Consider the following 72,089-nt stretch of genomic DNA (forward strand, 5'->3'; position numbering starts at 1 on the left):
GGGATGTTTTTTTTGTCCTCGATGAGTTTACTGTATACTGGGGCCTCATGTATGGTGAAAGTGGAGGGTGGTTTGAGCTGCCCCATCCCCTTAGTTGTATTAGGCAAGGATGCCCAATTTCAGGACAGTTATATTGTCTGGCAATTGAACCAATGCTTTGTTTTTTAAGAGTGAGGCTTACTGGTTTCTCTGAGCCAGTGGTTATGAAGGATCCTACGACAGCACTGTCTGAGTATGCAGATGACCTGACAGTTTTATTATTTTATTAGATTGAATGAAGACTTTGTTTTTTTTTCTAAGCTCCAATGTCTTTCAAAAAAAGATCTGGGAGGGTGTAGTGGAGAAGGTGTGTGCCAGATTGTCTAGGTGGAAATGGGTGCTACCCCAGCTGTCTTATAGGGGAAGGGTGCTGGTGCCAATAACCTAGCCACCTCTATCCTGTGGCACAGACTAATGATTTTACAGCCGGGGGGCTTGATACAACAGCTTCAGAGGACCCTTTTCAATTTATTTTGGTCTGGACAACATTGGATTAAACCTGCCGCTGCATGAGGGTGGGCAAGGCTTGTTGGACATTTCTTCTAGGATCATGGCTTTCCGGCTTCAAGCAGCCCAGAGACTGTTGTACAGTGAAGGTTCAAGCAGCCCAGAGACTGCTGTACAGTGAAGGTTCAAGCAGCCAAGAGACTGTTGTACAGTGAAGGTTCAAGCAGCCCAGCGACTGTTGTACAGTGAAGGTTCAAGCAGCACAGAGACTGTTGTACAGTGAAGGTTCAAGCAGCACAGAGACTGTTGTACAGTGAAGGTTAAAGCAGCCCAGAGACTGTTGTACAGTGAAGGTTCTAGCAGCCCAGAGACTGTTGTACAGTGAAGGTAGTAGCTAGGTCGATGCAGCCTACATATTGATGAGAAGAGCAAGCTGTTTGGGCTAAGACAAGCACCTTTCCTCTTAAAGCTAGAGGGGGTTGGCTTGTCTGGCCTGACATTTTTCTGTCTGTTATGCAGGATTGGAGAGTTTTCAACATGTCCCGTAAGGCCGGCACGCCACCAGGGATGTTGTTATTTGAAGAGCCTCTGTTTTATATCACTGTCTTCCAGACCCGTGCTGTGTGTTCAGCCAGCCAGCGTTCATGCCTGGGAGAAAGAGCACGGATCTGATCATCTTGTCACGCCCTGACCTATTTTGGTTTGGTCAGGGTGTGATTTGGATGGGCATTCTATGTTCTTTTTTCTATGTTTTTGTATTTCTTTGTTTTGGCCGGGTATGGTTCTCAATCAGGGACAGCTGTCTATCGTTGTCTCTGATTGGGAACCATACTTAGGTAGCTTTTGCCCACATGGTTTTTGTGGGTAGTTGTTTTCTGTATAGTTTAGTTTCCTTACAGAGCTGTTCGTTTTCCTCTTTGTTATTTTTGTTCAAGTGTTCTGATTTAATAAAATATCATGAACACGTACCATCTGCGCTTTGGTCCAGTCATTTGCAGGAAGAGAATTGTTACAGAACTACCCACCACCAGCGGACCAAGCAGCGTGGTATGGAGGAGCAGAGACTTCAGGACTCCTGGACATGGGAGGAGATATTGGACGGACAGGGACCCTGCAAACAGGCTGGGGAATATTGCCGCCCGCAAGAAGAACTGGAGGCAGCTAAAGCTGAGAGGCGGCAACATGAGGCAAGGCAGCGCAGCAGGCATGAGAGGCAGCCCCCAAAAACATTTTTGCCGATAGACCTGAGCCAACTCCCCGTGCTTACCGGAAGCAGCATGGTACTGGTCAGGCACCGTGTTATGCTGAGAAGCGCACGGTGTATCCAGTGCGTGCTCATAGCCCGGAGCACTACATGGCAGCCCCCCGCAAGTGCCACGCGAGAGTGGGCATCCAGCCAGGGCGGCTTGTGCCAGCTCAGAGCATTTGGTCTCCGGTGCGCTGTTTCGGCCCAGGCTGCGTACTGTGTCTCCCGGGCGCTGGGACGGTTCAGTTCGTGCTATGCCTGCGCTCTGCCCGTGCCGGGCTAAAGTGGGCATTGAGCCTAATGGAGAGGTGCGAGTGTTAAGCACCAGATCTACAGTGCTCCCCCACAGCCCGGTTCATCCGGTGCCTCCTCTACACACCAGGCCTCCTGTAGGTCTCCCCAGCCTGGTGTGCCCTGTGGCAGCCCCACGCACCAGGCTGTCTCTGCGTCTCCTCCCTCCAGAGTCGCCCTCCAGTCCGGACCCTCCAGCGACGCCCTTCAGTCTGGAGCTTCCAGAGGCGCCCTTCAGTCCGGAGCTTCCAGAGGTGCCCTTCAGTCTGGGGCCCGCTACGAGAGTCCCCAGTCCAGGGTCGGCAGCGAGGGTCCCCGCTCTAGAGGCGCCACCTAAGTGGTCCAAGCCAGAGGTGGAGCGGGGTCTACGTCCCTTACCAGAGCCGCTACCGCGGAGAAATGCCCACCCAGACCCTCCCCTATAGGCTCAGGTTTTGCGGCCAGAGTCCACACCTTTGGGGGGGGGGGGGGGGGGTACTGTCACGCCCTGACCTTAGAGCTTTTAATGTCTCTATTTTGGTTTGGTCAGGGTGTGATTTGGGTGGGCATTCTATGTTCTTTTTTCTATGTTTTTGAATTTCTTTGTTTTGGCCAGGTATGGTTCTCAATCAGGGACAGCTGTCTATCATTGTCTCTATCGTTGATTGGGAACCATACTTAGGTAGCTTTTGCCCACATGGTTTTTGTGGGTAGTTGTTTTCTGTATAGTTTAGTTTCCTTGCAGAACTGTTTGTTTTCCTCTATGTTATTTTTGTTCACGTGTCATGAACACGTACCACGCTGCGCTTTGGTCCAGTCATTTACAGGAAGAGGATCGTTACACATCTCACCGACTGAGGAAGATCATAGCTGAGGTCTGCGTTTCCTTGCCAGTACTTCATCGGCAGTATGTGACTGATACTTCCAACTCTGATCGGTGGACGGAGGGTCTGGATGATGTGTTCCCTGCACTGAAGGTTGGTGCTGCGGCGGGGACATTAGAGGAGGACGTGGGGAGGACGTGGTGTGGTCACAACAACATACAGGAACTCAAGTCCTTCTGTTCACCTGATTTAGAATTCCTCACAATAAAATGTCGACCGCATTATCTACCAAGGGAATTCTCTTCGATTATAATCACAGCAGACACATCGATGTGTCTGAACGAACTTTATTTGACTCTTTGCAAACTGGAAACCACATATCCTGAGGCTGCATTCATTGTAGCTGGGGATTTTAACAAGGCTAATCTGAAAACAAGACTCCCTAAATTGTATCAGCATATCAATTGCATCACCCCGCTGATCCTCAACACTGGGGCCTCACAAGGGTGCGTTCAGAGCCCTCTCCTGTACTCCCTGTTCACCCACGACTGCGTGGCCATGCACGCCTCCAACTCAATCATCAAGTTTGCGGACGACACTACAGTGGTAGGCTTGATTACCAACAACGACGAGACAGCCTACAGGGAGGAGGTGAGGGCCCTCAGAGTGTGGTGTCAGGAAAATAACCTCACACTCAACGTCAACAAAACTAAGGAGATGATTGTGGACTTCAGGAAACAGCAGAGGGAGCACCCCCCTGTCCACATCGATGGGACATTAGTGGAGAGGGTAGTAAGTTTTAAGTTCCTCGGCATACACATCACAGACAAACTTAATTGGTCCACCCACACAGACAGTGTTGTGAAGAAGGCGCAGCAGCGCCTCTTCAACCTCAGGAGGCTGAAGAAATTCGGCTTGTCACCAAAAGCACTCACAAACTTCTACAGATGCACAATCGAGAGCATCCTGTCGGGCTGTATCACCGCCTGGTCCGGCAACTGCTCCGCCCACAACCGTAAGGCTCTCCAGAGGGTAGTGAGGTCTGCACAACGCATCACCGGGGGCAAACTACCTGCCCTCCAGAACACCTACACCACCCGATGTCACAGGAAGGTCATGAAGATCATCAAGGACAACAACCACCCGAGCCACTGCCTGTTCACCCCGCTATCATCCAGAAGGCGAGGTCAGTACAGGTGCATCAAAGCAGGGAACGAGAGACTGAAAAACAGCTTCTATCTCAAGGCCATCAGACTGTTAAACAGCCACCACTAACATTGAGTGGCTGCTGCCAACACACTGACTCAACTCCAGCCACATTAATAATGGGAATTGATGGAAATTGATGTCAAATATATCACTAGCCACTTTAAACAATGCTACTTAATATAATGTTTACATACACTGCATTACTCATATCATATGTATATGTATATACTGTACTCTATATCATCTACTGCATCTTGCCATCTTTAAGTAATACATGTATCACTAGCCACTTTAAACTATGCCACTTTGTTTACATACCCTACATTACTCATCTCATATGTATATACTGTACTCGATACCATCTACTGTATCTTGCCTATGCCGTTCTGTACCATTACTCATTCACATATCTTTATGTACATATTGTTTATCCCTTTACACTTGTGTGTATAAGGTAGTAGTTTTGGAATTGTTAGGTTAGATTACTCGTAGGTTATTACTGCAATGTCGGAACTAGAAGCACAAGCATTTGCTAACCATGTGTATGTGACAAATACATTTGATTTGATTTGATTTGAGGACAGCTGACCTCCAGTGCAGGATAATACACGGAGCTATAGCCACCAACATGCATCTGGAACACCTGGACCCTACTGTTGGGAAGGGGTGTCCATTCTGTGCTGAGTATAAAACTCTGGCACATCTGTTCTGACAGTGTCCCAGGTTGGTGGGGATGATTGACCTGATCACTAGTTGGTTCTCAACTCTGGGAGAAGTTTTCTCTTCCCAACGGTTTATTGTTGGACCAAAGTCCAGGTTTAGTCGAGGGGCTGTAGTTGTCTTACTTAACTTTGTATCAGGGGCAGCTAAATTAGCAATCTGGAAGACATGAAAGAACAGTATTCGGGGACAGGGGTCTGTGGGTGTGGTGGGCATGCTGGAGGGGATGTTGGCAGCGAGACTGAGGGTTGAGTTTTCCTATTACAAACTGGTTAATAACATTGGGCTGTTTATGAGCATATTGGGTCTACAGAAGTTGTTGTGTTTAGTTACCGTGGAGGAAGATTTGATGTTGTGTTTTTAATTGATGTGTAACTATGGTTTTGTTTGAGTGTTTATTGTGTTGTGTGTTCCCAGACCCAATAAAGATTTATTTTTTTTACTCAAACTCTCTCTCTCTCTCTCTCTCTCTCTCTCTCTCTCTCTCTCTCTCTCTCTCTCTATCTCACTCTCTGTCTATTTCCTTCTCCTTCTCTCTCTGCCTATTTCACTCTCTCTCTCTCTCTCTCTCTCTCTATCTCACTCTCTCTGTCTGTTTCTCTCTCTCAATTCAATTAGATTTATTGACATGACGTAACAATGTACATATTGCCTAAGTTATTTTGGATATTTACAATATGAAAATAATAAGAATCAAAACTGTCAACGGGACAACAGTAACAACAATAACAAAGGGTCAAAATAACCATACATTGAACAATAACAATAAGCATACAGTAGAAGACATGTGCAGGTTGATTGGTCTGTCAGACACTGTCCCTCATCTTATGCCAGGCAGCGATGTAGTGCGCTGCCAACCCACAGCTCTCTGCGTCCTCCCCAAACAGGACGGGTAGCCTACTCTCATCAGAGAGGTCTTTGAAACCTTGAGTAAGGGTTTCAAATTGTTTTCTATTTTTTCATTTTGTCAGGAAATGCAGCTCTGTCTCAGGTTCTGCTGTTGTGCAGTGGTTGCACAGCCTTTCCTCTACAGGGAGCCAGGTTTTCCTGTGTCTACCCTTCTCAATGGCAAGGCTGTGCTCACTGAGCCTGTACTTTTTCCAGGTTTTTCTAAGGTTTTGATCAGTAACCATGGTCAAATAGTTAGCCACGGTGTACTGTCGATGTAGGGCCAGATAGCACTGCATTTTGCTTTGTGCTTGTGTTTCCCAATAAGCAATGTAGTTTTGTTTTGACTGTGTTGTCATTTTGTTTATTCTGATTGATTGGATGTTCTGGTCCTGAGGCTTCAGTGTGTTAGTAGAACAAGTTTGTGAACTCAGCCCCAGGACCAGCTGGATGAGGGGACTCTTTTCTTTGCTCAGCTCTTGGCATTGCAGGGCTTGGTAATGTAATAGTAATAGGTAATAGGTAATATGAGAGTGGGTCACTGTATTTTAGATGTTTACAAAACTTAATTTCTGTTTTTTGAGTTTTTATTATTAGTGGATATTGGCCTAATTGTGCCCTGGATGCATTGTTTTCTCTCTGTCTGTCCTTTTCTCATCCCCTCTGTCTATTTCTCTCTCTCGGTCTCTCTCTCTGTCTCTCTGTTGCTGTATATTTTTTCTCTCTCAATTCAATTAAATTCAAGGGATTTATTGGCATGGGAAACATGTGTTAACATTGCCAAAGCAAGTGAGGTAGATAATATATAAAGTGAATATATAAAGTGGAATAAACAATAAAAATTAACAGTAAACATTACACATACAGAAGTTTCAAAACAATAAAGACATTATAAATGTCATATTATATATATACAGTGTTTTAACAATGTACAAATGGTTAAAGGACACAAGATAAAATAAATAAGCATAAATATGGGTTGTATTTACAATGGTGTTTGTTCTTCACTGGTTGCCCTTTTCTCGTGGCAACAGGTCACAAATATTGCTGCTGTGATGGCACACTGTGGAATTTCACCCAATAGATATGGGAGTTTATCGAAATTGGATTTGTTTTCGAATTCTTTGTGGATCTGTGTAATCTGAGGGAAATATGTGTCTCTAATATGGTCATACATTGGGCAGGAGGTTAGGAAGTGCAGCTCAGTTTCCACCTCATTTTGTGGGCAGTGAGCACATAGCCTGTCTTCTCTTGACAGCCATGTCTGCCTACGGCGGCCTTTCTCAATAGCAAGGCTATGGTCACTGAGTCTGTACATGAGTCTGTACAGTCTGTACAGTCTGTACAGTCAAAGCTTTCCTTAAGTTTGGGTCAGTCACAGTGGTCAGGTATTCTGCCACTGTGTACTCTCTGTGTAGGGCCAAATAGCATTCTAGTTTGCTCTGTTTTTTTGTTAATTCTTTCCAATGTGTCAAGTAATTATTTTTTTGTTTTCTCATGATTTGTTTGGGTCTAATTGTGCTGCTGTCCTGGGGCTCTGTGGGGTTTGTTTGTGTTTGTGAACAGAGCCCTAGGACCAACTTGCTTAGGGGACTCTTCTCCAGGTTCATCTCTCTGTAGGTGAGGGCTTTGTTATGGAAGGTTTGGGAATCGCTTCCTTTTAGGTCCCCTTAACGTCTCTTTTCTGGATTTTGATCATTAGTGGGTATTGGCCTAATTCTGCTCTGCATGCAGTATTTGGTGTTCTATGTTGTACACAGAGGATACTTTTGCAGAATCCTGCATGCAGTCTCAATTTGGTGTTTGTCCCATTTTGTGAAGTCTTGGTTCCTCTCTGTCTGTTTCTCTCTGTCTCTCTTTTTCTCTCTGTCTCTCTGTCTCTGTCTGTTTGTTTCTCTCTGTCTCTGTCTTGGCCTCTGTCACTGTCTATTTCTCTCTCACCATTTCCCTATCTCTCAATCTCCCTATATCTCTCTCCTTTTCTCCCTATCCATGTCTCTCTCTCTCTCTCTCTCTCTCTCCCCCTCGATGTCTGTATATTTCCCTCTATATATATTTCCTTCTCTCTCTCTCTCTCTCTCTCTGCTCTCTGTCTCTCTCAGAGGACCCTCACTCTCTCCCTCTGCTCTCTCTCTCTCTCTGCTCTCTGTCTCGCTCTCTCAGAGGACCCTCGCTCTCTCCCTCTGCTCTCTCACACACTTCCTCTCTTGTTTAACCCCAATCACCTCCTAAAAGGGGGTTGAGATATGACGGTAAAAAGCACATATAAACACAGAAATATAACAAGAATTGGAAGCAAGAGAGACATAAAAGCCTTTTTGCCGTCGAAAAACCTGAACTGTTCTGTTGGGTAAGAAAGATTACACTTTTTCTCAATTGCTAAAACACAATTTCTGAAACCTCGCTCCCTTTCCTGAAAACATTAAACACAAAACCTAATCTTCAAGCACTATTTACATAACCTCTGACTATTTACATAACCTCAGCTTTACCTGTGTTCAAAATCAAACACTGCTCTCAAATCATAAAAAAAGTGATCAAAATGATATACACTCTCAAGCAGTCAGTAAACAATACACCTAAAAATAGAAAACACATTGTTCAAAACATACAATTCTCAGGGAGAAGTAAATTTTGTATCAAAAAAAATATTCATCTTTTTCCGTCATTGTCTTTTGATGAATGAAAACATGTTCTATCATAGTAGCTCAAAATTGATCAGAAATTACTACTCTGCTTTGCTCCTTGCAATTTTGTTTTTTGTTCTTCCTCCTCCTTGTACCCCTATTTTTACAGTACTGTACACTGCATCTCACAAACGTATCTTTTGTCTCTGTGATACTGTCATTCTTGTTCTTTGTTGATATGAACTTGCAACCAGTCAATCTATTGAGCAGTCAGTACTGTTAATTAATGGAAAGCACAATGTTCAGGGCCATACAATTTGTCCATTGTACAGTATACAGCCTACAATGCACTTCACTACAGTATACAATACTAAAAGGGACAAAAATCTAAGGAGTAAACATGTGATCAATGTGCTTCTTCTTATCTTTGGGCTGGGTCAGGCCAGAGCACTTCGTCGACATCACAAGCAATAATGTCCCTCCTGAGGCAACGGGGGAAGAAGCCTCTTGTGTGCCGTATCCAGCCCTGACATGATTCCTCACCTATATCACCACAGGCTAAATCCATGGCTTGCAGCAGATTTACTCTGGTGTAGGGTTGTCTATCATACACTTTCCATCTCCAAGAGGAGAAAAACTCCTCAATCGGATTCAGGAAAGGTGAGTATGGAGGGAGGTACAAGTTCATAAACTGCCCATTAATGTTAAACCATTCCCTTACCTGAGCAGCTCGGTGGAAACTGACATTGTCCCACACTATCACATAGGTGGGAATGGGATTCTCATTTAGCTCTTGACCCTGCTGCTCTTGAACCTGCTGCTCAAATAAAATATATCTTAGATTGGCAATACATCTTAGAAGGTGCTAGGTGTTATATGGCCCGAGTGTAACATGGTGATGTAGAACACCATGGTTGCTGACCAGGGACTTCAACAATAGCCCGCCGTCCAATCATGTTTCAGCCTCTCCTTCTCCTCTTTGTTGGATTATAGCCTGCTTCATCGATAAAGGTGAACTCCTGGGGTCTGTCCAAGGATTCCAAGTCAAATATTGTCTCTGTAGAAATACAATATACTGTATGTAGGGTTTTGTAAGTCGTACAGAGACAGTGCTATACTGTAGAGTACAACTAGGCTTCTGATTCACATACATTGTATGTACTGAAGAGTAATGTCATTCACATAGTATGTGTTAGTACTGTAGACAATCTGGATTACAGTAAATGTTTCTGAATGTACACTTACTTGCACATACTGAGCTAGCAGTTCTTTCACCCTTGGTGAGTTGCGCTCAAAAGGTACTCTGTATACTTGTTTCATTCACATCCTGTTACGATGGAGGACACGGTCAATTGTGGAAATGCTCACACTGTCGATTCCCTGGAAGTGTGTGTTGTCTTGTATCACTCGTTCCTGGATTTCTCTGAGTCGTATTGCATTATCTTGAAGGACCATGCCAACTATAACGGCCTCTTGCTCCCGAGTGAATATAGCTGTCCTTCCACCTGCATGTGGCAGCATTGCAATTCTACAAAAAGTAGTTGTGCAGTTGCAAAACATATTCATGCAGTACAATACTTACAGTGATTAACTTTACAAATGTCTATTGAAACGGCTGCATATAGTGTAGTACAGTAAATTTGCAATTACAAAAATACAGTAGTATACTGTACCTGTTCTCTTCTCTGAATGTCCTTACTATGGTGGACACAGAAAATCAGCTCAAATTGGGTTGCACTCTAAGTCCTGCTTCCCTCATTGTCAGTCCATGGACAAGAACATGGTCTATAATTGTTGCTCGAATTTCATCAGATATTTCCACTCTTTGTCTTCCTCTTCCTCTTCGTCATCCTCTTCCTCTTTCTTGCCCTCCTCCTCCTCTTCCTCCTCGTCACCCACCTCGCATATGCACTCGTCCTTGTCCTCTCACATTGTTTCTTCTATCCATTCTCAGACTTTCTCCTTTTTGAGACCTGTTTGCTCTCTGAACTGGCTTATATTAGTCGTGTCGCATCATTTGAAACAGGTTAAATCAATTTTGAGTGGTTGTGTTCAATCAATGACATGTGTTCTCTATTTGTATTTGATTTTTGTCACTTGTGTTTACCGGTATAGATGACATGTGCATTAGAGTGCAGAATGTGTTTTGAGAATGAGAATGTGTTTAGAGTTTTGCTGAAAAGTCTAAGTGAGATCTGCAAATTGTGTTTTACCATGTGAAATGGTTTAAGGTATTGACAACAGATTGCATAACTAGCTAAATGAGTCCAGGCAATTGAGAATTTTGTTCAGCCAATGGGTTTTAGTGTTTTAGCAATTGAGAAAAACTGTAAAGGAGTTTGAGACGTAATGTATTCAGAGAGAGAGAGAGAAATGAGAAAAAGTGAGAGAGAGAAAGAAAGAGAGCAAGAGAGAGAGAAAGAGAGTGAAAAGGAGAGAGAAAGAAAGAGCGAGAGAGAGAGAGAAAGAGAGTGAATAAGAGAGCGAGAGAGTGAAAAATAGAGTGAAAAGGATAGAGTGAAAAAGAGAGAGTGAAAAAGAGAGCAAGAGAGAAAGAAAGAAAGAGAGACAGAGAGAAAGAAAGAAAGAGAGCGAGAGAGAAAGAAAGAGAGAGAGTGAAAAAGAGAGCGAGAGAGAAAGAAAGAAAGAGAGAGAGAGAAAGAAAGAAAGAGAGCGAGAGAGAAAGAAAGAGAGAGAGTGAAAAAGAGAAAGTGAAAAAGACAGAAAGTGAAAGAGAGAAAGTGAAAAGAGAGAAAGTGAAAAAAGAGAGAGAGAGAGAGAAAGAGAGAGAGAAAGAAAGAAAGAAAGAAAGAGGGTGCCATTATGAGCATTACTTGTTCATCCACATTCCTCTTCCCGCTCACGTCTTCTGTCCGTTCCCCTCATTTTCCCCCTCTTCTGTCCACCCTCTCCGGTGGAGCTGTCCAGTGCTGAAGAACACTGGTTTGCAAGAGGAGGATGTGAGAGGAAGGTATAGAATCAGCTTGGCTTACACTCTCCAACTGGCCTTAGATCAGTGTTTTGGGCAACTTCATTAACATCAACTCATGAATAATACTATATGTCACTTTGCAGATGCTTTTATTCAAAGCGACTGACAGTCATGTGTGCATACATTTCTCTTATGGATGGTCCCAGCAGGAATCAAACCCACAATCCTTGGCGTTGTGAGCACCATGCTCTACCAACTGAGCCACACAGGAAAAAAGTGTGGTTTTGCCACAAATCCACAAATACGTTTTGAACAGGTTCAACACAGACAACTGTAGGTTTTAATACAGTATGTCCTCATCCTCCTGAGAGTCTACCACCACAACACACGACAACACAACCCCCCAGAGGTTCACACCTCTGAAAACCTCTCAGATCAATTAAGCACCAATTAGTTGCTGTGCTAATGATCTGGCTAATGACTGGAGAGCAAAACTCCCCTATGAGTATTACCATGGATGAAACAACCTCCTGTGGGGCCAAGGAAAGCACAGTAGTCATATGGTGGACACACACACACACACACACACACACACATACACACACACACACACACACACACACACAAGACTTTGATCTATTGGGAGACTATAACACTTCTCTCATGTGTACAGAATTATATGTAAGTTCAAAGGATTGGCCCTTTGGGATTTAGTCATACCAGGCCTCCCACCCCATTTGGTCGTACTTAACCCTTTACAGTCGTACCCGTGTTCAGGTTGAAAATGACAGATTTGGACACTGATAAGTGCCTAAATTGGAACACAGTGGCTGTTCAGTAACATGCTATACATTACGTCAGAGCTCTAGCGCTGCGCTTCACAGCTGTGTCGTTGAGGAACTAGAGCAAGCACACTTGTAGTTGTTTTGTTTGGAACAAAACCTGTCTCAGACTCCAGTATTTATGCTGCAGTAGTTTATGTGTCGGGGGGCTAGGGTCAGTTTGTTATATCTGGAGTACTTCTCCTGTCCTATTCGGTGCCCTGTGTGAATTTAAGTGTGCTCTCTCTAATTCTCTCTTTCTCTCTTTCTTTCTCTCTCTCGGAGGACCTGAGCCCTAGGACCATGCCTCAGGACTACCTGACATGATGACTCCTTGCTGTCCCCAGTCCACCTGGCCGTGCTGCTGCTCCAGTTTCAACTGTTCTGCCTTTTTATTATTGGACCATGCTGGTTATCTATGAACATTTGAACATCTTGGCCATGTTCTGTTATAATCTCCACCCGGCACAGCCAGAAGAGGACTGGCCACCCCACATAGCCTGGTTCCTCTCTAGGTTTCTTCCTAGGTTTTGGCCTTTCTAGGGAGTTTTTCCTAGCCACCGTGCTTCTACACCTGCATTGCTTGCTGTTTGGGGTTTTAGGCTGGGTTTCTGTACAGCACTTTGAGATATCAGCTGATGTACGAATGTAATGACGTTCGTCTGTACGAGAGGCGGACCAAAGCGCAGCGTGGTTGTTTTGATTCATGTTTTTAATAAATAACTTCACATGAACAAACTAACAAAAACAAGAAATGTGAAAACGCAAAACAGTCCTATCCTGTGACAACAAACACAGTGACAGGAACAATCACCCACAAACACACAGTAAAACCCAGGCTACCTAAGTATGATTCTCAATCAGAGACAACTAATGACACCTGCCTCTGATTGAGAACCATACTAGGCCGAAAACATAGAAATGCCCCAAAACATAGAAAAACAAACATAGACTGCCCACCCAACTCACGCCCTGACCATACTAAATAAATACAAAACAACGGAAATAGAGGTCAGAACGTGACAACGAAGGCCTATATAAATAAATGTGATTTGATTTGATGCGTCCCTGTCTTCACATAATTACAGTTGTTGTTTACTTTGAGTCATAAAAGTGCATTGAAATGACTGTGCACACTTTGGCCTCTCCTCTCACTCAAACCCTTGGCATTTCTTTGTCTTATGTTGCCTCTACCAGGAATATTCGTATAACATTACTGAATGTATCCAGAGTATTTTCAGATTTCGTTATCAAGAAATGTTCTGAGAATTACAGTATAATGTCTGGATTGAGTCTGTTGTGTCCTCACCTTTGGTCTAATAATCTAATAATTGTCCCATTATCTCCAAGCTGTTCCCTTTCAATTGCTAATGTCATGACGTTGGCCTGTGGGGTAGGTTTATGACAGTCATAAATACCTCTTCCCCCCTTTGTCCTCTCTCAAACCTACTGAGGTTACATTTAAAAACCCCTTGGTTAACATAGAGATTCTGGGAACATCAGAATGTGGGGGGAAATTAACTATATTATGGTAATCTGAACAATTGAACATATGCAGTGGTACTTAATGAATATGATGTCAGTTCGGTTGTCATCTGAGACATTCTCATCAATGATAAGATGACATCAACACTACAGTGGAAAGTCTACACATCAGAGTTATCGGATTCACATGGAATTGTTGTTCAATTTAAATGTTGGAATATGAAATTATTTGTGATGGGATGAAATGTGATTTTAGCTTCTAAAATGTGAGATGTGGGTTTTCATAAGTTAGGGCTGCTCAATCAGTGGTCCTCCCCTGTGAAGGGACAAGGGCTATAAAACTTTTCAAACACACCCTCCTCTTCCTTCCTATATAAGCTCTTGACGACAACATAACTTTCTGTTCCGATGAGGTAGGATGACGATCCTATGTCAGAATGGTTCAGATAAAACTACAGAACGAAGCCAACATCAGCATGATGGTTTCAAATGGTTGCAAATGGTATGAACTTTGAACTCTTATTCACGACAGAAGTGATACCTCCTAGCCGTTGAGTTAGCGACCGCAGCTGCAAACGCAGGTTAGGAAGGAACAGACAGAGTATCCCATCTACCACACAACGATGTTACTACAACTTATCCAAGTGACCACCATAGACATTCTTCAAAGGACAGAGGACTCGGTTTGGCAACACGTTCTTCCATCTACCACCAACCTACTGAAGCGCAGCTCAGAGTAAATATTCATTGCATTTTCCTTTTCCAAATGGGCGGTAATTTAGAATGCATAAGATACAGTATTTACGATAGCACAGCTTCGCCTTTGTTCCAGTCTCCCGCTCTTTCACTCAACCCAGCCCATTTTCTTTGGTGTAACAAGCTGTCATATCTGTTCCGCCCGCTAGGGATGTTTTCCTATGACGTAAAGAATTATCCAGGTATAATTCATTCTTTGTGTATGGGAATTCTGTGTGATTAGTTAGGTATTTAGTAAATAAATAATTAAACCCAATTTTGTATTGCTGTTTCAAATTGTTAGCCAGGGTTCTTGAAGATAACCAAGAATTTACAACTTTCAGATGAGACTGAAGTAAGATGAAGATTAATGTTGACTGCTATGGATGTAAAATAATTACTAGTTCTTTAAGAGTTTATTCGGAAGATAAGAGCTCTATAAATATTATTTTGTGGTGCCTGACTCTCTAGTTAATTACATTTACATGATTAGCTCAATCAGGTGATATTAATTACGGAGAAATTATTTTATGGAATAGCATGTCTTATCAATTAATCCGGCAAAGCCAAAGACACGACACTGCCATGGTTATGTATCGGGTTCTTCTGTAAGAAACATTTAAATTTAGGCCAGTTCCCACGAGTGTAAAAGGTTAAAGGTTGCTGTTTGGAGTATTTGGGTACATTTTGTGGCACTTCAAATCCAGTCAACCTTTATTTGTCACATGTGCCGAACATAACAGACCTTACCGTGAAACACTTACTTCCAAGCCCTTAACCAACAGTGCAGTTCAAGAAAGACAAGCTAAAGTAAAAAAATATGTAAAAAGTAACACAATAAAATAACAATAACGAGGCTATATACAAGGGGTACTGGTACATGAGTCAATGTGCGGGGGTACAGGTAAGTCGAGGTCATTTGTACATGTAGGTAGGGGTGAAGTGAGTATGCATAGATTATAAACAGTGTAGCAGAAGTGTCAAAAACAAATAGGGGGGGTGTGTCAATGTAAATAGTCCGGTGGCCATTTGATTAATTGTTCAGCCGTCTTATGGCTTGGAGGTAGAAGCTGTTAAGGAGCCTTTTGGTCCTAGACTTGGCGCTCCGGTACAGCTTGCCGTGCGGTAGCAGAGAAAAATGTCTATAACTTGGGTTGATGGAGTCTTTGACAATTGTTGGGCTTTCTTCTGACACCGCCTAGTATATAGGTCCTGGATGGCAGGAAGCTTGGCCCCAGTGATGTACTGGGCAGTTTGCACTACCCTCTGTAGCACCTTACGGTCAGATGCCGAGCTGTTGCCATACTTTTCCATAGTTTGGGATAATTACCCCCTCTGTGTCAGTAAGACTTGCATTTAGCCATGGTTCATATAACTACAATAGTCATAACATAGACTGGAGTCTGACTGCCTTCTCTGAATCACCACACAAACAGAGATATAAAAATAAAGGTGAATGTAAAGAGGACCTGCAGACCTCTGAGTGCACTCATCACCCTCTCTATTCTGCATCTCTCTCTCTCTCATCACCCTCTCTGTTCTGCATCTCTCTTTCTCTCTCTCAGTCTCGCTCTCTCTCATCACCCTCTCTGTTCTGCATCTCTCTCTCTCTCACCACCCTCTGTTCTGCATCTCTCTCTCTCTCATCACCTTCTCTTTTCTGCATCTCTCTCTCTCTCATCACCCTCTCTGTTCTGCATCTCTCTCTCTATCTCTCTCTCTCTCATCACCCTCTCTGTTCGGCATCTATCTCTCTCTCTCTCTCTCTCTCTCTCTCATCACCCTCTCTGTTCTGCATCTCTCTCTCTCTCTCTCTCTCTCTCTCTCTCTCTCTCTCATCATCCTCTCTATTCTGCATCTCTCTCTCTCTCTCATCACCCTCTCTGTTCTGCATCTCTCTCTCTCTCATCACCCTCTCTGTTCTGCATCTCTCTCTCTCTCTCTCATCACCCTCTCTGTTCTGCATCTCTCTCTCTCTCATCACCCTCTCTGTTCTGCATCTCTCTCTCTTTCTCATCACCCTCTCTGTTCTGCATCTCTCTCTCTCATCATCCTCTCTGTTCTGCATCTTTCTCTCATCACCCTCTCTGTTCTGCATCTCTCTCTCTCTCATCACCCTCTCTGTTCTGCATCTCTCTCTCTCATCATCCTCTCTGTTCTGCATCTCTCTCGCTCTCTCATCATCCTCTCTGTTCTGCATCTCTCTCTCATCACCCTCTCTGTTCTGCATCTCTCTCTCTCTCATCATCCTTTCTGTTCTGCATCTCTCTCTCTCATCATCCTTTCTGTTCTGCATCTCTCTCTCATCACCCTCTCTGTCCTGCGTCTCTCGCTCTCATCACCCTCTCTGTTCTGCATCTCTCTCTCTCATCATCCTCTCTGTTCTGCATCTCTCTCTCTCATCACCCTCTCTGTCCTGCGTCTCTCGCTCTCATCACCCTCTCTGTTCTCCATCTCTCTCTCTTTCATCACCCTCTCTGTTCTGCATCTCTCATCACCCTCGCTGTTCTGCATCTCTCTCTCTCATCTCCCTCTCTGTTCTGCATCTCTCTCTCTCATCACCCTCTCTGTTCTGCATCTCTCATCACCCTCTCTGTTCTGCTTCTCTCTCTCTCATCTCCCTCTCTGTTCTGCTTCTCTCTCTCTCATCTCCCCCTCTGTTCTGCATCTCTCTCTCTCATCACCCTCTCTGTTCTGCATCTCTCATCACCCTCTCTGTTCTGCATCTCTCATCACCCTCTCTGTTCTGCTTCTCTCTCTCTCATCTCCCTCTCTGTTCTGCATCTCTCTCTCATCACCCTCTCTGTCCTGCGTCTCTCGCTCTCATCTCCCTCTCTGTTCTCCATCTCTCTCTCTTTCACCACCCTCTCTGTTCTGCATCTCTCATCACCCTCTCTGTTCTGCTTCTCTCTCTCTCATCTCCCTCTCTGTTCTGCATCTCTCTCTCATCACCCTCTCTGTTATGCATCTCTCTCACTCATCACCCTCTCTGTTCTGCATCTCTCTCTCTCTCCTCTCTCTCTCACTCCATCTCTCGCACTTCTTTGCTCTCTCCCTCTCTCTTTCTCTGTCTCTCGCTCTAAGATAGTGCTGTGGCCGCTCCTCAATGAATCACTCTGTTCCATTACATTCTTCAAACTTTGTTTAAGAAGTTGAAAAAGATGCTAATGTTATGGAGAGATGGGGAGGGTGAGTGAATAACAGAACTCCGTGGGATGACCCACTTAGCCTAATCATTGCTAACGAACAGTGGAGACTTCTGAGACGGGGGAAACACACAAGCCTAAATGCCTTAAATTAATCCCGATAATTCAATATACAATGATAAAACGCCACAATCAAGTCTCCTCTGGCTCTTGTGTTTGACTGATAATGCACTGAGCTGTTCGTAATGAGAAGTGTGTGTTTTTCTCATAACCTCTTCTTCTCTGTGTCACTGGAGATGGTTGTGGTTGAGCGCGCTGGGATAGAGATTGTTTATGTTTGTCCATAGAAAGCAACACATACACTCACACAAGCACACACACTCACACACACATATTGTCATCCTTGGACATATACACAGCTTGATATAAGATTCATACAAAGCGCTCAACCGTAACTTCTCCCCAAGGGGATGCTAGAGTGTACCATCTACAGTTCGAAACAAGATCATTAAAATAATCTAATTATGGTAAGAGAGAGTTAGCCATGCTGAAAGTTGTTTGGAGACCATTAGAAGAGATGCTGTGAGGGTGCGACAGAGAGTAAAGCAGTCAAGGCGGGGAATCATCGACCATCAACAGCAGACAGCATGGGAAAGAGCCTGAGGTGGACTCTATTTCTAATACAATAACCACCATTTATCACAACACAAACAATCGCATCGTTGGGAAAAAAAAAGTTATCTTTCGCAAGTTTATCTGTCCTCTTTCCTCTGAGGGGGAAACGTAGAATGTAGCATCTCGTTGTCTGATTATTTATCTTAATATCGTGTCGGGGAAGATGCCTCTGGATGATACACACACAAACACACACACACCTCATTAGCATTCTACCCAATGTTATTGTTCCTTCAGCTATACAATACAAGTCTCTCACTAACTCTCCTCTTGTGAGTGTATCACATGTACTGGACTGTCCATAGGTGTGAAAACTGAGAAGCACCAAGCGTCATCATAATACCAGCAATAACTGCACCTCTGTGTGTGTCGACAGTTCAAACACATATTTAATGAGGAAGATGTTATTCTACCTTTAATTACAAAAGTGCTTTTCTACCTCTACTTACAAACATCTCCTCTGAGACACGTCCTCTTAGCGGTTTAATCTATCTGGGAATTAGTGCTGCACTAATTAGTTTAATTATCTTATTGTGTTTTTAAAGACACTGCTTCTCATCTCCTCAGGAACTTTGAAAGTAGGATCATGTGTTCTCTTCCCGATTTCCCCCATCAACTTCTCTTCGTGCTGCGCCACACCACGCCGTGATACAACAAAACTATTCATTTAAACCAATAATCTCTAAATCATTACCACTTATCAAAAGAGCTGAAATGAATTATGTTAACTGAAAAATAAATTCATTAGAACTTCAAATGTGTACACTTCATCAGTTCTGAGGGCTCAGCAATTTGATTACAGTTGATTCTTTGTTATTTAATGACTCAAGCTTTTGATGTCAAACTTTACTGACGTCCTATCTATCATGAGAGTATTTTTTTGTTCAAAGATTAAGAAATCTGTATCTTCATTTGTGGAATTATCAAACCAAACAGTCCTAAAAATGATGAAAGAAGGAAACATTGTAATCATTAATGTAGAACACATCGCAGCGCTTCTGCTCGACTCAGATAATAAGTCTGCTATCACCAAATACAGAAACAAACAGCGAGGGTGATATGGAAAGAGGAGGAGAAAAGTGACAGAGAGACGGAACACAAGAACAAGAGAAAGGAAGTAAGACAAAAATCAGTGAAAGCAGGAGAATAAGCAAGAGAGAGAGAGAGAGAGAGAGAGAGAGAGGGGAGGAGGGAGAGTCAGCCGTTCGTTAAGGTTAGCCTACTTAACATTGGGGCTGACCTAAATGTAGTTGTGAGACAAAGAGACAGACTCAGAGATTTCCTTCCACAGGAAGGAAGGTGTGAAAGAAAGAGAGAGAGGCAAGAAGGGAGAGGTACGGGGAGAGAAGGAAAATAGATACAAAATAACTTTTCTATTGTAATGGTCAGAGCAGTCCCTGGAGCTTGAATCTGTGGAGAGACTCTATTCTCATGGTCAGAACACGCACTGGAGCTTGGAGCTGTGGAGAGTCTCTATTCTAGTGGTCAGAACAGGCACTGGAGCTTGGAGCTGTGGAGAGTCTCTATTATCATGGTCAGAGCAGGCACTGGAGCTTGGAGCTGTGGAGAGTCTCTATTATAGTGGTCAGAACAGGCACTGGAGCTTGGAGCTGTGGAGAGTCTCTATTATCATGGTCAGAGCAGGCACTGGAGCTTGGAGCTGTGGAGAGTCTCTATTATCATGGTCAGAGCAGGCACTGGAGCTTGGAGCTGTGGAGAATCTCTATTCTCATGGTCAGAGCAGGCACTGGAGCTTGGAGCTGTGGAGAGTCTCTATTATCATGGTCAGAGCAGGCACTGGAGCTTGGAGCTGTGGAGAGTCTCTATTCTCATGGTCAGAGTAGGCACTGGAGCTTTGAGCTGTGGAGAGTCTCTATTATCATGGTCAGAGCAGGCACTGGAGCTTGAAGCTGTGGAGAGTCTCTATTCTAGTGGTCAGAGCAGGCACTGGAGCTTGGAGCTGTGGAGAGTCTCTATTCTAGTGGTCAGAGCAGGCACTGGAGCTTGGAGCTGTGGAGAGTCTCTATTCTAGTGGTCAGAGCAGGCACTGGAGCTTGGAGCTGTGGAGAATCTCTATTCTCATGGTCAGAGCAGGCACTGGAGCTTGGAGCTGTGGAGAGTCTCTATTATCATGGTCAGAGCAGGCACTGGAGCTTGGAGCTGTGGAGAGTCTATATTCTAGTGGTCAGAGCAGGCACTGGAGCTTTGAGCTGTGGAGAGTCTCTATTCTAGTGGTCAGAGCAGGCACTGGAGCTTTGAGCTGTGGAGAGTCTCTATTCTCATGGTCAGAGCAGGCACTGGAGCTTGAAGCTGTGGAGAGTCTCTATTCTAGTGGTCAGAGCAGGCACTGGAGCTTGGAGCTGTGGAGAGTCTCTATTCTAGTGGTCAGAGCAGGCACTGGAGCTTGGAGCTGTGGAGAGTCTCTATTATCATGGTCAGAGCAGGCACTGGAGCTTGAAGCTGTGGAGAGTCTCTATTCTAGTGGTCAGAGCAGGCACTGGAGCTTTGAGCTTTGGAGAGTCTCTATTCTAGTGGTCAGAGCAGGCACTGGAGCTTGGAGCTGTGGAGAGTCTCTATTATCATGGTCAGAGCAGGCACTGGAGCTTGGAGCTGTGGAGAATCTCTATTCTCATGGTCAGAGCAGGCACTGGAGCTTGGAGCTGTGGAGAGTCTCTATTATCATGGTCAGAGCAGGCACTGGAGCTTGGAGCTGTGGAGAGTCTCTATTCTAGTGGTCAGAGCAGGCACTGGAGCTTGGAGCTGTGGAGAGTCTCTATTATCATGGTCAGAGCAGGCACTGGAGCTTGGAGCTGTGGAGAGTCTCTATTCTAGTGGTCAGAGCAGGCACTGGAGCTTTGAGCTGTGGAGAGTCTCTATTCTAGTGGTCAGAGCAGGCACTGGAGCTTGAAGCTGTGGAGAGTCTCTATTCTAGTGGTCAGAGCAGGCACTGGAGCTTGGAGCTGTGGAGAGTCTCTATTATCATGGTCAGAGCAGGCACCCGAGCTTGGAGCTGTGGAGAGTCTCTATTCTAGTGGTCAGAGCAGGCACTGGAGCTTGGAGCTGTGGAGAGTCTCTATTCTCATGGTCAGAGCAGGCACCCGAGCTTGGAGCTGTGGAGAGTCTCTATTCTAGTGGTCAGAGCAGGCACTGGAGCTTGGGGCTGTGGAGAGTCTCTATTCTCATGGTCAGAGCAGGCACCCGAGCTTGGAGCTGTGGAGAGTCTCTATTCTAGTGGTCAGAGCAGGCACTGGAGCTTTGAGCTGTGGAGAGTGTCTATTCTAGTGGTCAGAGCAGGCACTGGAGCTTGGAGCTGTGGATAATCTCTATTCTAGTGGTCAGAGCAGGCACTGGAGCTTGGAGCTGTGGAGAGTCTCTATTCTAGTGGTCAGAGCAGGCACTGGAGCTTGGAGCTGTGGAGAGTCTCTATTCTAGTGGTCAGAGCAGGCACTGGAGCTTGGAGCTGTGGAGAGTCTCTATTCTAGTGGTCAGAGCAGGCACTGGAGCTTGGGGCTGTGGAGAGTCTCTATTCTAGTGGTCAGAGCAGGCACTGGAGCTTGGGGCTGTGGAGAGTCTCTATTCTAGTGGTCAGAGCAGGCACTGGAGCTTGGAGCTGTGGAGAGTCTCTATTCTAGTGGTCAGTGCAGGCACTGGAGCTTGGAGCTGTGGAGAGTCTCTATTCTAGTGGTCAGAGCAGGCACTGGAGCTTGGAGCTGTGGAGAGTCTCTATTCTAGTGGTCAGAGCAGGCACCCGAGCTTGGAGCTGTGGAGAGTCTCTATTCTAGTGGTCAGAGCAGGCACTGGAGCTTGGAGCTGTGGAGAGTCTCTATTCTCATGGTCAGAGCAGGCACTGGAGCTTGGAACTGTGGAGAGTCTCTATTCTAGTGGTCAGAGCAGGCACTGGAGCTTTGAGCTGTGGAGAGTCTCTATTATAGTGGTCAGAGCAGGCACTGGAGCTTTGAGCTGTGGAGAGTCTCTATTCTCATGGTCAGAGCAGGCACTGGAGCTTTGAGCTGTGGAGAGTCTCTATTCTAGTGGTCAGAGCAGGCACTGGAGCTTGGAGCTGTGGAGAGTCTCTATTCTAGTGGTCAGAGCAGGCACTGGAGGTTGGAGCTGTGGAGAGTCTCTATTCTAGTGGTCAGAGCAGGCACTGGAGCTTGGAGCTGTGGAGAGTCTCTATTCTAGTGGTCAGAGCAGGCACTGGAGCTTGGAGCTGTGGAGAGTCTCTATTCTAGTGGTCAGAGCAGGCACTGGAGCTTTGAGCTGTGGAGAGTCTCTATTATCATGGTCAGTGCAGGCACTGGAGCTTGGAGCTGTGGAGAGTCTCTATTCTAGTGGTCAGAGCAGGCACTGGAGCTTGGAGCTGTGGAGAGTCTCTATTCTAGTGGTCAGAGCAGGCACTGGAGCTTGAAGCTGTGGAGAGTCTCTATTATCATGGTCAGTGCAGGCACTGGAGCTTGTAGCTGTGTAGAGTCTCTATTCTAGTGGTCAGAGCAGGCACTGGAGCTTGGAACTGTGGAGAGTCTCTATTCTAGTGGTCAGAGCAGGCACTGGAGCTTTGAGCTGTGGAGAGTCTCTATTCTAGTGGTCAGAGCAGGCACTGGAGCTTGGAGCTGTGGAGAGTCTCTATTATCATGGTCAGTGCAGGCACTGGAGCTTGGAGCTGTGGAGAGTCTCTATTCTCATGGTCAGAGCAGGCACTGGAGCTTGGAGCTGTGGAGAGTCTCTATTCTAGTGGTCAGAGCAGGCACTGGAGCTTGGAGCTGTGGAGAGTCTCTATTCTAGTGGTCAGAGCAGGCACTGGAGCTTGGAGCTGTGGAGAGTCTCTATTATAGTGGTCAGAGCAGGCACTGGAGCTTGGAGCTGTGGAGAGTCTCTATTCTAGTGGTCAGAGCAGGCACTGGAGCTTTGAGCTGTGGAGAGTCTCTATTCTCATGGTCAGAGCAGGCACTGGAGCTTGGAGCTGTGGAGAATCTATATTCTAGTGGTCAGAGCAGGCACTGGAGCTTTGAGCTGTGGAGAATCTCTATGCTCATGGTCAGAGCAGGCACTGGAGCTTTGAGCTGTGGAGAATCTCTATGCTCATGGTCAGAGCAGGCACTGGAGCTTTGAGCTGTGGAGAATCTCTATGCTCATGGTCAGAGCAGGCACTGGAGCTTGGAGCTGTGGAGAGTCTCTATTCTTGTGGTCAGAGCAGGCACTGGAGCTTGGAGCTGTGGAGAATCTCTATGCTCATGGTCAGAGCAGGCACTGGAGCTTGGAGCTGTGGAGAGTCTCTATTCTAGTGGTCAGAGCAGGCACTGGAGCTTGGAGCTGTGGAGAGTCTCTATTCTCATGGTCAGAGCAGGCACTGGAGCTTTGAGCATTGGAGAGTCTCTATTATAGTGGTCAGAGCAGGCACTGGAGCTTTGAGCTGTGGAGAGTCTCTTTTCTCATGGTCAGAGCAGGTACTGGAGCTTGGAGCTGTGGAGAGTCTCTATTCTAGTGGTCAGAGCAGGCACTGGAGCTTTGAGCTGTGGAGAGTCTCTATTATCATGGTCAGAGCAGGCACTGGAGCTTTGAGCTGTGGAGAGTCTCTATTATCATGGTCAGAGCAGGCACACACTTAGCTGCTGGGAGAACCATGGGGGAGAGTTGGGAGCTCCTCACACACTTAGCTGCTGGGAGAACCATGGGGGTGAGTTGGGAGCTCCTCACACACTGAGCTGCTGGGAGAACCATGGGGGAGAGTTGGGAGCTCCTCACACACTGAGCTGCTGGGAGAACCGTGGGGGTGAGTTGGGAGCTCCTCACACACTGAGCTGCTGGGAGAACCGTGGGGGTGAGTTGGGAGCTCCTCACACACTGAGCTGCTGGGAGACCCGTTGGGGAGAGGTGGGAGCTCCTCACACACTGAGCTGCTGGGAGAACCGTGGGGGAGAGGTGGGAGCTCCTCGCGCACTGAGCTGCTGGGAGAACCGTGGGGGTGAGTTGGGAGCTCCTCGCGCACTGAGCTGCTGGGAGAACCCTGGGGGAGAGGTGGGAGCTCCTCACGCACTGACCTGCTGGAAGAACCGTGGAGGAGAGGTGGGAGCTCCTCACACTCTCAGCTGCTGGGAGAACTGCGGGAGAAAGGTGGGAGCTCCTCACACAATTAGCTGAAGATGGAACCGCGGGGGAGAGGTGGGAGCTTATCTCGCTTGGCCGAGCGGAAAACCTTATCTTCTAACCTCAGCATCTTCAGATGGAGGGACTCAGCGGAGGGATATCTCCGTGTGTGTGTATGTGTATCAAATCAGATGCTTCGAATACAACAGGTGTAGACGTTTGTGAAGGAGAGGGTGTAGCTTGTGCATTAGAAGTCAGGCGCAGGAGAGAATAGATGAGTGGACAAGGCACTTTACTGAGGCAACATACTGATCAGGCAATCGCATCACAAAAACAAATGCCCTCAGAACAGGTGAGGCAGCACTAAGTACAAAAATAACAAGGTACAAAGTACAGGCTGTCAAAAAGCACGGGTGTAAAATAGAACCTGGCGCAAACCAGCCGGAAGAGTGCCAACCTGACAATCAACAATTACACACACAGACATGGGGGGAACAGAGGGTTAAATACACGCCATGTAATGAGGGAATGAATACCAGGTGTGTGGAAAACAAGACAAAACAAATGGAAAATGAAAGGTGGATCGGCGATGGCTAGAAGACCGGTGACGTCGACCGCCGAACGCCGCCCGATCAAGGAGAGGGACCAACTTCGGTGGAAGTCGTGACAACATTACAGTGAAATGCTTACTCACAAACCCTTAACAATGCAGTTTGAAGACAATACCGAAAAAAAAGTAAGAGATAAGAATAACATATGATTAACTTCATAGGGCTAGGCCCCGTATATTCTCCATTTCCACCTGAATGATGTTCCCAAAGTAAACTGCCTGTAACTCAGTCCCTGAAGCCAGGATATGCATATAATTGGTACCATTGGAAAGAAAACACTTTGATGTTTGTAGAAATGTTAAGGAGAACATAACACAATAGATGTGGTAGGAGAAAATCCAAAGAAAAACCAACCTGAAATGTCTTTGAGAGAAAGACCATCCTCTTAGAAATTAGCTGTATAAGGCCATAAGCAAACAGGAAAATGCTCATCCAGAGATGGCGCTCCTAGTGGCCAAAGATTAATAAATCAGTTTTACCTAATTTCTATCAGCATGTTAAATATGCAACCGGAGGTAACAACATTTTAGACGACCTTTACTGCACACAGAGACGCGTACAAAGCTCTCCCTCGCCCTCCATTTGGAAAATCTGACCACAATTTGCTTACAAGCAAAAACTAAAGCAGGAAGCACCAATTACTCAGTCTATAAAAAGTGGTCAGATGACTAAGCTCAAATCATACTACACCGGCTCCGACACTCGTCAGATGTGGCAGGACCTGCAAACTATTACAGAATACAAAGGGAAGCTCAGCCGAGAGCTGCCCAGTGACACAAGCCTACCAGATGAGCTAAATAACTTCTATGCTCGCTTCGAGGCAGATAACACCTGAAACATGAATGAGAGCATCAGCTGTTCCGGACTACTGTGTGATCACGCTCTCCACGGCTGATGAGAGTTAGACCTTTAAACAGGTCAACATTCACAAGGCAGCAGGGCTAGGCAAATTACCAGGACGTGTACTCTGAGCATGCGCTGACCAACTGGCAAGTGTCTCTATTGACATTTTCAACCTCTTCCTGCCTAAGTCTGTAATACAAACATGTTTCAAGCAGACCTCCATAGTCCCTGTGCCCAAGAACTATAAGGTAACCTGCCTAAATGACTACCGACCTGTAGCACTCAAGTCTGTAGCCATGAAAGTCTTTGAAAGGCTGGTCATGACTCACATCAACACCATTATCCCAGAAACCCTAGACCCACTCCAATTTGCATACCGCACCAACAGATCCACAGATGATACAATTTCTATTTAACTCCACACTGCCCTTTCCCACCTGGACAAAAGGAACACCTATGTGAGAATGCTATTCATTGACTACAGCTCAGCGTTCAACACCATAGTGCCCACAAAGCTCATCACTTAGCTAAGGACCTGGGACTAAACACCTCCCTCTGCAACTGGATTCTGGACTTCCTGATGGGCGCCCCCAGGTGGTAAGGGTAGGTCACAACACAGCCGCCACACTGATCCTCAACACGGGGGCCCCTCAGGGGTGTGTGCTCAGTGCCCTCCTGTACTCCCTGTTCACTCATGACTGCACGGCCATGCACGACTCCAACGCCATCTTTAAGTTTGCTGATGACACAGCAGCCTTATCACCAACAACGACGAGACAGCCTATAGGGAGGAGGTCAGAGACCTGACTGTGTGGTGCAAGGACAACAACCTCTCCATCAACGTGATCAAGACAAAGGAGATGATTGTGGACTACAGGAAAAGGAGGACCGAGCACGCCCCCATTCTCAAATAAGGGTCTGTAGTGGAGCAGGTTGAGAGCTTCAAGTTCCTTGGTGTCCACATCACCAACAAACAGACACCAAGTCAGTCGTGAAGCAGGCACAACAAAACCTATTCCCCCTCAGGAGACTGAAAAGATTTGACTTGTGTCCTGCGATCCTCAAAAGGTTTTACAGCTGCATCATCGAGAGCATCCTGACATGTTGTATCACTGCCTGGTATGGCAACTGCTCTGCCTCTGACCGAAAGGCACTACAGAGGTTAGAGTGCATTTCTTGTTTACCTTTTATATTGACGACGTTATTGTCCAGTTGAAATATTTTAGATCATTTAGGCTAAAAACAACCTGAGGATTGAATATAAATATCATTTGACATGTTTCTATGAACTTTACGGATACAATTTGGATTTTTTTTGTCTGCCTGTTTTGACTGCGTTTGAGCCTGTGGATTAGAAAACGCACAAACAAAACGGAGGTTTTTGGATATAAAGAGACTTTATCGAACAAAAGGACCATTTATTGAGTAAATTAATGTCACGTTCTGACCTTAGTTCCTGTATTATGTCTTTGTGTTAGTTTGGTCAGGGCGTGAGTTGGGGTGGGTAGTCTACAGTGCCTTGCGAAAGTATTCGGCCCCCTTGAACTTTGCGACCTTTTGCCACATTTCAGGCTTCAAACTTAAAGATATAAAACTGTACAAACATTTATTGGATATTTCAAACTTTTTTAACAAATCAAAAACTGAAAAATTGGGCGTACAAAATTATTCAGCCCCTTTACTTTCAGTGCAGCAAACTCTCTCCAGAAGTTCAGTGAGGATCTCTGAATGATCCAATGTTGACCTAAATGACTAATGATGATAAATACAATCCACCTGTGTGTAATCAAGTCTCCGTATAAATGCACCTGCACTGTGATAGTGCAGAGGTCCGTCAAAGGTCAGAGGTCCGTCAAAAGCGCAGAGAGCATCATGAAGAACAAGGAACACACCAGGCAGGTCCGAGATACTGTTGTGAAGAAGTTTAAAGCCGGATTTGGATACAAAAATATTTCCCAAGCTTTAAACATCCCAAGGAGCACTGTGCAAGCGATATACATATTGAAATGGAAGGAGTATCAGACCACTGCAAATCTACCAAGACCTGGCCGTCCCTCTAAACTTTCAGCTCATACAAGGAGAAGACTGATCAGAGATGCAGCCAAGAGGCCCATGATCACTCTGGATGAACTGCAGAGATCTACAGCTGAGGTGGGAGACTCTGTCCATAGGACAACAATCAGTCGTATATTGCACAAATCTGGCCTTAATGGAAGAGTGGCAAGAAGAAAGCCATTTCTTAAAGATATCCATAAAAAGTGTCATTTAAAGTTTGCCACAAGCCACCTGGGAGACACACCAAACATGTGGAAGAAGGTGCTCTGGTCAGATGAAACCAAAATTGAACTTTTTGGCAACAATGCAAAACGTTATGTTTGGTGTAAAAGCAATACAGCTCATCACCTTGAACACACCATCCCCACTGTCAAACATGGTGGTGGCAGCATCATGGTTTGGGCCTGCTTTTCTTCAGCAGGGACAGGGAAGATGGTTAAAATTGATGGGAAGATGGATGGAGCCAAATACAGGACCATTCTGGAAGAAAACCTGATGGAGTCTGTAAAAGACCTGAGACTGGGACGGAGATTTGTCTTCCAACAAGACAATGATCTAAAACATAAAGCAAAATCTACAATGGAATGGTTCAAAAAGAAACATATCCAGGTGTTAGAATGGCCAAGTCAAAGTCCAGACCTGAATCCAATCGAGAATCTGTGGAAAGAACTGAAAACTGCTGTTCACAAATGCTCTCCATCCAACCTCACTGAGCTCGAGCTGTTTTGCAAGGAGGAATGGGAAAAAATTTCAGTCTCTCGATGTGCAAAACTGATAGAGACATACCCCAAGCGACTTACAGCTGTAATTGCAGCAAAAGGTGGCGCTACAAAGTATTAACTTAAGGGGGCTGAATAATTTTGCACGCCCAATTTTTCAGTTTTTGATTTGTTAAAAAAGTTTGAAATATCCAATAAATGTCGTTCCACTTCATGATTGTGTCCCACTTGTTGTTGATTCTTCACAAAAAAATACAGTTTTATATCTTTATGTTTGAAGCCTGAAATGTGGCAAAAGGTCACAAAGTTCAAGGGGGCCGAATACTTTCGCAAGGCACTGTATGTTCTTTTTTCTATGTTGTATTTCTGTGTTTGGCCTGGTATGGTTCTCAATCAGAGGCAGCTGTCGATCGTTGTCTCTGATTGAGAATCATACTTAGGTAGTCTGTTTCCCCATTTTAGTTGTGGGTGATTATTTTCTGTCTAGTGTTTTCCGTCACCTTACAGGACTGTTCATTTGTCGGTTTTGGTCAGTGTTCAGTTGTTTTATAAAAAATATGAACACTTACCACGCTGCGCTTTAGTCCTCCTCTCCTTCCACCGAAGACAACCGTTACAATGAATGTCTTCTGAGTGCCACCATATGAAAATCATCAAAGGTAAGGGATTCATTTTATCTCTATTTCTGAGTTTTGTAACGCTTCTGCTTGGCTGGTTGCTGTTTGTAATAATTTGTCAACTGGGCTATGTTCTGGGCTAGGTATGTTCTGGGCTAGGTATGCTTTCGCCGAAAAGCATTTTATAAATCTGACACCGTGGTTGGATTAACAAGAAGTTAATCTTTAAACCCATGTGAAATATGTTTTGTTTTCTGAATTTTTATAACAATATATAGGCCATTAGTTTATAGTACGTTCTCTAGGCCATCAGGGTAGAGTACAAAATATAAGCCATCAGTTTATAGAACAATATATAGGCCATCGGCGTAGAGTACAATATATAGGCCATCGGGGTAGAGTACAATATATAGGCCATCAGGGTAGTGTTTAATATTTATGCCATCAGTTCATAGTACAATATATAGGCCATAAATGTATAGTACCATATCTAGGCCATCAGGGTAGAGTACAATATAGGCCATTTGTTTGCAGTACAATGTTTAGGCAATCAGTTTATAGTACAAAATATGGACCATCAGTTTATAGTACAATATATAGTCCATCAGTTTATAGTCCAATATATACACCATTGGTGTACTGTACAATATATAGGCCACCAGTTTATAGTACAATATATACACCATTGGTGTACTGTACAATATATAGGCCACCAGTTTATAGTACAATGTATAGGCCATCAGATTATAGTACAATATATAGGCCATCGGGGTAGAGTACAATATATAGGCCATCGGGGTAGAGAACAATGTACAGGCCATCGGGGTAGAGAACAATGTACAGGCCATCGGGGTAGAGAACAATGTACAGGCCATCGGGGTAGAGAACAATGTACAGGCCATCGGGGTAGAGAACAATGTACAGTACAGAGCAGGAGATCTGAAGTGCAGATAACAAACCCTTAAGAGACACCATGGAAAAATATTTAACAGGGATTTAAAGAAGGGCGGAGAGAGACGGAGATAATGAGACAAACGTAAGTCTCGGCTTCACTGTGACTACGGTGGGAGACGAGGAAAGACCGGTATGTTTACTGTGTCTAAAAAAGTTGGCAGCGGACGGCATGAAGCCAAATAAATTAAGGCGCCACTTAAAGACATCACACCCCAATCACACTGATAAGCCACTTGAGTTTTTTCAGTGAAAACGTGCCAGATATTGCCAACAATCGTTCCTCTTTGTGAATGCTACTTCAGTAAACCAGCACTGTTAGCATCCTATAAGGTGGCATACCAAATTGCTCAGTGCAACAGCCCCCATAGCAGAGGAGCTGATACTACCTGCAGCATTAGACATGGTCTCTGTCCTGCTGGATGACGCAAGTGCTGCAAAAATAAAAACTATCCCTCTGTCCAATGACACTGTCACCAGACGTATAAATGACATTGCTAACGATCTTAAAGAACAGCTGGTAGATAAACTCAAAGACAAACGCTTTGCCTTACAGTTCGATGAAGCAACTGACAGCAAAATAGACTGTTTGTTTATCGCTTAGGTACGTTTTGACATGACAAACTCCCTGTGTGAGGATCTACTCTTTTGTAAATATGTCAGAGACAGAGCCACAGCTGAAGAGCTATTCAAAATGCTGGACTGCTTCCTGACTGAGAATGGGCTAAAGTTGGAGAACTGCATTGGTGTTTGCAGTAATGGTGCACAGACCATGGCAGGGATGAGAAAAGGACTTCGGCACTCATCAAGAAGGCCTCACCTAATGCTGAGTGGACACACTGTGTTATACACAGAGAAGCACTGGCATCAAGGCACCTTTCCTCTGAATTGAGGTTATGACTGACATTGTAGGTGTAGTCAATTTTATAAAAAGACCAGACCACTAAAAACAAGAGTCTTCTCTGCTATCTGTGAGGAGATGGGAGCTGAACATCAAGCTGTGCTGTTTCACAGTGAAGCAAGGTGGCTGTCACGACGAAAAGTCTTGCCCCAAGTTTTTGAGCTCAGAGAGCAGATAAGAATGTTTTCGGAGCAGGAGCACAAGTATGAAAAAAATGTGATGAGAACTTCCTGGCAAAACTGGCCTACCTGAGTGACATATTTGGAAAGCTAAATGAACTAAATCTACAGTTTCAAGGGAAAGATAAACACCTCCCTCAGGTCACAGACAAGATCAGCTCTTTCACCCGAAAGCTCGCAATGTGGGGCAGGCGACTTGATGAAGGAAATACTGATTCATTCAAGAACCTGCATGAATTTGTTGACACTACAGACTATGATGCCACCTCAGTGATTCCATATATTAAGGAGCACATTTCATCACTGATGGGATTCTTTAAAAAGTACTTCCCTAAAAACAGTTCCCATTATGACTGGGTGAGAGATCCTTTCAATGCACCAGCTCCAACTGGTTTCAGCTCTGCAGAGGAGGACCAGTTCATTGATATGACGTCTGACTCCACATTGAGACTGAGGTTCACATCACAGACACTGAGTGAATTCTGGCTGAGTGTAGAGAGGCAGTATCCACTCTTAAGGCAGAGGGCCATGGGCATTCTTCTTCCTTTTGCAACATCTTATCTTTGTGAGACTGGCTTCTCTGCTGTTGCTGCACTGAAGACCAAGTACAGGTCCCAGCAAAACAACTCTCAGCAGGAGCTGAGAGTTGCAGTATCATGCTTCAAACCCCGCTTCGAAAAGCTGTGCTCTGAAAAACGTGTTCATTTTAGCCATTAATCCTGACTTCCTCATTTTGATTTAAAAAAATCAGCACAAATTGTTTTATTCATTTTTGTTTTACAGGTCAAAGTGTTTCATATATTGTGCTCCTGAGTTAATGTTGCTGATCAATTTGAATTTATTATTTATTGAATATTTTATTTTATTTTTCAGTATCAAATGGTCAAAAAATGTTTACAGTTTAAATAAAGTTTGCATTTTTTTTTACATTTCAGGCAAATTGATGCCCTTTAAATCTTTTCTCTTACAGATTAAAAAACAATGTTAATAAAGTATTTCTTTGTTGTGAGTTGATCTATATTTCTTTCTGTTTTCTTTTTTTGTTTTATTTCATGTTAATAAGGATACAATGTTATGCAGAGGTGTACTTATAACAATTTTATAGACAAATGATACTATTTACAGTCGCGGTGGAGAGTTGGGGGGCGCAAAATGTTTACTTCTTCCTAGGGCGTAACAGAAAATAATTGAGAAGCACTAATTTCAGCTTGAGGAAAACGGAGCGCGCTTAACTGTAAATGGTACTGGCGCACCAAAAAGAAAGCGTCAATGAAAGCCAGCTCGGATTTTGGTGCCACTCCTATCAAATCCCATTGAGAACATACTTCAATGACAGAAAAACGTGTTGCATCTCATTGTGTTGTCCTCGGGTGGCCAGCCAGCAAGCTAGCTAAAATTGGCCCAAAATTAGCCATGAATGGAGAGTTGAACTTGTGGTTTTAGTTAATTGTCTGTACTGATTACAAAAGTGATTCTGATCCAACCATTAATTCAAACATTGTTTTGCCCCTGGCATGAAAGGATGATAGTTCAGTATGTTCCGAGATGTAGAAGGCTAATGTTAACTAGTGATGACTTCCCCAGTGACGTTAACCATGCACCGCTACTGGAATAGGGTGCCATTTGGGACGCAGACACTGCGCTGTATAAGACCCTGGACACGGTGCTGCATTTCGACCCTGGACACGGTGCTGCATTTCGACCCTGGACACGGTGCTGCATTTCGACCCTGGACACGGTGCTGCATTTCGACCCTGGACACGGTGCTGTACTCTGTCTGTTTATGGCTGAACCATGAAATGAGATCCAACAGGCGATTACATCTATCTCCATCTCTGGCCACCCACTATCTCCATCACCATCTCTGAGGGTGGCTGTGTTGTCATGGTCGTCATGTGGATTACCATGCTAGTTGTTACAGTAGCTGTGGATGGGATTATCATTAGTGGTATGATAGAGGCTGCTGCTGCTCTCGTTGAATAGATAATTAGACAGGTACTGTGGGGTTGCGGGTGAGATGGTAGACTGGATCAGAATAATGACAGGTGTGGTTGATGACAATTTTGATGTAAATGATGTTATTTGCTTTGAGTATTCTTAAATACCATGTCTGAAGGATCAAAGGGACAGTAAGTGTGGCCTGGGTATGCGAGAGGCTCTTCTTAACCCTTTAAATCACTGACTGTGTGGACAGGCTGTAAGGTGGTTTACGTTTGAGTGAATGGTGTCACTATGACAAATGTTGTCACTAATTCAACAATATGAGTCCTGATTGTAGGTAGTCAGTGTTTGTCTATTAATGACATGACATTTGACATTTCAGTCATTTAGCAGACGCTCTAATCCAGACTGACATACAGGACCAATTACGGTTAAATGCCTTGCTCAAGGGCTCATCGACAGATCTGTCACATAGTCGGCTCGGGGTTTTACAACCAGCAACCTGGTTTTGAACCAGACATCATTTTGGAGCAACATTTTGACCAGTGGAAGATACAAATGCATAACTTGGTATAGACCAGTAGTGGTCACATTTTACCCCGACTCGCTCCCTTTCCTCTCCGCCTGAGTCAAGGCATTTTGTTTTTGCTTGGGTTTTGTCTCCCATATCTGTGCAGACAGACATGAATGATCATCTTCAGATGTACTAAACTGTGCGTCTGTCTGTGCTAATCGTTTCAGTGACTAACCTGGGTCTCTGAGACTCCTCAGCAGTCGGTGATCAGATGAGGCAGGATGACGCTAATTGTCTTGTCATGTCATCCAGGTGGATTCAACACTTCACATGAAAGGGATGTTCTGTTTGACACTCTACAGGACATGAAGGGGAGAAATAAAGGGTATATCAGTAATAGAGACACATATTCAGATGAAGCTTGAAGATGTTCATGTTGTGAAGCACAATGACAGGTAATTAAAACGTAATAATTGTGTTAAACTGAAATGACATAGTTCAAACTGAAATGACATTGTTCAAACTGAAATGACATAGTTCAAACTGAAATGACATAGTTCAAACTGAAATGACACAGTTCAAACTGAAATGGTAGCGTTTAAACTGAAATGGTAGCGTTCAAACTGAAATGACAGTTCAGTTTATACCGTGGGCCTCTGTGGTCGTTCCTTGCTATTTTTATAGGCATAGAGCCTGGTCGTGCCTCTCTGTGAGTGTGTACACATTATTAAGCTGTTCAGGTCTCTCTGCCCCCCTCCCTCTCCTCTCCCCTTCATGGAGATAATCAAGTAATTACAAATGAGTCAGGTAATCAGGAATCTCCCCCTCCCAAAAAACCTTTCCTCCAACACAGTCTCCCTCTCTGTTGGACTGACTGTGGCTATCTCTGGCCAAAGAGAGGGAGGGAAAGGGGACTTGAGTAATCTGGTATTTTCACTGGAAAACATCAGCGGTAGGCCACTCTCATCCATCACCCTCTCAGATCTGTGTCACGCTCATTCCTCTCTTGCGCGCTCACTCTCCTCTCCCTCCCTCCCTCCTCTGTCCCACTCTGTGTGTGTGTGTGGCAGCAGGAAGAGCTATGTGACTCAGACCCAACTGGTGTGAACAGTGTTTCACTGAACCTGTAGGGAAGTGTGGAGGGTAGAGAGCGGATGTCTATAATGTAACCCCAGTGTGGAGTTGAGACAGTGGATGTCTATATTGTAACCCCAGGGTTCTGCTTTACTGCTATGTACACAATGGATCACTCATCAATCAGAACTGAAACTTTCCATGATGGGGTGGGTCCTGTGTTTTGTGCAATCATGTGACATGCATGGAATGTTTATTTATTTTTTAACCCTTTTTTTCGTGATATCCAATTTGGTAGGTACAGTCTTGTCCCATCCCTGAAACTCCCGTACGGACTCGGGAGAGGCGAAGGTCGAGAGCCATGCTTCCTCTGAAACACGACCCGCCAAGCCGCAATGCTTCTTGATACGCTGCTCGCTTAACCTGGAAGCCAGCCGCATCAATGTGTTGGAGGAAACACAGTACAACTGGCGACCGTGTCAGCGTACATGCGCCCAGCCCGCCACAGGAGTCGCTAGAGCGCGATGGGACGAGGACATCCAAGCCAGCCAAACCCTCCCCTAACCCGGACAATTGAGCACCTCAATTGTGCACCACCACCTCATGGGTCTCCCGGTCGCGGCTGGCTGCGACACAGCCCTGGATCGAATATGGGTCTATAGGGACACCTCAAACACTGCGGTGCAGTGCCTTAGACCGCTGCACCACTCAGGAGGCTCAACTTGCCTGGATCTGAACATTTATTGAAATATTTTTGATCAAACTGTCCCCTTTTCTTTTTATGTCAGATGGTCCAGCACCATCCTCAGACAATGCCTTTTATTTTGGGTATTTCTCATTTCTGGATAAGGCTTAAAATACAGGATAAAATCGTGCTCTGTCACATGATTGCGCAAAACACAGGCCCCGAGTAGGATTTCCATCTATATACACAGAGGCCCACATTGCACACCAGATAGGAGAATTGATGCAAATTGATACGGATAAGAATTAGGTTTATATTATTTCCTTTTTCCCACTCAAAGCCTTCCGTAATATTCATAAAAGTCACGTTTTATCAATATCTTCACTCATTAAGTTCATCGCAGTTTTCTACTTCATAGACACGGCTGTCATGAAATAAATGAAAAAACAAATGTTCAATCAAGTCTTCTTGACAGCACCATGGCAACACAAGAGGAGAGAAACTCTGGGCTAGTCACTACTGTCACCAACCTCCTAGTTTCCTCTTCCTCCTCTAGAGAACACATGTGGCAACAAAACAAGTGTCAGGACTGCAATGTAACCATGTAAAAGGAGTTCCTCCGTCCCTCCCCCCTCCCTCCTCCCTCCCTCCCTTCTTCCCGCCCTCCTCTCTATCTGTCATTCACCCTCAGACGACAGGCCACAATGGAGCCCTTCACACGCAGTATCTGAAAGTTGTAATTTAGCACGAAGAGCCATTGAGAGGGGAAGCTAAATATAATCGCTCTATATATATTGTGCATGGCAGAGAGAATAGCAATTAACAGCCAATTAAATGAATCACAGGGGTCAACGGCAGTAGAAGACTAATGATGTCTTGCCGTGCTGCTACCCCATAATCCACTGGAAGAAAAAGAAGAACAACAACAACCCAGATTTGTGTCTCCAAATCGCTGCAAAACAAGTCGATTTTAGTGGTGATTATGGACTGTACAATTCACTGATGTTTATCATTGTATTATGCAGGTACCGAGCCGGCTAGGTGAAATATGTCCTTCCCTAATTGCTGCTGTTCCTTTGAAAAGAACATCTCATCAACGCTTCTACAAAAACAAGGCGAGTCATTATCGTCAGAATGGCATCCATTTTACCCGCACACTTCCTCTCTCTCTGCAGCTGCTGTTAGCTACCACCTAGTTGAAACCCAGTGATCAGGGCAGAATCATCATCGTCTCATCCTCACCCTTCCAGGCTTATTCAGAGCCCACCTGCGTAATTGCTGCATCTAACCTTTTCCGAGCCCGAGCTCCTCCACAGGGAGTCAGCATCGCAGCCAGCCAGCCAAATTGGAGCTCCATCGGTATTAATAGAATCTCATCTCATGCCTCCGTCAGATAAAACAAAGGTTGGGTTTCAGGGAAGCAAGTTTGATCTTATTACAAAGGCTGTTGAGACAAACTACAGTACTTAGTGCTGTGTGGATAAAGCAGGATGGACGGTTGATATGCTGTGCTTTAGCCATGAGAGAGAGACGGCACATGTTCGCCAGTTCAGTTGGCTTGGCAGGCCATGTCGGGGCTGGGGTTGGGACTTGGACTATTGCCCTGGCTCTTTCCAGGAAAGTTGAGTGACCTCATAATCATGTTGCATGTTCATGCGTATTAGATGATTCCATCAGTTCCAGCAGTCATGCAGGCAGGAAACTCAAGAGGGACCTGGCCCATGGGGAGAGATGTGGCTGGGGAGACTTGGGGGTTTGGGGTAGGGGTGAAGTGGGTGAGAAGGGATGTCCCTCGATACATCCAGGCTGTATCACATCCAGCCGTGACTGCGAGTCCCAAAGTCCGGAGCACAATTGGCCCAGCATCGTCCGGGTTTGGCCGGGGTAGGCCGTCATTGTAAATAAGAATTTGTTCTTAACTGAACTGCCTAGTTAAATTAATCAAATAAAATGAAATACTTCACCGTTCCTAACCTCCCTTTAGATTTCTCATAGCCCTCTTAGAACAGTTTCATCCCATGGGGACACATTTCTCAAAAGTATGTGGACACCTGCTCTTCGAACATCTCATTCCAAAATCATAGTTATTCAAATGGAGTTGGTCCCCCCTTTGCTGCTATAACAGCCTCCACTCTTCTGTGAATGCTTTCCACTAGATGTTGGAACATTGCTATGGGGACTTGCTTCCATTCAGCCAAAAGAGCATTAGTGATGTGGGGCACAGATTTTGGGCGATTAGGCCTGGCTTGCAGTCGGCGTTCCACTTCATCCCAAAGGTGTTCGGTGGGGTTGGGGTAAAGGCTCTGTGCAGGCCAATCAAGTTCTCAAGTTACACAACTCCAGCCAACGCTTGGCATAGCTCATGGTGACCTTTGGCTTGTGTGCAGCTGCTCGGGCCATGGCAACACATTTCATGAAGCTCCAGACGAACACTTCTTGTGCTGATGTTGCTTCCAGAGGCAGTTTGGAAATTCGGAAATCTCGTTCTGTGAGCTTGTGTGGCCGATCACTTCGCAGCTGAGTCGTTGTTGCTCCTAGACGTTTCCACTTCACAATAACAGCACTTAGAGTTGACCAGGGCAGCTCCAGCAGGGCAGAGATTTGACGAACTGACTTGTTGGAAACGTGGATATTTTTGGCAGATGTTACTATGGAATACTGAAATATAATTACAAGCATTTCATAAGTATCAAATGCTTTTATTGACAATTACATGAAGTTGATGCAAAGAGTCAATATTTGCAGTGTTGACCCTTCTTTTTCAAGACCTCTGCTATCCGCCCTGGAATGCTGTCATGGCAGCCCATTCTTGCATAATCAATGCTTGGAGTTTGTCAGAATTTGTGGGTTTTTGAGGATTGACCACAAGTTCTCAATTTGATTAAGGTCTGGGGAGTTTCCTGGCCATGGACCCAAAATATAAATGTTTTGTTCCCCGAGCCACTTAGTTATCACTTTTGCCTTATGGCAAGGTGCTCCATCATGCTGGAAAAGGCATTGTTCATCACCAAACTGTTCCTGGATGATTGGGAGAAGTTGCTCTCGGAGGATGTACCATTCTTTATTCATGGCTGTGTTCTTAGGCAAAATTATGAGTGAGCCCACTCCCTTGGCTGAGAAGCAACACCACACATTAATGGTCTCAGGATGCTTTACTGTTGGCATGACACAGGACTGATGGTAGCGCTCACCTTGTCTTCTCGGTCAAGCTTTTTTCCGGATGCCCCAAACAATCGGAAAGGGGATTCATAAAGATAAAATGACTTTACCCCAGTCCTCAGCAGTCCAATCCCTTTACCTTTTGCAGAATATTAGTCTGCCCCTGATGTTTTTCCTGGAGAGAAGTGGCTTCTTTGCTGCCCTTCTTGACACCAGGTCATCCTCCAAGTCTTCGCCTCACTGTGCGTGCAGATGCACTCACACCTGCCTGCTGCCATTCCTGAGCAAGCTCTGTACTGGTGGTGCCCCGATCCCGCAGCTGAATCAACTTTAGGAGATGGTCCTGGCGCTTGCTGGACTTTCTTGGGCGCCCTGAAGCCTTCTTCACAACAATTGAACCGCTCTTCTTTAAGTTCTTGATGATCTGATAAATGTTTGATTTAGGTGCAATCTTTCTTGCAGCAATATCCTTGCCTGTGAAGCCCTTTTTGTGCAAAGTAATGATGACGGCACATGTTACCTTGCAGGTAACCATGATTGACAGAGGAAGAACAATGATACCAAGCACCACCCTCCTTTTGAAGCTTCCAGTCTGTTATTCAAACTCAATCAGCATGACAGAGTGATCTCCAGCCTTGTCCTCATCAACACTCACACCTGTGTTAACGAGAGAATCACTGACATGATGTCAGCTGGTCCTTTTGTGGCAGGGCTGAAATGCAGTGGAAATGTTTTTTGGGGATTCAGTTCATTGTCATTGAAAATAGGGACTTTGCAATTATTTGCAATTCATCTGATCACTCTTCATAACATTCTGGAGTTTATGCAAATTGCAATCATACAAACTGAGGCAGCAGACTTTGTGAAAAGTAATATTTGTGTCATTCTCAATACTTTTGGCCATGACTGTATATACGTTGTCATTTATTCATTGTTCTTGATATGTGCTGCAAAAGGAATTGCGACTCGGAAATAATGAAGACTACTCTATTCTACTCCGACCACACAGCCTGGTGACATGCGAACCGCTTCACCATGCTTTCGCACCACATGGCCTTTAAACCATATGGCCTTTATACCATATAGCACTAGCAGACTAAAATGGCGCCAAGGATAGGGCTGCCATGCTTCTACCTCTTTGGAAATGTTGCAGTATTTTGTTTTTTTGTCTTATTTCTTACATTATTAGCCCAGGACATTATTTGTGTTATTACATTCAGCCGGAAATAACTTTTGGATATCAGAGCAGCGGTAACTCACCAACTAATTGCAGCATTACCACACAAATGGAAGAAGCAAGTAGAAGGGGAAAAAGGTAAGGAACTTGACTGTCGGCCCTGCATTAAAAAACATAAATGGTTAAAGAAAAGTGTGAAAAAAAAAAAGGGTGAAAAACATATACAAATTTCATTTAAGGACCAAAAAAATGACAGCTGTGCCATATAAATTGCAAAATAGTTGGGAAAAGATTTTCGATGTACCCATTCCATGGTTTATGAATTGACATGCAAAACAACGGCAGATTCAAAACTAGGCCAACAAGGCCTACAAACCTGCCTCCGTTACTCCAGCTCTGTCAGGAGGAATGGGCCAAAATTCACCCAACTTATTGTGGGAAGCTTGTGGAAGGCTACCCGAAACGTTTGACCCAAGTTAAACAATTTTAAGGCAATGCTACCAAATACTAATTGAGTGTATGTAAACTTCTGACCCACTGAGAATGTGGTGAAAGAAATAAAAGCTGAAATAAATAATTCACTCTACTATTATTCTGACATTTCACATTCTTAAAATAAAGTGTTGATCCTAACTGACCTAAGACAATGAATTTTTACTAGGATTAAATGTCAGGAATTGTAAAAAAAACTGAGTTTAAATGTATTTGGCTAAGGTGTATGTAAACTTCCGACTTTAACTGTATATAAGAATGCTGTTAATTGACTATAGCTCAGCATTCAACACCATAGTACCCTCCAAGCTCATCATTAACCCTTGTGTAGTCTTAACATGCTGTATGCTCCCCTCGTACTAAGGGTCAAAAATGACCTGCTTTCACTAAACCCCTAGAATAAAGCAGCTTAATTTCATTTTAAACAGCAAATCTATTGTGCATGAAGAAACAACCTGTCGTTCATCACAAACTTTGTGAATATCTGGGTTTTCCATCTTTACAATGCAGACATACTGCATTTAATCAGTGGACACTCATTTTATTATAACACACCTGTCATAATTGTTTTCCTTACTAAACTAGAGGTTTATTATTATTATTATTATTATTGCTAAAGGTACTGCGTAGGTGTAAACATTCATTTTTTTAGCAGGATATAGCACTTGTATAGCCTAAGGAAGTAGCAGAAATGTGAAGAAAGTAGTTTTGAATGCATTTTATTGAAGGGAAACAATAACAGTAACTTTTTTGGCAACATAGTGATATATTCTTATGTACTCTGCAATGAGGAAACTACAAAATACTAGTCTTCTCCCATGTTTTTAACCATTGCCCCCTCCCCACACACAAGGTGCATAAACAACAACAATGAATAAGAATAAAATTGTCTCTCACACGTCTTGCAGGTCTTGACTCACAGATATTAAATCATAGCATTCTTGTGTGTAAATTATTTTATGACTGCCAGGTCAAATGAACCTATGACAATCTTTGTGCCTTGGTGTACAGCTTTCATGGAAATATGAACGAAGGTGATGTTTGTCACGTTCTGACCTTTATTTCCTTTGTTTTGTCATTATTTAGTATGGTCAGGGCGTGAGTTGGGTTGGGCAGTCTGTTTGTTTGTTCTATGATTTTGGGATTTCTGTGTTTCGGCCTAGTATGGTTCTCAATCAGAGGCAGGAGTCGTTAGTTGTCTCTGATTGAGAATCATACTTAGGTAGCCTGGGTTTCACTTGTTTGTGGGTGGTTGTTTCCGTGTCTGTTTGTCGCCACACGGTACTGTTTCGGTTTGTTCACGTTTGTTGTTTTTGTATTCATAGTGTTCAGTTTGTTTTTTAAATAAACAACCATGGACACTTATCACGCCGTATCTTGGTCCGATCCTTGCTCCTCTTCAGAGGAAGAAATCAGCTGTTACAATGTTTCACTTTTTCTAATGTTGGGGTCACTCTAGGAAAAGTCATCAAATTTCAAGTAGAAAAAATATAATTTATGGCGTTTTCTCTGCTGTTAAACATTGTGGCGGGTCATTTTTGACCCTTAAGACAACTCAAGGATTAAGCTTGAGGCCCTGGGTCTGAACCCCGCCCTGTGCAACTGGGTCCTGGACTTCCTGACGGGTCACCCACAGGTGGTGAAGGTAGGAAACAATACCTTCACTTCACTGATCCTCAACACTGGGGCCCCACAAGGATGCGTGCTCTGCCCCCTCCTGTACTCCCTGTTCCCCCATGGCTGTGTGGCCATGCACGCCTCGAACTCAATCATCAAGTTTGCAAGCAACACAACAGTAGTAGGCCTGATTACCAACAATGACAAGACCGCCTACAGGGAGGAGGTGAGGGCCCTGGGAGAGTGGTGCCAGGAAAATAACCTCTCACCGACCATCAACAAAACAAAGGAGCTGATCATGGACTTCAGAAAAACATCAAATCAAATCAAATCAAATCAAATTGTATTTGTCACATACACATGGTTAGCAGATGTTAATGCGAGTGTAGCGAAATGCTTGTGCTTCTAGTTCCGATAATGCAGTAATAACCAACAAGTAATCTAGCTAACAATTCCAAAACTACTACCTGCAGAGGGAGCACCCCCCTATCTACATCGACGGGACCACCATGGAGAAGGTGGAAAGCTTCTAGTTCCTCTGCGTACGCATCATTGACAATTCAATTGTCCACCCACACAGACAGTGTTGTGAAGAAGGCGCAACAGCGCAACAGCGCCTCTTCAACCTCAGGAGGCTGAAGAAATTTGTCTTGGCACCTAAAACCCTCAAACTTTTACAGATGCACAATTGAGGATATCCTGTCGAGGATATCCTGCCCTCCAGGACAGCCACCTGAGCCACTGCCTGTTCACCATCTATCATACAGAAGGCAAGGTCAGTACAGGTGCATCAAAGCTGGGACCGAAAAAACAGCTTCTATCGCAAGGCCATCAGACTGTTAAATAGCCATCACTAGCACATTAGAGGCTGCTGCTCCATATACCGGTACATAGAATTAATCACAAGTCACTTTAATAATGTTTACATATTTTTCATTACTAATCTCATATGTACATACTGTATTCTATCCTATTCTACTGTATCTTAATCTATGCGCTCTGACATTGCTCGTCCAAATATTTATATATTCTTAATTCCATTCCTTTACTTTATATTTGTGTGTATTGTTAGATACTACTGCACTGTTGGAGCTAGAAACACAAGCATTTTGCTACACCCACAATAACATCTACCAAACACGTGTATGTGACAAATAATATTTGATTTGACATTGTGGCGGATTGACATGAGCAATGTTACTCATACACAGACGTGAGCCGCTCGTTACTCACAGATGAGATGCATCCTGGGAAATCTCCTTAACGAATATGGTGAGCGCGCACAGCAAGGACCTTGCTACTGTACGCTATCAGAGATACAGAGCATGGACACACAGAAGAAATGCTCTTCTTTTATTACTCTATCATTTCTTTCTTTCTCGCTCTATCCCTCTCTTTCTTGCCTCAGCACACATAAGCAGGCACACACAAACGAACACGCACAAACATACACTTCGCAGACTGTTTTTATAGTCTTAACAATGCAGAGAGATTCAGTAGTGATGTAGCGCTGGTTTTTGTACAGGGAATCCTTAGTGTGACACAAATTTATGGAGATTGATGAGGATTCAATATGTTATGGCGAAACAACTTCCATCGTGGTGTTGGTGCGGGAGCAAGAACGAGGGATGGGAGGAAGAGAGGGGAGGGTCACAGTGCCAGGCCACGGACACTAGTTTAAAAAATATTTAGAATGACAAAGGTTCCTTTTCATCTGTGGTGGGAAAAAATAAAGTGATCATTCCACACACATATCGTAGCTACCGTAGGATTTCTGGCCTCAGTTTAAACCCCTGGTGAATAAAACTCAAACCCCTGGTGAATAAAACTCAAACCCCTGGTGAATAAAACTCAAACCCCTGGTAAATAAAACTCAAACCCCTGGTAAATAAAACTCAAACCCCTGGTAAATAAAACTCAAACCCCTGGTGAATAAAACTCAAACCCCTGGTAAATAAAACTCAAACCCCTGGTAAATAAAACTCAAACCCCTGGTGAATAAAACTCAAACCCCTGGTGAATAAAACTCAAACCCCTGGTGAATAAAACTCAAACCCCTGGTGAATAAAACTCAAACCCCTGGTAAATAAAACTCAAACCCCTGGTAAATAAAACTCAAACCCCTGGTGAATAAAACTCAAACCCCTGGTGAATAAAACTCAAACCCCTGGTGAATAAAACTCAAACCCCTGGTGAATAAAACTCAAACCCCTGGTGAATAAAACTCAAACCCCTGGTGAATAAAACTCAAACCCCTGGTGAATAAAACTCAAACCCCTGGTGAATAAAACTCAAACCCCTGGTGAATAAAACTCAAACCCCTGGTAAATAAAACTCAAACCCCTGGTGAATAAAACTCAAACCCCTGGTGAATAAAACTCAAACCCCTGGTAAATAAAACTCAAACCCCTGGTGAATAAAACTCAAACCCCTGGTGAATAAAACTCAAACCCCTGGTGAATAAAACTCAAACCCCTGGTGAATGACAAGAGGGAATTTTTAAAAAGTGTTTATGGAAATGTAGAGGTGGGAGAGCGGGCAGACATTTTAAATTGAAATTAAATAGAGACAGAGAGAGCAAAGGGTGGGTGGGGAGTGGCGAAAGGGGGGAGAAGGAGAGAGAGAAGAGAGAGGATTACCTAGCTGGAGTGAGTAGGAGGGATTCTCCTTTCTCGACTATTAAAGGCTTAATGGGATAAGGATCCCCCTGGAAACAACAGCCCACACAAACACACATATCAAATTAGCATAATAAAAAATCCCCATCAAAATCCATTTGTTTTTTCACTAGAGATCTTTTTGAATGGGCTGCATCTCAATCCACTGCATCTGCCGATGTCGGCATTACGAATCTGCGTCCCGAACATCCCAATGGTTTGGGACAGAAAATAATATGACCCCACTATGGAAAGCTGAGACTCTCTCAAAGTTTTTTTAAAAGAAGGTTTAAGCTCATTTACTGCATTTCTATACTATTATATTTGGCGAACAGCAAAAACAAGCCAAAATGATCCCAGCCATTATCACATTGGTTGCTGTATCTCAACTAGGTTTGGCTTCGGGACAATTTTCTTCTGAGTTAATAGTCGATGGGCCAGAACATAATTAGCATATAATATTAACACAATAAATAGGCCTACACTACAAATTGAACAACATTTTTAACAAGGTAGATTAGTACATAATAAATTCAGTGACAAAATAATTTTGATCTGATTAAGTTCATAAAATCAGCAATATCAAATCAAATTTGAATTGTCACATACACATGCTTAGCAGATGTTAATGCGAGTGTAGCGAAATGCTTGTGCTTCTAGTTCCGAAAATGCAGTAATAACAAACGAGTAATCTAACCTAACAATTCCACAACTACTACCTTATACACACAAGTGTAAAGGGATAAAGAATATGTACATAAAGATATATGAATGAGTGATGGTGCAGAACGGCATAGGCAAGATGCAGTAGATGGTATCGAGTACAGTATATACATATGAGATGAGTAATGTAGGGTATTTTAAACATTATATTAAGTGGCATTGTTTAAAGTGGCTAGTGGCACGTTTTTACATCAATTTCCATCATTTTCCATTATTAAAGTGGCTGCACTTGAGTCAGTATGTTGGCAGCAGCCACTCAATCTTAGTGGTGGCTGTTTAACAGTCTGATGGCCTTGAGATAGAAGCTGTTTTTCAGTGTCTCGGTCCCTGCTTTGATGCACCTGTACTGACCTCGCCTTCTGGATGATAGCGGGGTGAACAGTCAGTGGCTTGGGTGGTTGTTGTCCTTGATGATCTTTATGGCCTTCCTGTGACATCGGGTGGTTTAGGTGTCCTGGAGGGCAGGTAGTTTGCCCTCGGTGATGCGTTGTGCAGACCTCACTACCCTCTGGAGAGCCTTACGGTTGTAGGCGGAGCAGTTGCCGTACCAGGCGGTGATACAGCCCGACAGGAGGCTCTCGATTGTGCATCTGTAGAAGTTTGAGTGCTTTTGGTGACAAGCCGAATTTCTTCAGCCTCCTGAGTTTGAAGAGGTGCTGCTGCGCCTTCTTCACAACGCTGTCTGTGTGGGTGGACCAATTCAGTTTGTCTGTGATGTGTACGCCGAGGAACTTAAAACTTACTACCCTCTCCACTACTGTCCCGTCGATGTGGATAGGGGGGTGCTCCCTCTGCTGCTCTCTATTCAATTAATATATTTTGTTTATTCCTCTGCAGAATCCTCCTTCATGGCCTGACCCAACAACAGAAGGTCACAAGTGCCTCCCTAAAAGAGTCCTTGATTCTAACCAAACATGCCCTTCAATGATGCGGAAGTTTTTAAAAAGTGCATGGTGACAATTTTGGAGGAATTGGCCACCGACAAGTCTATGGATAGCATAATTGCGTCTGTTAAACAGGTGCCCCTGTCTGCGTCAACAGCCGGACGCCGTGTCCATGCACTGGCGGATGATGTGCACAGGATTGTTCTGGAGGGGCTCAGTCAGGCTAAGCATTTTCCCTGGCTATTGATGAGAGTACTGACAGCACCGATGTAGCACAGTTGTGTGTGTGTATATGTCCCTTATATATGTCCCTTATTTTCATTAAAATGACTTTAACTAAGAGCTGCTGGCACTGATTCCCCTCGAAGGACACCACCGTGGACATCCTATTTGCAAAGCTGGAAGAATTGTTTACGAGGCATGGCTTGTCATTCGAAAAAGTCAACTTGGACACCGACGGGGTTCCTGCTATGGTGGGCAGACACAGGGGGCTGGTCAGCAGGTTGAAGGAAATCGCCCCACATTGTCTCCTCCATCAGAGTGTGCTGTGTGCCAGACTAAACGCTGAGCTAAAAGATGTGATGGATAAAGTAATGCGCATAATTAACATTGTCAGGGGGACATCAAGCACACAACACCGTCTTTTCCGCAAGCTTGTGACAGAATCAGAATAGGTCATCCACGATGATCTCCTGCTTCACAACAACGTGCCCTGGATGAGTAAAGGAAAAGCTCTAGAGCGATTCTGTGAGCTGCATGACCAGGTTGTGGATTTTGTCAGAAAAGCTAAATGAGGGCAGCAGCTGACCACCTTCGTATTCTGGAAATTGAGGGATTCCTCTCTAATGTAGCTTTTTTGGCTGACATTCTATCACTTAAACAGGTTAAATCTGCTGTTACGAGGAAGAGGGAAAATAGTCGTGGACATGGTGGAAACTTGAGGCCTGAACTAGGAAGCTTGAGTTGTTTGATTTGGACTTGTCCTCTGGAAGGCTACGGCAATTCAGCACACTGAGATTCAACAGGCAGAGGGACCAGGACGCAGCATTGTCACAGAGGTGATGGAAGAGTTCATCAAGCATCTGAGGGACAAATTCTCCACCAGATTTGAAGACGACAGCATGCCCAAAGATATAATTACATTTGTACATGATCCTTTCACAGTCCGCCCAGGTGGGGAATTCTTCTCCCCTTGCCAAGAAAACGATACCCTCTCTGGATGAGGCCGCAATTCAAACCGAGCTGATTGAATTCCAGACATCGCGCCAAATAAGGGATGTGCTCAGGAGTGTCGAGTCCTGGTGTGTGTTTTGGGTGGCATGCTCAGAGGAATACAGCACAGTAAAGAAACTAGGCTTTTATGTGCTAACAATGTTTGGATCAACTTACACCTGCGAGGCCTCCTTTTCCTCTATGAACGCAATATAGACTCACGACAGGAACCAGATTTCACAGTCAGGATCAAGAGTAACATGAACGGTGCGAAGTACAGAAAGATCCTTGATGAAAACCTGGGGCCTTGTTTATAAAACAGACTTACGATAAATTTTGAAAACCACGTATAAGTAGTTATTTATTTAACCTTACTTTGATGTGGAAATTATCCTATCTCTACGCAAAGTCTAGACTTGACGTAAGAGATTTTCCTGCTGGTTATGTAGGGGTATTGCAGTTTGGGACGCATATTCGTCCAACCTGTGGTGAACTTTGCATTAAATGTATTAACTATTTGCTAGGAATGATCAATTAAAGGTGTGAGGAAAATAATTGCCAGATGCAAGGTGTTTTGAATTAAAAACAGGATGCGATGTTCTATAGTGTGTCAAATTAGAAAAAAAGTAACCATGGCTGTTCTTGCGTTATTGGAAGACATTGCTTTTAGAAGGGAGAGAGTTTTCAGAGACCGGAATTATTTTTTTGCGCAAGATGATCCATGGCTTATAAATCTCTATCTCCCAAGAAATGTTCGTTAGATTTGTGCACGGATTTAGCCCCTAATCTGGAAAGGAAGACACGCTGTGATCATGCCATCTGTCCAAGTACTGTCCACTCTGGGATTCCAGAGAGAAATGAGTGACCGGTCGGGTATATCACAGCCATCATTCACCAGGAATTGCCCTAGCCAGAGCCCGCACTTGAACCCGATAAAACATCTGCTCCCCATCCAACCTGACAGAGCTTGAGAGCATCTGCAGAGAAGAATGGAAGAAACTCCCCAAATACAGGTGTCAAGCTTGTAGTGTCATACCTGAGAAGACTCAACGCTGTAATCTCTGCCAAAAGTGCTTCAACAAAGTACTGAGTAAAGGGTCTGAATACTTCTGTAAATGTGAAATTTCAGTTTTTATTTGTAATACTTTGGCAAAAATGTTTAAAAAACAGTTTTTGGTTTGTCGTTATTGGGTATTGTGTGAGGGGGGAAAAACCATTTAATACATTTTAGAATAAGGCTGTAGCGTAACAAAATGTGGAAAATACATTGTACAAACACATAGCTTATTAGCTATAGAATTAGCCACTACACATTAACTCACATTAATTTAGCTCTGGGATTAAAAAGTATAATGTTATACCTACAGAGGGCTTAAGTTGTTTAAGACACTGCATCTCATTGCTAGCGGTGTCGCGACAGACCCTGGTTCAATTCCAGACTGTATCACAACCGGCAGTGATTGGGAGTCCCGTAGGATGGCACACAATTGGCCCAGTGTTGTAAGGCTTTGGCTGTCATTGTAAAGAAGAATTTGTTCTTAACTGACTTGCCTAGTTAAATAAAGGTTAAATAAAAAAAATAATCTTGTCGAGAGTTACTAAAAAAATCATTTTGGGCTGCCTGGAGGTCAGGGCCCCAGGACACGTGCCATTTGGTAATTTGGCTATGATTACTACATGTTTAGATAGCTGGCTACAGTAATGAGACTAATTGACCTATATGAGGTGGGGTTCATACTGTGAAATTGTGAAAATTATGATCATGCCCTTTTAGTGTAAGAGCTGTTTGAAAAAAACAGCTGTTTTGGTGGAATGGCATTTTGGCCTGCCTGGTGATGTCTCCAGGTGGTAAATTAGTTAATGGAAAACCCAGAGTTACCTCTACAGCAGAGGATAAGTTAATTGGAGTTATCAGCCTCAGAAATTGCAACCCAAATAAATTCTTCACAGAGTTCAAGTAACAGACACATCTCAACATTAACTGTTCATAGGGGACCGTGTGAATCAGGCCTTCATGGTCGAATTGCTTCCAAAGAAATCATTACTGAAGGACACCAATAAGAAGAAGAGACTTGCCTGGGCCAAGAAACACGAGCAATGGACATTAGACCAGTAGAAATCTGTCATTGGGTCTGGAGTCCAAATTGGAGATTTATGGTTCCAACCGCAGTGTCTTTATGAGACACGGTGTGAGTGAATGGATGATCTCCGCATGTGTGTTTCCCACTGTAAAGCATGGAGGAGATGTTATGGTGTGGGGGTGCGTTGCTGGTTACACTGTCAGTGATTTACTTAGAATTCAAGGCACACTTAACCAATATGGCCACAGCATTCTGCAGTGAAACACCATCCCATCTGGTTTGGGCTTAGCGGGACTATCATTTGTTTTTCAACAGGACAATGACCCAACACACCTACAGGCTGTGTAAGGGCTATTTGACCAAGAAGGAGAGTGATGGAGTGCTGTATCAGATGACCTGGCCTTCACAATCCACCGACCTCAACCAAATTGAGATGGTTTGGGATGAGTCTAACCGCAGAGTGAAGGAAAAGCAGCTAACAAGTGAAGGGTGGCTACTTTGAAGAATCTCAAATCTAAAACTAATTTTGATTTGTGTAACACGTCTTTGGTGACTACATGACTCCATATGTATTATTTCGTAGTTTGATGTCTTCACTTGTATTCTATAACGTAGATAGTAAAACGAAAGAAAAACCCTTGAATGAGTAGGTGTGTCTAAACCTTTGCCTGGTACTATACAGTTGAAGTCAGAAGTTTACATACACTTAGGTCAGAGTCATTAAAACTCGTTTTTCAACCACTCCTCAAATTTCTTGTTAAAATTAACAAATTATAGTTTTGGCAAGTCGGTTAGGACATCTACATTGTGCATGACACAATAAATTTTTCCATAAATTGTTTACAGACAGATTATTTCACTTATAATTCACTGTATCACAATTCCAGTAGGTCAGAAGTTTACATGCACTAAATTGAGGTGTACCTGTGGGTGTATTTCAAAGCCTACCTTCCAACTCAGTGCCTCTTTGCTTGACATCATGGGAAAATCTAAAGAAATCAAACCTCAGAAAAAAAATTGTAGACCTCCACAAGTGTGGTTCATCCTTGGGAGCAATTTCCAAACGCCTGAAGGTACCACGTTCATCTGTACAAACAATAGTACGCAACTATAAACACCATGAGACCACGCAGCCATCATACCGCTCAGGAAGGAGATGCATTCTGTCTCCTAGAGATGGACGTACTTTGGTGCGAAAAGTGCAAATCAATCCCAGAACAACATCAAAGGACCTTGTGAAGATGCTGGAGGAAACAGGTATAAAGTATCCATATCCACAGTAAAACGAGTCCTATATTGACATAACCTGAAAGGCCCCTCAGCAAGGAAGAAGCCACTGCTCCAAAACCCCCATAAAAATGCCAGACTACGGATTGCAACTGCACATCACACATACTTTTTGGAGAAATTTCCTCTGGTCTGATGAAACAAAAATAAAACTGTTTGGCCATAATGACCATCGTTATGTTCAGAGGAAAAAGGAGGATGCTTGCAAGCCAAAGAACACCATCCCAACTGTAAAACACAGGGGTGGCAGCAGCATTTTGTGGGGGTGCTTGTTGCAGGAGGGAATGTGCACTTCACAAAATAGATGGCAGCATGAGGAATTTAAAATTATGTGGATATATTGAAGCAACATCTTAAGACATTAGTCAGGAAGTTAAAGCTTGGTCGCAAATGGGTCTTCCAAATGGACAATGACCCCAAGCATACTTCCAAAGTTGTGGCAAAATGGCTTAAAGGACAACAAAGTCAAGGTATTGGAGTGGCCATCACAAAGCCCTGACCTCAATCCTATAGAAAAAATTGTGGGCAGAACTTAAAAAGCGTGTGTGAACAAGGAGGCCTACAAACCTGATTCAGTTACACCAGCTCTGTCAGGAGTATTGGGCCAAAATTCACCCAACTTATTGTGGGAAGCTTGTGGAAGGCTTCACGAAACGTTTGACCCAAGATAAATATGTACTGTAGTTGCAGCCCTGTACCGTCAATGTCCTAACTTCTGCCTGTAGCGTCTGAACGGATTGGACTACAAACTACTGACCCCACCATCTAAAGCTGAGACTCTGACACGTACACTACATATACAAATGTATGTGGACAGCCCTTCAAATCAGTGGATTCGGGCTATTTCAGCCACGACCGCTGCTAACAAGTGTATAAAATCAAGCACACCGCCATGTAATCTCCATAGACAAACACTAACAGTACAGTGAATGGCCTTACTGAAGAGCTCGGTGACTTTCACCGTGGCAACATCATAGAATGCCCGCATTCCAACAAGTTAGTTTGTCAAATTTCTGCCCTGCTTTAGCTGTCCCGGTCAACTGTAAGAGCTGTTATTGTGAAGTGGAAAAGTATAGCAACAACTGCTCAGCCGCGAAGTGGTAGGCCACACAAGCTCACAGAATGGGACCACCGAGGGCTGAAGGGTGTAGCGTGTAAAACATTTTCTGTCCTCGGTTGCAACAAGCAACAAGAACTGTTTGTCGGGTGCTTCATGAAATGAGTTTACATGGCCGAGCAACCACACAGAAGCCTAAGATCACTATGCGCAATGCCAAGCATCAGCTGGAGTGATGTAAAGCTCGCCGCCATCTGAAGCAGTGGAAACACGTTCTCTGGAGTGATGAATCACGCTTCACCATCTGGCAGTCTGACGGACGAATCTGGGTTTGGCGGATGCCGGGAGAACGCTATCTGTCCGAATGCATGGATCCAACTGTAAAGTTTGGTGGAGGAGGAATACTGGGTTCGGGCTAGGCCCCTTAGTTCCTGTGAAGGCAAATCCTAACGCTACAGGATACAATGACATTCTAGATTTGCTTCCAACTTCGTGGCAACAGTTTGGGGAAGGCCCTTTCCTGTTTCAGCATGACAATGCCACTGTGCACGAAACGAGGTATCATACAGGAATGGGTTGTCAAGATCAGTGTGGAACTTGACAGGCCTGCACAGAGCCCTGACCTCCCCATCGAATACCTTTGGGATGAATTGGAAGCCGTCTGCAAGCCAAGCCTAATCGCCAACATCAGTGCCCGACCTCACTAATGCTCTTGTGGCAGAATGGAAGCAAGTCCTTGCAGCAATGTTCCAACATCTAGTGGAAAGCCTTCCCAGAAGAGTGGAGGCTGTTATAGCAGCAAAGGGGGGACCAACTCCATATTAATGTCAATGATTTTGGAATGAGATGGTCGACGAGCAGGTTTCTACATACTTCTGGTCATGTCATGTATTTCTCAGATATTGTACAGACACTTCAAAACATACTTCCTTTTGATAATTTGTTTGAGTATCTCTTTTGCAATGTCTGAATGTGTTATTCAATGCATTTCTATAGGCTAATAGCCTTAAGGCCAAATTCAATATATTTTTTGATACCTACCGGGGTCCTAAAATTCTAAATGAAATAGCTAAATTATCCATGGTATGACAATCTTAAAACAAGTTCATGTGTCGCTTAGTAGAAAACCACCCACCCACCCCACACAAATGTTCCAAAAGAATAAAGACATTTCAAATGTCATTATGTCTATGTAAAGTGTTGTAACGATGTGCAAATAGTTAAAGTACAAAAAGTAAAATAAATAAACATATATATGGGTTGTATTTACAATGGTGTTTGTTCTTTACAGGTTGCCCTTTTCTTTTGGCAACAGGTCACACATCTTGCTGCTGTGATTGCAATCACTCTCTCTCTCTCTCTCCCTTCATGTCTCTCTCTCGCTCTCCCTTCATGTCTCTCTCCCTCATCTCCCTCTCATCTCCCTCTCTCCCTTCATGTCTCTCTCCCTCATCTCCCTCTCATCTCTCTCTCTCCCTTCATGTCTCTCTCCCTCATCTCCCTCATCTCCCTCTCATCTCTCTCTCTCCCTTCATGTCTCTCTCACTCATCTCCCTATCATCTCTCTCTCTCTCCCTTCATCTCTCTCTCTCTCTCTCTCTCTCTCTCTCTCTCTCTCTCTCTCTCTCCCTTCATGTCTCTCTCCCTCATCTCCCTCTCATCTCCCTCTCTCCCTTCATGTCTCTCTTCCTCATCTCCATCTCATCTCTCTCTCCCTCATCTCCCTCTCTCCCTTCATGTCTCTCTCCCTTCATGTCTCTTTCCCTCATCTCTCTCTTCATCTCTCCCTCATCTCTCTCTCCCTCATCTCTCTCTCCCTCATCTCTCTCTCTCTCTCTTCATGTCTCTTTCCCTCATCTCTCTTCATCTCTCTCTCTCTTCATGTCTCTCTCATCTCTCTCTCTCCCTTCATCTCTCTCTCTCTCTCCCTTCATGTCTCTCTCCCTCATCTCCCTCTCATCTCCCTCTCTCCCTTCATGTCTCTCTCCCTCATCTCCATCTCATCTCTCTCTCCCTCATCTCCCTCTCTCCCTTCATGTCTTTCTCCCTTCATGTCTCTTTCCCTCATCTCTCTCTTCATCTCTCCCTCATCTCTCTCTCCCTCATCTCTCTCTCCCTCATCTCTCTCTCTCTCTTCATGTCTCTTTCTCTCATCTCTCTTCATCTCTCTCTCTCTTCATGTCTCTCTCATCATCTCTCTCCCTTCATGTCTCGCTCCCTCATCTCCCTCTCATCTCTCTCCCCCTCATCTCTCTCTCTCTCTCTTCATGTCTCTCTCCATTATCTCTCTCTCCATGTCTCTCTCCCTCATTTCCCTCTCATCTCTCTCTCCCTCATTTCTCTCGCTCTCTCTTCATGTCTCTCTCCATCATCTCTCTCCCTTCATGTCTTTCTCCCTCATCTCCCTCTCATTTCTCTCTCCCTCATCTCTCTTCATGTCTCTCTCCGTCATCTCTCTCTCCATGTCTCTCTCCCTCATCTCCCTCTCATCTCTCTCTCTCTCCCTTCATGTCTCTCTCCCTCATCTCCCTCTCATCTCTCTCTCTCCCTTCATGTCTCTCTCCCTCATCTCCCTCTCATCTCTCTCTCTCCCTTCATGTCTCTCTCCCTCATCTCCCTTCATGTCTCTCTCCCTCATCTCCCTCTCATCTCTCTCTCTCCCTTCATGTCTCTCTCTCTCTCTCTCCCTTCATGTCTCTCTCCCTCATCTCCCTCTCATCTCCCTCTCTCCCTTCATGTCTCTCTCCCTCATCTCCATCTCATCTCTCTCTCCCTCATCTCCCTCTCTCCCTTCATGTCTCTCTCCCTTCATGTCTCTTTCCCTCATCTCTCTCTTCATCTCTCCCTCATCTCTCTCTCCCCATCTCTCTCTCCCTCATCTCTCTCTATCTTTATGTCTCTTTCCCTCATCTCTCTCTCTCTTCATGTCTCTCTCCATCATCTCTCTCCCTTCCTGTCTCGCTCCCTCATCTCCCTCTCATCTCTCTCCCCCTCATCTCTCTCTCTCTCTCCATGTCTCTCTCCCTCATCTCTCTCTCCCTCATTTCTCTCTCTCTCTCTTCATGTCTCTCCATTATCTCTCTCTCCATGTCTCTCTCCCTCATCTCCCTCTCATCTCTCTCTCCCTCATTTTTCTCTCTCTCTTCATGTCTCTCTCCATCATCTCTCTCTCTCCCTTCATGTCTTTCTTCCTCATATCCCTCTCATTTCTCTCTCCCTCATCTCTCTTCATGTCTATCTCCATCATCTCTCTCTACATGTCTCTCTCCCTCATCTCTCTCTCCCTTATCTCTCTCTCTCCCTTCATGTCTCTCTCCCTCATCTCCCTCTGATCTCTCTCTCCCTCATCTCTCTCTCTCTTCATGTCTCTCTCCGTCATCTCTCTCTCCATGTCTCTCTCCCTCATCTCCCTCTCATCTCTCTCTCTCTCCCTCATCTCTCTCTCTCCCTTCATGTCTCTCTCCCTCATCTCTCTCTCTCTTCATGTCTCTCTCCGTCATCTCTCTCCCTCATCTCTCTCTCTTCATCTCTCTGTCCCTTCATGTCTCACCCTCATCTCCCTCTCATCTCTCTCTCTCCCTCATCTCTCTCTCTCTCTCTTCATGTCTTTCTCCATCATCTCTCTCTCCATGTCTCTCTCCGTCATCTCTCTCCCTCATCTCTCTCTCTCTTCATCTCTCTCTCCCTTCATGTCTCTCCCTCATCTCCCTCTCATCTCTCTCTCTCCCTCATCTCTCTCTCCCTCATCTCTCTCTCTCTCTTCATGTCTCTTTCTCTCATCTCTCTTCATCTCTCTCTCTCTTCATGTCTCTCTCATCATCTCTCTCCCTTCATGTCTCGCTCCCTCATCTCCCTCTCATCTCTCTCCCCCTCATCTCTCTCTCTCTCTCTTCATGTCTCTCTCCATTATCTCTCTCTCCATGTCTCTCTCCCTCATTTCCCTCTCATCTCTCTCTCCCTCATTTCTCTCGCTCTCTCTTCATGTCTCTCTCCATCATCTCTCTCCCTTCATGTCTTTCTCCCTCATCTCCCTCTCATTTCTCTCTCCCTCATCTCTCTTCATGTCTCTCTCCGTCATCTCTCTCTCCATGTCTCTCTCCCTCATCTCTCTCCCTCATCTCTCTCTCCCTTATCTCTCTCTCTCCCTTCATGTCTCTCTCCCTCATCTCCCTCTCATCTCTCTCTCTCTCCCTTCATGTCTCTCTCCCTCATCTCCCTCTCATCTCTCTCTCTCCCTTCATGTCTCTCTCCCTCATCTCCCTCTCATCTCTCTCTCTCCCTTCATGTCTCTCTCTCTCTCTCTCCCTTCATGTCTCTCTCCCTCATCTCCCTCTCATCTCCCTCTCTCCCTTCATGTCTCTCTCCCTCATCTCCATCTCATCTCTCTCTCCCTCATCTCCCTCTCTCCCTTCATGTCTCTCTCCCTTCATGTCTCTTTCCCTCATCTCTCTCTTCATCTCTCCCTCATCTCTCTCTCCCTCATCTCTCTCTCCCTCATCTCTCTCTATCTTTATGTCTCTTTCCCTCATCTCTCTCTCTCTTCATGTCTCTCTCCATCATCTCTCTCCCTTCCTGTCTCGCTCCCTCATCTCCCTCTCATCTCTCTCCCCCTCATCTCTCTCTCTCTCTCCATGTCTCTCTCCCTCATCTCTCTCTCCCTCATTTCTCTCTCTCTCTCTTCATGTCTCTCCATTATCTCTCTCTCCATGTCTCTCTCCCTCATCTCCCTCTCATCTCTCTCTCCCTCATTTTTCTCTCTCTCTTCATGTCTCTCTCCATCATCTCTCTCTCTCCCTTCATGTCTTTCTTCCTCATATCCCTCTCATTTCTCTCTCCCTCATCTCTCTTCATGTCTATCTCCATCATCTCTCTCTACATGTCTCTCTCCCTCATCTCTCTCTCCCTTATCTCTCTCTCTCCCTTCATGTCTCTCTCCCTCATCTCCCTCTGATCTCTCTCTCCCTCATCTCTCTCTCTCTTCATGTCTCTCTCCGTCATCTCTCTCTCCATGTCTCTCTCCCTCATCTCCCTCTCATCTCTCTCTCTCTCCCTCATCTCTCTCTCTCCCTTCATGTCTCTCTCCCTCATCTCTCTCTCTCTTCATGTCTCTCTCCGTCATCTCTCTCCCTCATCTCTCTCTCTTCATCTCTCTGTCCCTTCATGTCTCACCCTCATCTCCCTCTCATCTCTCTCTCTCCCTCATCTCTCTCTCTCTCTCTTCATGTCTTTCTCCATCATCTCTCTCTCCATGTCTCTCTCCGTCATCTCTCTCCCTCATCTCTCTCTCTCTTCATCTCTCTCTCCCTTCATGTCTCTCCCTCATCTCCCTCTCATCTCTCTCTCTCCCTCATCTCTCTCTCTCTCTCTTCATGTCTTTCTCCATCATCTCTCTCTCCATGTCTCTCTCCGTCATCTCTCTCCCTCATCTCTCTCTCTCTTCATCTCTCTCTCCCTTCATGTCTCTCCCTCATCTCCCTCTCATCTTTCTCTCTCCCTCATCTCTCTCTCTCTCTCTTCATGTCTTTCTCCATCATCTCTCTCTACATGTCTCTCTCCCTCATCTCTCTCTCCCTTATCTCTCTCTCTCCCTTCATGTCTCTCTCCCTCATCTCCCTCTGATCTCTCTCTCCCTCATCTCTCTCTCTCTCTCTCTTCATGTCTTTCTCCATCATCTCTCTCTCCATGTCTCTCTCCGTCATCTCTCTCCCTCATCTCTCTCTCTCTTCATCTCTCTCTCCCTTCATGTCTCTCCCTCATCTCCCTCTCATCTTTCTCTCTCCCTCATCTCTCTCTCTCTCTCTTCATGTCTTTCTCCATCATCTCTCTCTACATGTCTCTCTCCCTCATCTCTCTCTCCCTTATCTCTCTCTCTCCCTTCATGTCTCTCTCCCTCATCTCCCTCTGATCTCTCTCTCCCTCATCTCTCTCTCTCTCTCTCTTCATGTCTTTCTCCATCATCTCTCTCTCCATGTCTCTCTCCGTCATCTCTCTCCCTCATCTCTCTCTCTCTTCATCTCTCTCTCCCTTCATGTCTCTCCCTCATCTCCCTCTCATCTTTCTCTCTCCCTCATCTCTCTCTCTCTCTCTTCATGTCTTTCTCCATCATCTCTCTCTACATGTCTCTCTCCCTCATCTCTCTCTCTTCATCTCTCTCTCTCCCTTCATGTCTCTCTCCCTCATCTCTCTCTCTCTCTCTCTTCATGTCTCTCTGCGTCATCTCTCTCTCTCCATGTCTCTCTCCCTCATCTCTCTCTCTCTTCATGTCTCTCCCTCATATCCCTCTCAGCTCTCTCTCCCTCATCTCTCTCTCTCTCCATGTCTCTCTCCCTCATCTCTCTCTCCCTCATCTCTCTCTCTCCGTTCATGTCTCTCTCCCTCATCTCCCTCTGATCTCTCTCCCCCTCATCTCTCTCTATCTTCATGTCTCTCTCCGTCATCTCTCTCCATGTCTCTCTCCCTCATCTCCTTCTCATCTCTCTCTCCCTCATCTCTCTCTCTGCCTTCATGTCTCTCTCCCTCATCTCTCTCTCTCCCTTCATGTCTCTCTCCCTCATCTATCTCCCTAATCTCTCTCTCTTCATGTCTCTCCCTCATCTCCCTCTCATCTCTCTTTCTCCCTCATCTCTCTCTCTCTCTTCATGTCTTTCTCCATCATCTCTCTCCATGTCTCTCTCCCTCATCTCTCTCTCTTCATGTCTCTCTCCCTCTCATCTCTCTCTCCCTCATCTCTCTCTCTCTCTTCATGTCTCTCCCTCATATCCCTCTCAGCTCTCTCTCCCTAATCTCTCTCTCTCCATGTCTCTCTCCCTCATCTCTCTCTCCCTCATCTCTCTCTCTCTCTTCATGTCTCTCTCCGTCATCTCTCTCTCTCTTCATGTCTCTCCCTCATATCCCTCTCTCTTCATCTCTCTCTCTCCCTTCATGTCTCTCTCCCTCATCTCTCTCTCTCTCTCTCTCTCTCTTCATGTCTCTCTCCGTCATCTCTCTCTCTCCATGTCTCTCTCCCTCATCTCTCTCTCTCTTCATGTCTCTCCCTCATATCCCTCTCAGCTCTCTCTCCCTCATCTCTCTCTCTCTCCATGTCTCTCTCCCTCATCTCTCTCTCCCTCATCTCTCTCTCCCTTCATGTCTCTCTCCCTCATCTCCCTCTGATCTCTCTCTCCCTCATCTCTCTCTCTCTTCATGTCTCTCTCCGTCATCTCTCTCCATGTCTCTCTCCCTCATCTCCTTCTCATCTCTCTCTCCCTCATCTCTCTCTCTGCCTTCATGTCTCTCTCCCTCATCTCTCTCTCTCCCTTCATGTCTCTCTCCCTCATCTATCTCCCTCATCTCTCTCTCTTATCTCTCTTTCTCCCTCATCTCTCTCTCTCTCTCTTCATGTCTTTCTCCATCATCTCTCTCTCCATGTCTCTCTCCCTCATCTCTCTCTCTTCATGTCTCTCTCCCTCATCTCCCTCTCATCTCTCTCTCCCTCATCTCTCTCTCTCTCTTCATGTCTCTCTCCGTCATCTCTCTCTCTCCATGTCTCTCTCCCTCATCTCTCTCTCTCTTCATGTCTCTCCCTCATATCCCTCTCAGCTCTCTCTCCCTCATCTCTCTCTCTCCATGTCTCTCTCCCTCATCTCTCTCTCCCTCATCTCTCTCTCTCTCTTCATGTCTCTCTCCGTCATCTCTCTCTCCATGACTCTCTCTCCCTCATCTCTCTCTCTTCATCTCTCTCTTTCTATTTCTCTCTTCATCTCTCTCTCCCTCATCTCTCTCTCTCTCTTCATCTCTCCCTCTATTTCTCTCTCTCCCTCATCTCACTCTCTCGCTCTCAATTCAATTCAATTTGCTTTACAATGTACATATTGCCTAAGTTATTTTGGATATTTACAATATGAAAATAATGAGATTCAAAATTGTCATCGGGACAACAGTAACAACAATGACCAAGCGTCAAAATAACCATACATTGAACAATAACAATAAGCATACAGTAGAGGACATGTGCAGGTTGATTGGTCTGTCAGACACTGTCCCTCATCTTATGGCAGGCAGCAATGTAGTGCACTGCCAACACACAGCTCTCTGCGTGCTCTCTCTCTCCCTCATCTATCTCTCTATTTCTCTCCATCTCTCTTTCCCTCATCTTTCTCTCTCGCTCTCTTCATGTCTCTCTCTCCCTCATCTCTCTCTCTCTCTCTCTTCGAGTCTTAATTATTTTGCATGGGCTGCATCTCAATCCACCTCATCCTTGGCTTTCTGTATCCTCGGTGGAAGGTGGCAGAACTATAGTGGTGTTTGTCAGAACTTGAGACATTCTCTCTCTCTCTATCTTAGTCTCTCTCTCCCTTCATATCTCTCTCTTCATCTCTCTCTTTCTCTCCATCCCTCCTCATCTATATTTGTTCTCCATATTGAAAAGTTCTTTGCATTTAGAGTGAAGTTGTGAGTTGTTCCTCGCTGCAATTAATGATTAATTACAGGGAATGAAAGCAATTATAGCTGCAGAGATATACAATTAACACACACATCATGCTTCCTGATGCTAACATAGGCAATGCATCATGCTAGGCTACATTACCATACAAAACATCTCTCTCCTTTAATCTCTTCTTCTTTATCTCTCTTTCACCCCCTTCAATGTGTGTGCCTTTCATATCTCTCCCTCTCTCTCTCTCTCTCTCTCTCTCTCTCTCTCTCTCTCTCCCCATCTCTCTCTCTCCCCATCTCTCTCTCTCCCCATCTCTCTCCCCATCTCTCAGAGGGAGGTGGTACGGAGCAAGTTTACCAGTTCATTAGATTGTATTTAATATAAAAACACCTCTGTGCTCGGGGAGTGGTGAATCAATAGGGGATGTAAACTAAACCAGAAGTGGGCGATGTGTGAGAGAGAAGGGGGGGGGATTCATCTGCTTCTCTCAGCCCCTAGCCAACAGCTCCTCACAGTTCACGGTCACCACTCACTCTGGGGGAAAGAACTAGCATTCCGTTGCTCGCTTTCTCTAACTTCCATGTTCCTCCTAGAGTGGCTGAATATGTTTTATAGATGTAGGGTGTATTCACCAGGAACCAAAAAGAAACAAATGGGAAGAAACTAAGAGGGGCTTACCTGAATTTGTCCAATAAGAAACTCTAGTTTTATTGTAAAATGTTTGCAGTTGCAAAACGTTTTGTTACGATGTGCACTAATGAATAGACTCCCAGTTGGTTCTCCATTTCATGCCCAATGGTTGACTTTTGAGATAGAAACATTCTATTCTTTCTGTTATATTCTGTAAGACGCCATCTACAATAACTGCCAATATTTAGGAATCTCTGCAGGCCTTTTGAAAAACTTTACACAGAGTTGTGACTGTTTGTCTCTGTCAGAAGGAGAGGTTTGAGGAAAATCACAGCATCTCCTCTGAGCACTGTATAATTTGGGAAGATGACAGAGGGGAGCATCATAAATAAGAAGAATGAAAGGAATAAAAAATAAAGTGAAGTGTAAGGAGTGATGGATGGCAGGGTCTCTCCTCTATTCTCTCTCTCCTCTGTGGACTGTCAGTGTGGTCCCTGCAGCCCAGCCTCCGAACAGAGACACACTCTCCTTTCTCTCTCTTGTTCTCTTTTCTCTTTCCTCCATCTTTCCTTCTTTCCACCCTGTTTCCTTCTCTCTCCCCTCTTTCCTCCATTCCTCCGTCTTTCCTCCTTTCCTCGTTTGATTTATTTACCAACAAGGAGCCTGTTTGCCTAAAAGCAACAGAGAAACAACTCTACAGACGTGCATTAACTTTCTGTTCTCTCTTTGCACTTTTAGTTGTTAATAAACTTTTTAATTACTCTTACCTTTCCTTCTGTTAGTGAGAGTAACTTTATTTGAAACGTTTGTTGAGTAGGTCATTGTTGAAATATACAGCCAGGTCCATAATAAATGGCCCCCTTGACAAAGATGAGCTAAAAATACTGCATCAAATAAATAATACAAATACTGAGGTAAATTGTGTGCTAAAAATTATAGGATTTTATACTAATAGAATTACTGTTTAAGAAGTAATTTAAAATGATCTCGAAAAGATAGGGGTCAACAATATTGGCACCCCTGTTTTCAATACTCACTCTATGCTTGCAAGGATAATGTCACTGAGCCTTTTCTCAAATATTTTAGAAGATTGGAGAATACATTAGAAGGGATCTTAGATTCCTCCATACAGTATCTTTCCAGATCCTTGATATTGTAAGGGGTGCGTACTGGCGGCGGAGAAGTCAGACGCAGGAGAGCAAAAACTGTGTTTCCAACGGCGCAGTTCAATAACAAAAACCCACCGGAAAACAGAACAATCAATAAATTGGTACATAACCCGACGCACACCAGACATAACGTGCACAAGCACTTACAATAAACAATACTGGACGGGGACATTGGGGGAACAGAGGGTTAAATACACCAGACATAACGTGCACAAGCACTTACAATAAACAATTCCGGACGGGGACATTGGGGGAACAGAGGGTTAAATACACAACATGTAATTGATGGAATTGAAACCAGGTTTGAGGGAAGACAAGACAAAACCAATGGAAAATGAAAGGTGGATCGGCGATGGCTAGAAGGCCGGTGACGTCGACCGCCGAATGCCGCCCGAACAAGGAGAGGAACCGACTTCGGCGGAAGTCGTGACAGATATCCTTCGTCTGCGCTTATGCCCTGCCCTTTTCAATTAAAACCACAAGTCAGGAGACTGAGAAGGTCATTGTTAAATGTTGATTTTGTGGTAAATTAACCAGCTCTTTGTTGATTTTGATGTGTGCTTAGAGTTACGGTCTTGCTGGAAGAATCATTTGCAACCAATTTTCAGCAGAGGCAACCAGGTTTTTGGCTAAAATGTCCTGGTACTGGGTAATGTTCATGATACTGTTTGACCCCTATCTTTTTGACAACAAGCTCATATCAGAATTAGATGTTCATCCATGTTTCTCAAAAATCAAATTTCAAAGTTATTACAAACGCCAAATTTCGACGTGTTTATAATTAAGTTTAGGTCAGGGTATCCCAGCTAGGACATCAGCTCCAAGTGATTTTAATTTAAGAAATCAGTTCCCAAGTATTCCCATGCACAACAGAGAAAAAGATGTGATCGTATACAAATGTAGGCAAGGTTTGAAATTATTATTGTTTCTTTTTGCCATCTACAAAGTATTTGAAATTATGTTCCGCACCCACGACCATCCGCTCAAGATAAAATCAGCCCACGGCTGAATTCAGTTGATGATCCCTAGTTTAGACATTAACTCCGCATTTCTTAACTTAGGGTTAAGTTTAGACATTAACTTTTAAAACGTAAGGTTAGTTATTAACTCCAAATGGTTAAGGTAAGGGTTAACGTTTCAGGATCGGCTTAAAACAAAAATCTCAAAAAACAACTTTCTATCACTGGATTCAAAGTTGCAACCTTTGGAATCAGAGGCAGATGCTTAAGTCCATCCACCATACGCCCTAGCAAAACCCAAACCTGCTTGAAGGTAACAGCGCTCACTGTTGTTCCTAGTGGCCGGTTACCATGTCATCTCCCAACGTCCTCAGACAGGGATGTCTAATACTGACTTGTATCACAGTCGAACTGGCTGCTTTAAAACAAAAAAATGTATTACTTGTTTCAAACAAAATCTATTTCTCTGAGCAATTGTATTAGTATAAAATAATATCATTCCCAATTTCTTTGAGCAGACAATACAGCTTCATATTTGTATTATTTGTTTAACACTGTATTTACTATCTTTATCAAAGGTGCCAATCATTTGGGACCTCACTGTACAGTATCTGTTTGGTGTCTTTTCAAGCTAGTAAGTTGTCTATCTTCTCCAAGTTGCCGTCTAACCGTCAAAGTATTCTAAAACAGATTGCCAGCATTTCCAAGCTTAAATACATTTTGAAATATTCATATCCATAAATATGTTTAGCCACTGTGTATTTTTGTTGAGGTGAACATTTTTCTGCACTTTCTGTTTTTTATATTTATGAGGGGGGGCAGGAGGAGTCCCTACAGCCACACTGTGAGTCATCCCTGGGTCCTGCCCTGCTGCAGAGGAGCACAGAGAGGAACCCCAGAAACACACTGGAAACAGAAACACAAATGCTGACCAGGAGTACCAGAAGGGGGCAGAGAGAAAGGGTTTCTGCATATCCCGGAGGTCATCTACGCTACTGTATAGATAGAGGCTGCAGTTAAACTATAAAGGATTTGCTTTTGGGCCAGAATCAAAGACCAGACATGTATGTCAGATACATGTGCTCTAACAGTAAAACAATAACTTTTATAATCTATTAAAAAATGAAATCCAACAAATTACATTACGCCCACACACACTGTGAGTGTTGAGACAAGTTCATGCCAGAACATACATATTGGATAGGTCAAGTACTATATCATAAGAACACATTATTGTAGGACAGAAGCGAGGGGCCACTTAGAAGAATAAGAGGCGGCCATTTCTCTTCACTACTGTATATGTCATCTCTATTCAAATCCTCTCCTCTCTGTACCCAAGCAGCTTATTGTAAATGGAATACAACCCTCCATCCCCTCTCTCTCCATCTCCCTCCATCCTCCATCTCTCCCTCTCTCTGTCCCCTCTCTCTCCTCCCCCTCTTTTCTTTAAAACAGTTTAGCTGATAATAACCACACGCTGCGGCTCGCACAAATGATATTTAATGCGTTCAGCTCCAATAACGTGCAGCACCGTGGTATGTTACATTTCCATAGCAGTACACCTCTCCTCCTTAATAATACATCACAGTCAATGGGCCAATGGATGCCGAGCCCGCCCTCGAAAGCCTTGCCTTCCTGGCTAAAATACTACAACACTATACTACAATACTATACTACAACACTGGGGCTTGTATACATTTCCTTAGTTCAGTACCTCTCTTCAGCGAGCCCAAACCCCCTGAAGGTGCAGGGCTAAAATATGTTATACCTCGTTCCCTCCTTCAGGGAACAGTAGTTATATTCATAACTCTACGTTCTCTTTCGGTCGGTCAGTCGGTATAACAAACTATGGTGACATACAATCACAAATAAATCAAATCAAATCAAATTGTATTTGTCACATACACATGGTTAGCAGATGTTAATGCGAGTGTAGCAAAATGCTTGTGCTTCTAGTTCCGACAATGCAGTAATAACCAACAAGTAATCTAACTAACAATTCCAAAACTACTGTCTTATACACAGTGTAAGGGGATAAAGAATATGTACATAAAGATATATGGATGAGTGATGGTACAGAGCAGCATAGGCAAGATACAGTAGATGGTATCGAGTACAGTATATACATATGAGATGAGTATGTAAACAAAGTGGCATAGTTAAAGTGGCTAGTGATACATGTATTACATAAAGATGCAGTAGATGATATAGAGTACAGTATATACGTATACATATGAGATGAATAATGTAGGGTATGTAAACGTTATATTAGGTAGCATTGTTTAAAGTGGCTAGTGATATATTTTACATCATTTCCCATCAATTCCCATTATTAAAGTGGCTGGAGTTGAGTCAGTGTGTTGGCAGCAGCCACTCAATGTTAGGGATGGCTGTTTAACAGTCTGATGGCCTTGAGATAGAAGCTGTTTTTCAGCTTTGATGCACCTGTACTGACCTCGCCTTCTGGATGATAGCGGGGTGAACAGGCAGTGGCTCGGGTGGTTACAATCACGCCCCCAGCCAGCTTACAGGGTACCAAACTAAGAAGACACACAGGTTCCACCGGCTCCACGAAGGGGTTACAGAAGCCACATTTTTCCCTAATACTTACCCGTTACGCCTGAACTGTCAGAGCCTCATGAGGCCTGAACAGTCAGAGCCCAACATAGGGAAGCGGAACCTGTAGCAACTTGGCTTTGTGCACTGACACACTGCCACTGCAGCCCAAGTCCATAGACCCCACAGTTCCAAGAACAATACTGACAGTACCTTGCAAGCCTGAAATGGCAGAACTCATACAAGACCAAAATTACAGAACACCTGTCGTGACTTGGTATATCACACCCACGCGCTGCATAGCATTGACCACAGTCGATGAACCCCGGCAGCTGGAAGCTCAAACTCTCTGAAAACCCTCTAGAGCCCACCAGGGATAGTCTATCATCCCAGGAAATCCAGACTCTGAACACTGCCAGAGAAACCAGAATGAGCCTCACTCACCTGGGATGACACCCCTATCAACTCCCACCACCGATGCTGCTCTTTGCTGCTGCTCTCAGACAACCCCATTCCCGCGGTTGCTTCACGGAAGACCCTTTCGCCAGCAGCCCCAATCTTTCTCACAAAGTCAGCTTGACGCCCAATGGAAGTTGAACCCAGCCGGAGACAAAGGTCACACGAACTGGTGCGAGCCAAAGCCTCCTGAGCATGTTTCCACCCCAGGCAAACAAGACAGCACTCTTGAGTATCTAGGGCACGGTCGAAGGATCAAACTCAACTGGTTTTCCTATTTGAACTTAGTCTTACCACTGGCCGTCTCACTCAAGCAAGGAAGCACTGGCTAAACAAGCAGAGCAGAAAGTGGTGACCTTTTAGCAAAGAAAAAAACTGACACCAAGACCCAAAACTCACTACATCTAGGGAGTTAGGGTAAGGGATTAGGGATTATATAACAAATTCAACTCCCTTTTGATCTCAGCTTTTTTCTCTTTTAAATGACTCACTTCAGTTATAATACTTCAACCAGAGTGAGATACAGCACAGAGAAGAAGAGATGCATAGAGACAGAGAGGCAGAGAAAGAAAGAGAGAAGAGGGTTGGGGCAGGCCTCTGACAGAGAGAACGTGGTTGGGGCAGGCATCTGACAGAGAGAATGGGGTTGGGGCAGGCCTCTGACAGAGAGAACGTGGTTGGGGGAGGCCTCTGACAGAGAGAACGTGGTTGGGGCAGGCCTCTGACAGAGAGAACGTGGTTGGGGCAGGCCTCTGACAGAGAGAACAGGGTTGGGGCAGGCCTCTGACAGAAAGAACGGGGTTGGGGCAGGCCTCTGACAGAGAGAACGTGGTTGGGGCAGGCCTCTGACAGAGAGAACGGGGTTGGGGAAGGCCTCTGACTGAGAGAAGGGGGTTGGGGCAGGCCTCTGACAGAGAGAAGGGGGTTGGGGCAGGCCTCTGACAGAGAGAAGGGGGTTGGGGCAGGTCTCTGACAGAGAGAATGTGGTTGGGGCAGGCCTCTGACAGAGAGAAGGGGGTTGGGGCAGGTCTCTGACAGAGAGAATGTGGTTGGGGCAGGCCTCTGACAGAGAGAAGGGGGTTGGGGAAGGCCTCTGACAGAGAGAAGGGGGTTGGGGAAGGCCTCTGACAGAGAGAATGGGGTTGGGGCAGGCCTCTGACAGAGAGAAGGGGGTTGGGGCAGGCCTCTGACAGAGAGAATGGGGTTGGGGCAGGCCTCTGACAGAGAGAACGTGGTTGGGGCAGGTCTCTGACAGAGAGAACGGGGTTGGGGCAGGCCTCTGACAGAGAGAACGTGGTTGGGGAAGGCCTCTGACAGAGAGAAGGGGGTTGGGGAAGGCCTCTGACAGAGAGAATGGGGTTGGGGAAGGCCTCTGACAGAGAGAAGGGGGTTGGGGAAGGCCTCTGACAGAGAGAAGGGGGTTGGGGCAGGCCTCTGACAGAGAGAAGGGGGTTGGGGAAGGCCTCTGACAGAGAGAAGGGGGTTGGGGAAGGCCTCTGACAGAGAGAAGGGGGTTGGGGAAGGCCTCTGACAGAGAGAATGGGGTTGGGGAAGGCCTCTGACAGAGAGAAGGGGGTTGGGGCAGGCCTCTGACAGAGAGAACGGGGTTGGGGCAGGCCTCTGACAGAGAGAATGGGGTTGGGGCAGGCCTCTGACAGAGAGAACGTGGTTGGGCAGGCCTCTGACAGAGAGAACGGGGTTGGGGCAGGCCTCTGACAGAGAGAATGGGGTTGGGGCAGGCCTCTGACAGAGAGAACGTGGTTGGGCAGGCCTCTGACAGAGAGAAGGGGGTTGGGGAAGGCCTCTGACAGAGAGAAGGGGGTTGGGGAAGGCCTCTGACAGAGAGAATGGGGTTGGGGAAGGCCTCTGACAGAGAGAACGTGGTTGGGCAGGCCTCTGACAGAGAGAACGGGGTTGGGGCAGGCCTCTGACAGAGAGAATGGGGTTGGGGCAGGCCTCTGACAGAGAGAACGGGGTTGGGGCAGGCCTCTGACAGAGAGAACGGGGTTGGGGCAGGCCTCTGACAGAGAGAACGTGGTTGGGCAGGCCTCTGACAGAGAGAACGGGGTTGGGGCAGGCCTCTGACAGAGAGAACAGGGTTGGGGCAGGCCTCTGACAGAGAGAACGTGGTTGGGGCAGGCCTCTGACAGAGAGAACGTGGTTGGGGCAGGCCTCTGACAGAGAGAACATATTTCTCTAACAGTGAATATGATATATACATTATTTTTATTCTCTTCTTTTAATTAATTTATTCATTTTATTCTTCTATTGCTAACAAAAATGTAATTCAATATTAGACATAGTATGCCTACGTCCACATCAACCATCCCCAATAGAGTGAATCAGAATGGAATCAGTCCCACTGGGACTAGGTTCCTCATGGGGGTTGTGTGTGGAGTCTGTGTGTTGCACCAAGAGACAGGGGTTAACCAGGGGACCCCCATCTCCGCGCCCCACTCTAGAGACGGCCCATCCCAGGAATGGTGTCCCGGTGTGGGGAGGAGCGCAGGGGGACGCTGGGCCTACCCATCCACTCTGGTTCTCCCCCGAGACCAACGTTCTTTCATCTCCTCATGTCCTCAGGGTGGGGAACAACAAACCACAGACGGTGGGAGAAAAGAGAAGGAGGGAGGGAGGGAGGGAGGGAGAGAGAGAGAGAGAGAGAGAGAGAGAGAGAGAGAGAGGGAGAGAGAGAGAGAGAGAGAGAGAGAGAGAGAGAGAGAGAGAGAGAGAGAGAGAGAGAGAGAGAGAGAGAGAGAGAGAGAGAGAGAGAGAGAGAGAGAGAGAGAGAGAGAAAAAAAAATTGAGACGAGTAGGACAAAAAAGCATGTACTAACCAGAAGCCATTTGTAGTCTGTTTGTGTTAGGGTTCAAAGGTCATGAGTAAGACTATTATATTTCAGACATTTACATTTTGGTAATTTAACAGATGCTCTTATCCAGAGCGACTAACAGTCAGTGCACTCAACTAAGATAGATGAGACCACCTGCTTGAGCGCTGCCAAGTATAAAGCGCCACAGGTGAAAAGATGTGAGGGAAATGTAATGTCTTTCCTCCAAAAATGAACTTTTCAATACTTGTTTAAGAGAACACTTGTCTTGATCTGTCATTTATTTCGAATTGAGTGGAGGCTTATGGGAAATCGAAAAGGTGAATATGGTCGACAAACAAACGCCTGTGTTTGAACCCATAGAATAATACCCGTAACATTTCTTTCCCGATCAAGACAGACTAATCCTATCTTATCATTAAGATTCAGCTGAATATATTTTAACGACAGGATGACTCTTTGGATCAACCTACAATTGGTCACAAGTAAATTAGTTAGGTTTTCTCAATTGAAAAATACTACCAAATATGGAAATAAAAAATATGATTCAATGCCAACAGTTTTATTTAACTATTACCAAAACTCTATTTCAAGTTGCAACCTATTTCTTTCAACACTGAACCTGCTTTCCCCCTTTGGTTAAACCCAGTAAATAACAAATACAAACTAATATTTCATGTAAACCCTTTTTTTTAATCCCATTCCAAGTTCACTTTTTAATTTTGAATTACCTATCCAAATTTCTTCAATTGGGTTACAATCAATTAAATCAATTCCCGGTAAATCAAGACATGTATTTGATTAACTGTTATTTACACAATACTTTCACATTTAGTAGCCACAATATAGTAACCAAGCATTGGGAAACTTCACTACTAAACACTATTTGGGGTGTTTTTCCAGTCTCCCTACACAATTATGAGTGATGAGAGGGTGTTTCAGACATAATTATGCACTATAGCACTATATGCACTATTTTCATACCGTAGAGTTCAACCAATGGTTGATTGAGCCTGCTGTCTGATCTGATGTATGGAGTTATGTTTTGTTGCATTTATTCTGGCCTTGGTGTTTCAGCAATTGCACAATCATGATAGCAGTGAGTAGAAATGATTTTCCTTGTTCAATAGAGCCATTGGATTTGTCTCAACGATGTTGCTATCTGCCAGGACATTGCAGGATATCTAGGTAGATACATTTTCCCTGGCGTTGTAAAGGCTACATACAGCCTGATGGGAGCCTACTTCCTTGTTCCACCCTCAAAAGCAGGCTTTTAAAAACGGGGGGCAGTAGTAGTTTGCAGGTTCACAGAAGTTATGTTACCATGCACTGTCTATCAGAGATTGCTAAATAATTAGCTACAATTGCTGCTTCTGATAGCTCCTCTTTCAAGAAGAGCTGGACGTTAAAAAAAAATGTGTTATGTTCTTTTACATAGGAACATACAGCCCTATTTATTTTAGCCAGAATACACTGAAGAGGAGTTGAGACAGTGAGAAAAAATTATGCAATTGCCAGTAGCGGCGGCAGCGAAGACCAGCTGAACCAAGACTCAGGAGGGCAAATGACAGAGTAAGTTGTTTTGCTGTCAGTAGCTAACTAGCAATATTATCTCTCTTTTTACACGAGGCAGTGTTGTTCATACTGATTTGTCCATAACGGGGCTAGCTAGTACCACTACAAGGCAAGCTAGCAAAGTTTAGCTAGATAGCTGTGTATTATACCAAAAATGTACTGTAGTCTAACGTTATAGCTAGCTAGCTAACTAGCCTAGCTTGCCTCAGTGCCTCTCATTTGGAGCAAAACTGGAGAAATGTTTTGATGATGATGATGGCGGAGGGTAAAGGAATGACTTTGGCTTTATGACTCGTATTAGTCTTGGAATAACTATACGTGTGCTGTAGCTAGCCAGCTAACATGTGTCTGTGAGATGTCTCATGTTCTACACCATGCTGCTACAGTATGAATACAGACCGTGCACTCTTACAAAAAAGGGTTTGAAAATAGTTCTTCAGCTGTCCCCGAGGGAGTAGAGGTAGAATCCTTTTTGGTTCCAGGTAGAACACTCTGTAGAAAGGGTTCTACATGGAACCCAATAGGGTTCTACCTGTAACCAAAAAGGATTCTTCAAAGGGTTCTCCTATGGGGACCCTTTAAGGTTTTAGATAGCACCTTAGAGTGTACACAATGATTGCCCATGAATGTGTAATAGCGATTTTGTCTTTCGCTCACAGACAATACCGCTTGGATACAAAGAAGATGACTCTCAAAAGGAGATGTGAAAGGTCACATAGCAAGAATCTCCGCTTGTATCAAAGAGACTCCGAACACGTCACTGCACCACCCAAACACACCATATGCAAGTATTCCCTTTGTAGAACTGTAGTATTTAATATAAGCATTAGTAGTATATTTTTCTTCTACTGTATATGTCATACATTGCCATAACTGTTCCTGCATACTGTGGTACAAATTCACCTCGATCTCCAGAGCAAATAAACTTTGTCCTGAATTCTAGCCATGTCTACTTATTTGTGATATTGACAGGCTAATCTACTGTTTTATTGAAACATGTTCACTTGCCACCAAATTAAAGTTGAAATTATATACTAACTCGCTGCATCATTTGTTTTAGCAGTAAGACTGAAGCTAGTTTATACAAATACAGTACCAGTCAAAAGTTTGGATACACCTACTCATTCAAGTGTTTTTCTTTATTTTGACGATTTTCTACATTGTAGAATAATAGTGAAGACATCAAAACTATGAAATAACACATGTTGAACCATGTAGTAACCAAAAAACTGAAATATGTTTTATATTTGATATTCTTCAAAGTAAACACCCTTTGCCTTGATGACAGCTTTACACACGGTTGGCATTCTCTCAACCAGCTTCATGAGGTGGAATGCATTTCAATTAACAGTTGTGCCTTGTTAAAAGTTCATTTGTGGAATTTCCTTCCTTCTTAATGCATTTGAGCCAATCAGTTGTGTTGTGACAAGGTAGGGGTGGTATGCCGAAAATAGTCATATTTGGTAAAATACCAAGTCCATATTATATTAAGAACCGATCAAATAAGCAATGAGAAACGACAGTCCATCATTACTTTAAGACATGAAGGTCAGTCAATTCGGTCAATGTCAAATGTCAAGAACTTTGAAAGTTTCTTCAAGTGCAGTTGCAAAAACCATCAAATGTTATGATGAAACTGGCTCTCATGAGGACCGCCACATGAAAGGAAGACCCAGAGTTACCTCTGCTGCAGAGGATAATTTCCTTAGAGTTACCAGCCTCAGATTGCAGCCCAAATAAATGCTTCACAGAGTTCAAATAACAGGCACATCTCAACACCAACTGTTCAGAGGAGACTGCGTGAATCAATTGCTGCAAAGAAACTACAACTAAAGGACACCAATAGGAAGAATAGACATTAATCCGGGGGAAATCTGTCCTTTGGTCTGATGAGTCCAAATGTGAGACTTTTG

This window comes from Oncorhynchus mykiss, chromosome 31 (genome assembly GCF_013265735.2).
Source record: "Oncorhynchus mykiss isolate Arlee chromosome 31, USDA_OmykA_1.1, whole genome shotgun sequence".
NCBI classification, from domain to species: domain Eukaryota; kingdom Metazoa; phylum Chordata; class Actinopteri; order Salmoniformes; family Salmonidae; genus Oncorhynchus; species Oncorhynchus mykiss.